The 72089-nt window shown below is 40.9% G+C and overlaps 1 protein-coding gene across 2 annotated transcripts; it reads left to right on the forward strand.

The window, feature by feature from the left end:
- Positions 1-11904: 11904 nt before the first annotated feature.
- LOC110535570 (cadherin-20) lies at positions 11905-48464 on the forward strand. Of its 2 annotated transcripts, none has more exons than XM_021620637.3 (12): positions 11905-12339; positions 20382-20749; positions 24423-24717; positions 25488-25607; positions 26115-26282; positions 28519-28706; positions 29043-29296; positions 33430-33566; positions 38630-38751; positions 39064-39181; positions 45408-45659; positions 45931-48464. In XM_021620637.3, exons 2-12 carry the CDS (start codon positions 20513-20515, stop codon positions 46452-46454), a joined length of 2415 nt encoding a protein of 804 aa, XP_021476312.2. In that variant the 5' UTR covers positions 11905-12339; positions 20382-20512; the 3' UTR covers positions 46455-48464. The 2 variants fall into 2 exon arrangements, with proteins under 2 accessions (XP_021476312.2, XP_021476311.2); XM_021620636.3 differs by having other exon boundaries at positions 11907-12339; positions 20379-20749.
- Positions 48465-72089: the final 23625 nt, after the last annotated feature.

Genomic DNA, 72089 nt, shown 5'->3' on the forward strand with positions numbered 1-72089 from the left:
CAACAATATTTCTAAATAGGTTGGTGTCAGAAGCATTATATCATAACATCGCCAGGATAAAAAAGACAACGCTGTTGAACCAGGCTTCGTTATTATAGCCTTGCTGCTCACAAACTTTATATTTTAACAAAGCTAGCTTTGGTGATTTAAGATTTATTTTAAAGTGGTCGAGCTAAACCCTTTATTGATAGGCTTAGTTACTTGGCGAATGCATTGGGATTGAAATTGACACCACCTGCAGTGAATAAATTAAATGTCATTTAAATCACTGTAATTACATGGTGTTGTTGTTACTCAACTGTGTAAAGTTATTATCTGTTAACTCTGTCAAAGTGAAAAATACATGGGAGGGGCTTCATTACTATTATTACCCATCATGAGTTGTTGCAGGTTGATTTTTAGAAGAGTTTGTTTTCATATCTCTTTCTACAGTACATGCACATTGATTAATTTATATTATAAACTGGGTGGTTCGATCCCTAAATGCTGATTGGCTGACAGTCGTGGTATATCAGACCGTATACCACGGGTATGACAAAACATTTATTTTTACTGCTCTAATTACATTGGTAATAGACAAGAACAGATCAAGGACAGAACTACATCAATTCAAAAAATAATTTAAAAAGGCACACACAGCCTACATATCAATACCAATACATACACACAACCTATATAGGTCAAATAGGAGAGAGGCGTTGTGCCGTGAGGTGTTGCTTTATCTGTTTTTTGAAACCAGGTTTGCTGTTCATTTGAGCAATATGATATGGAACGAAGTTCCACGCAATAATGGTTCTATATAATACTGTACGATTGTTGAATTTGTTCTGGATTTGGGGACTGCGAAATGACCCCTGGTGCCATGTCTGGTTGGGTAAGTGTGTGTCAGAGCTGTGTGTAAGTTGACTATGCAAACAATTTGGGACTTTCAACACATTGTTTCTTATAAAAAGTGATGCAGTCAGTCTATCCTCAACTCTTGACCAAGAGAGACAGGCATGCATAGTATTTATATCAGCACTCTGATTACAATGAAGAGCAAGATATGCCACTCTATTCTGGGACAACAGTAGCTTAAATATGTCTTTCCTTGCAGCACTTGACCACACAACTGGACACAAATGAAGATGAGACAAAACTAGAGGCTGCAGGACTTGCTTTTTGGAGTGTGGTGTCAAAAAAGCAGAGCATCTCTTTATTACGGACAGACCTCTCCCCATCTTTACAACCAAAGGAAACACCAAGTAATTTAGTCTCCTCAACTTGTTCAACAGCCTCACCACTTATTACCAGATTCAGCTGAGGTCTAGAAATTAGTGAATGATTTGTACCAAATACAATACTCTTAGTGTAAGAGACGTTCAGGACCAGTTAATTACTGGCCACCCATTCCAAAACAGAATGCAACTCTTTGATAAGGGTTTCAGTGATGTCATTAGCTGTGGTTGCTGATGCGTATATATGGTTGAATCATCATCATACATGGACACATATGCTTTGTTTAATCCCAGTGGCAGGTCTTTGGAAAAAAAATAGAAAAGACTAGAGGGCCTAGAGAGCTGCCTTGCAGTACAGCACCCTTTACATGTTTGACATTAGAGAACCTTCCCTTAAATAAAACCCTTTGAGTTCAACTAGATACAGTGCCTTGCGAAAGTATTCGGCCCCCTTGAACTTTGCGACCTTTTGCCACATTTCAGGCTTCAAACATAAAGATATAAAACTGTATTTTTTTGTGAAGAATCAACAACAAGTGGGACACAATCATGAAGTGGAACGACATTTATTGGATATTTCAAACTTTTTTAACAAATCAAAAACTGAAAAATTGGCCGTGCAAAATTATTCAGCCCCTTTACTTTTAGTGCAGCAAACTCTCTCCAGAAGTTCAGTGAGGATCTCTGAATGATCCAATGTTGACCTAAATGACTAATGATGATAAATACAATCCACCTGTGTGTAATCAAGTCTCCGTATAAATGCACCTGCACTGTGATAGTCTCAGAGGTCCGTTAAAAGCGCAGAGAGCATCATGAAGAACAAGGAACACACCAGGCAGGTCCGAGATACTGTTGTGAAGAAGTTTAAAGCCGGATTTGGATACAAAAAGATTTCCCAAGCTTTAAACATCCCAAGGAGCACTGTGCAAGCGATAATATTGAAATGGAAGGAGTATCAGACCACTGCAAATCTAACAAGACCTGGCCGTCCCTCTAAACTTTCAGCTCATACAAGGAGAAGACTGATCAGAGATGCAGCCAAGAGGCCCATGACCACTCTGGATGAACTGCAGAGATCTACAGCTGAGGTGGGAGACTCTGTCCATAGGACAACAATCAGTCGTATATTGCACAAATCTGGCCTTTATGGAAGAGTGGCAAGAAGAAAGCCATTTCTTAAAGATATCCATAAAAAGTGTCGTTTAAAGTTTGCCACAAGCCACCTGGGAGACACACCAAACATGTGGAAGAAGGTGCTCTGGTCAGATGAAACCAAAATTGAACTTTTTGGCAACAATGCAAAACGTTATGTTTGGCGTAAAAGCAACACAGCTGAACACACCATCCCCACTGTCAAACATGGTGGTGGCAGCATCATGGTTTGGGCCTGCTTTTCTTCAGCAGGGACAGGGAAGATGGTTAAAATTGATGGGAAGATGGATGGAGCCAAATACAGGACCATTCTGGAAGAAAACCTGATGGAGTCTGCAAAAGACCTGAGACTGGGACGGAGATTTGTCTTCCAACAAGACAATGATCCAAAACATAAAGCAAAATCTACAATGGAATGGTTCAAAAATAAACATATCCAGGTGTTAGAATGGCCAAGTCAAAGTCCAGACCTGTCCAGACCTGTGGAAAGAACTGAAAACTGCTGTTCACAAATGCTCTCCATCCAACCTCACTGAGCTCGAGCTGTTTTGCAAGGAGGAATGGGAAAAAATGTCAGTCTCTCGATGTGCAAAACTGATAGAGACATACCCCAAGCGACTTACAGCTGTAATCGCAGCAAAAGGTGGCGCTACAAAGTATTAACTTAAGGGGGCTGAATAATTTTGCACGCCCAATTTTTCTGTTTTTGATTTGTTAAAAAAGTTTGAAATATCCAATAAATGTCGTTCCACTTCATGATCGTGTCCCACTTGTTGTTGATTCTTCACAAAAAAATACAGTTTTATATCTTTATGTTTGAAGCCTGAAATGTGGCAAAAGGTCGCAAAGTTCAAGGGGGCCGAATACTTTCGCAAGGCACTGTAGATATCTTTGAATCGATGATATGGCAGAGGTTGAAAAGCTATAACACAATTTTTTTTCAACAACAGGTTATGGTCACTAATATCAAAGGCTGCACTGAAATCTAACAGTACAGCTCCCACAGTCTGTGCAGTACATGTTGAGTGCCCTTCTCTATAAGCATGCTGAAAGTCTGTTGTTAGTTTGTTTACAGAGAAATAGCATTGTATTTGGTCTAACACAATTCTTTCAAACATTTTGATAAGAGCTAGCAGCAAGCTAATTGGTATGGTGTTAAAACCAGTAAAGGCTGCTTTACCACTCTTGGGTAGAGGAAACTCATTTGGCTTCCCTCCAGGCCTGAGGACAAATACTTTCCTTCCACTCACGGGTGACCAAAAAATAACCACCCTAAAGCCACACCCCCACTAAGCCACCCCTCCAATATAATTTCCCACTGTGCCTTTCCTTTTCTCGTGTATTGTAGAGTTACTACCCATGAATTTAATTGTTAGTGACAGAGATATAGTTGTTGAGTCTTTTCAAACTTAGTTAGGTTGCTTTCAACAAGTGAGTTCTTAGGTGTATGTTATTTTTGAAGTTTTAGTTGATATGTATCTCAAAAGGTTTAATTGTAGTATTAAACAGTGGCCTGGAACTTACAATTTTACAGTCCACACCAGGCCTGCAAATAGGTTGCAAAATTCCCAGAAATTCTGCTTGAAATATTTCAGATTTCCTGCTTATTCCTAGTGATGGGGAAGTGGAGTGTCCTGAAGCGTTGTGAATTTCCAGCCAATTTTGTCAAAAATAGGTTCATTACTCAAGGCTTTGATCAACACCGTGTAAACTAGTTCCACCTGGTGGTCAAAATAATTTAGAAAAGCATTATAGATGTCATGGAACACGCCATATCATGTGTGCAGTGTAGCGTTTTACCGTAACCAATACCAAACCAATCAGGTGGTTGTTCAACGAAATAAAGCTTTGGATGTCATTGATCACATGCTTCTGATAAAGTCACACAAGCATCAGCACACTGCACCAAAGTAAACTGCTTAGCATAACATCACTACTTATTCACTCCCATTTACAAAATGTCAGTAACTATTCAACATTTCCAGAGTATTTCCGGAAATCTCAGTTACAAACCTAAAATTAAAATTTATACTGGCTTGCAAAGTGTTATTCCTATTGGAATGCATCCAGTGTTAGTTGAGATTTTTTCCCCCTGCAACCAGCACTCACGTTTACTAGCAGGGTTACATAGATGGTTTAAACTGGAACAACCATTTCAGTAACGGTTGCAAATTAATGAACTAAAGGATTGGATTAGTTTAGATAAATGTATGTTATTTATCTTTGTATAACATAAGATTAATCAATCATGTACATGCAAAAACACCAACAGATAGTGTTAAAAAACAATATCTGTTTTTAATTTACCTGCATTAGAGCATGCTAGGAAATATGACAACGCTTATAATACAAATTTGCCTGACTAGCATAACTTCTTCAAATGTTCCTGAGATACATTATATTTTTAGAAATCAGGGCTAAAATGTTGCCATGTCCGCTCCGCATTAACCTCAAATGGACACCTCAGTTTCTTGTTTTATATTTCTCCTGCTGGCTCTCACTCCAGGCTGTCAGCTGTCACTTCACATTTCAGGATGTGAAGGCCAGGGTGTGAGGCCGCAGCACAGATTAATTAAGACTTTAGATCCGCAATGGGATTGGTCAATAATCTAACACGTCTAGGGTGTGTTGTGTGGTTTTCAGCTTTTAACACATTAATTGTAAGAATTAACACAACATGTGTTGAAAATGTACACAAATCATGTTGTGCCAACACGGTGATTGTGTTAAAAAGTAACAACATGTCGTCCTGCAGCACTGGGTGCCAGAAAGCTCACCACACAAAGTTCAGAATAGTTGCTAGTCGTCCTCGCTACAAGCTCTATTCCTCTGTCTCCCATTCCTCTCACGCTTCAGGCAACTCCTCAAACTGGGCAGGAACTTCTTTCTTTATTTATTTTCGTTTTAGTTTAATTTCGTTCAGAGGGCTTTTTCTGTCTTTAAACCACATTTTTGTGTTTAATGTAAATAATGAAGTCGGAGCAACAATGCTGACTTTCATGCATCCATAATTTAGAGAAATGTCATGTTGCATGAGCATTGATTGCTTTTTGCAACTGCTTCTTCAATTATGTGCGTCAATGTGTTTCTGTGTTTCTTTCAATATCAATGCTTTTCTTGACAATCGTCATTATCAGTACTTTATGTCTAGACCATTTATGTAAGCTTCTGTGGTTTCACTTTTCTATCTCCGATTCCGCTGCATAGCGTGGCAGGATATTGCAGCAGCAGGGACAAGGACACGGTCATGGAGATTAGGGGTTACTGGGAGTGACGGGGGGGTTGGAGGGTAAATATCAGTGCAGAGAGACATGTTTTCCCTGGTCTCCCTGACACAAACACACACACAAATTCCTGATGTTTTCAGCGGACCCCGCTTTTCTAAACTTCGCTGAGCTGCGCTGTCTCTTCGGGTTCCCGTCAGTGCATCAGGGCCAACTAGCATCTGATCCCCAACGGAATACAGCATCAACCGGCCAGAGGAGAAGCCTTTTATCCCGAAAAGAACGCCACTCCATAGCTATGTGTCACAGGGAAGCAAGTGAAGCTTCTGCCATGAGGTTAGAAAGCGGACGGGAAGTTTGAAGGTGTCGGTGTGAAAGTCGACTCTATTGGCCCTGGTCAAAAGTAATGAGCTACATAGGAATAGAGTGCCAAATGGAACGCATCTGAGTCTGGCGAGATGGTGGTGGAAAAATGTGGAAAGGTCACGTTTGTAAAGATTTCTCATCTAAAGTAGGAAGACACAGCTAGCTAGCTCCAAGACAGAGCACATTGAACTACTGTAGTTGCAAAACACTATAACAGCTTATCGTGAAATAGACAGGGTTGGATAGGTTACTTTCTAAATGTAATTTGTTACAGTTAAAAGTTACCTGTCCAAAATTGTAATCAGTAACATAACTTTTGGATTACCCAAACTCAGTAGCGTAATCTGATTATATTCCGTTACTTTTAGATTACATTCCCCTTAAGAGGCATTAGAAAAAGACAAAAATGTATGTTACCAATTGAACAATATCTATTGCAGGACAAATCAATGTTAAAGTTTACATAGCTGGCCATATATGGATCTTACATTTTACTTTATGGGTTGGTTATGTAGGATTCTTCTAAACCATCGCTTTCTACTACGACTAACTTATACCTTCACATTAAAAACCAAAGTCTATCATAATCCCAGTCACTCCAATTAATGTTTTACCCCTTGATCTGCAAGAATAGGACTTGGAAATATAGACTAACCAAATTGTTTTACCTGAGCATGACCTCCAAACTAAGGACTTATTAGCTCTGTTGTTTATGATGTTGTCCACTGGTTTCAAAAACAATGATTGATAGGCAGCTTAAACGTCTTAAATTCAACCATTATTTTGTTCAAATACACATTTAGATTTGCGAACAGCCAACCGCAATCCGTAAGGCGCAAATAGCTAAATGAGAGAGCAGCAGTGTGATTCACATCAATATGCTATGCAGATATCAATAATAAGTGATATCCATATTGCCGTAAACTACACCGCTGTTGTCATCCTTACCTCCAAGTGTTTATTCAAATTGGATAATCTTTGGATGCCGACAGCAGTCACGCCATTGGAAGAAATAGCTTGGACTGTAACGAACAAAAGCCTATTCCTGTGCTTTTCCCGCGATCCATCAAACACATTTGGTGTGTCATCATAGTGATCTCTGACTTGTGATCAGACTCGTTCAGGTGGAACAAACTTAAACATTGCGTTATACACCCACCCATCCTCCCTGACTGATATCCCTCCTATTGTTTCTGCCTTAAGTAGCCTACTGCCTTTATCTTTGATTATACTCCACAATACTTTTTCATGTGCCTGTCACAAATGTCCAATAAGTAATTTGTATCTGTTTCAAAATAACCTGTGGTAGTGGGTTGGAATGTCATAAATCTTGCTGTCATAATTATATAAAACATTGATTACATCCCAAATGGCACTCTATTCCCTATATGGTGTACTACTTCTGACCAAGGTCCACCTTTTCCATATATAGTGGACCACTTTTGACCAGAGCCCTACAGGCCCTCATCCAAAGTAAGACATAATATAGGGAATAGGGTGCTAATTGGGACGCAAACATAGTTCACTCTAAATTACCTAGTGCCTAATTCCTGCTGTCTTACAATTATACAAAACATCCTGTATTTTGTCTTCATGGCTCTGGTCAAAAGTAGTGTATACAATACACTGTAAAAAAATAAATGATTGTTGTTTTTATGGGAGTTTGACCCTAATTCATTTATTTGAACCTGGTTCCAGTGATTGATCAGGCGTGGCCAAAAATAACTACCTGCTAACCATGCCCCCACTAAGCCACGACCTCCAATGTACGTTACTTGCTTTTTTAAAGTGAATTGTACAGTTAATACCCATGCCTGTATTTGTTAGTGACATAGACATAATTGTTGATTTCATTCATTTTCCCTCCTGTGGCCTTCACCAAGTGACTTCCTAGGCGAATGTTATCATTCAAATTATACTTTTTATGACAAAACATATTTTGAGGCCAAGTTTTACCCAAATACAATGGCCTGAAAGTCATAGTTTACAGGCAACATCAGGCCTGCAATTAGGGTTGCATATTTTTTTTTACTTTCCGAGATACCATGGTTGAATGATTCAAACTTCCTATTCCCTCCCGTTTCCAGGAATTTCCCAAACAGGATTTTGTATCCCATCTGCAAATCAGATTATGCTGGTTTTCAATGTGATGTGTAATTCCTATTTGAATCCAGCCAGTTAGAAAATCCAACACATTTTCACCTTACACCTTATATTCAGAATGACTGTCAGGATTAAGCATATTGTTTAAGTAGACTACCTAAACCATTAAAACTGGACCAATCATTTTAGTAAAGTGTGCAATAGATCTAACTAGCTGATTGGATTTGTTTTATAGAAACATGTATGTTATTTATCTTTGTGTTACATAATAATAAACAATCAATGTACATGCGAAAACAGATATTCAAAACAATCCTGTAATATTTTCAAACCTTTGTTTTACAGTAATTTACAGGTAACTGGCTGCCAGTAAATTAAGAACTAAAAAGTCCAATTCAGAGGGGTGTCCACATTTTGTGAAGGTGGAGAGTTGTTTGAATTCAGGGTAAGTGATGTTACAATTCTCCTACTTTCCACAAGGGGTCTGTGATTTGCATGTAGCTCCTATTTTGTGTGTGCTTGGGTTACTTTCAACAATGGAAAATAATTCATTTGTGTGCTGTGCCTTTCTGATTGTACAATGCCTTGCAAAAGTATTCATCCCACGGAGCACCATTAAATTGATTATTAGAAAATGGAAAGAATATGGCACCACAACAAACCTGACAAGAGAGGGCTGCCCACCAAAACTCATGGACCAGGCAAGGAGGGCATTAATCAGAGAGGCAACAAAGAGACCAAAGACAACCTAAAGGAGCTGCAAAGCTCCACAGCGAATATTGAGGTATCTGTCCATAGGACCACTTTAAGCCGTACACTCCACAGAGCTGGGCTTGATAGAAGAGTAGCCAGAAAAAGCCATTGCTTAAAGAAAGAAATAATGGTATTTGCCAAAAGGCATGAGGGAGGCTCCCCAAACATATGGAAGAAGGTACTCTGGTTAGATGAGACTAAAATGTAGCTTTTTAGTCATAAAGGAAAACTCTATGTCTGGTGCAAACCCAACACCTTTCATCACCCCGAGAACATCATCCCCACAGTGAGGCATGATGGTGGCAGCATCATGGTGTGGGAAGTTTTTCATCGGCAGGGACTGGGAAACTGGTCAGAATTGAAGGTATGAGGGATGGTGCCAAATACAGGGACATTTTTGAGGGAAACCTGTTTCAGTCTTCCAGAGATTTGAGACTGGGACGGAGGTTCACATTCCAGCAGGACAATGACCCTAAGCATACTGCTAAAGCAACACTTTAGTAGTTTATGGGAAACATTTACATGTCTTGGAATGGCCTAGTCAAAGCCTAGACCTCCATCCAATTGAGAATCTGTGGTATGACTAAAAGATTGCTGTACACCAGCGGAATCCATCAAACTTGAAGAAGCTGGAGCAGTTTTGCCTTGAAGAATGGGCAAACATCCCAGTGGCTAGATGTGCCAAGCTTATAGAGACCTACCCCAAGAGATTCGCAGCTGTAATTGCAGCAAAAGGTGGTTCTACATAGTATTGACTTTTGGGGAGGGGGGGGTGTGAATAGTTATGCACGTTCCATTTCTGTTTTTTTGTCTTATTTCTTGTTTATTTCACAATAAAAAATGGGAGTTATGTTGTGTAAATCAAATGAAACAAATCCCCCCAAAATCCATTTTAATTCCAGGTTGTAAGGCAACAAAATAGGAAAAATGCCAAGGGGGGTGAATGCATCCGCAAGCCGATGTATATGGCTAGGGTGTCATTTGGGACACAACCAGGTAGTATTTATATCTGGTACATTGGAAATGACCATGCTGTACACAACTCTACTCCACTTTCATAAATAGACACATAAATCTGATCTGCCGTGCTAGGAGTCACCACGTCCTCTTATAATTTCCCTTTGTTTTTATCTACAGTATACGTGGAGGAAGACATGCTAAGCTTTATCTGAGCACCTCAAAGACATGAGGGATCACTTTGTAGTCTACTTTTTGTAGTCTGTGCCACTTTTAATCTTGGGCAGAAAAAAGTGTCTCCTCCTTTCTTTCGTCTCTCATCTCAGTCAGACGACATGGAGGATTTTCTCTCTCTCTACCTCTTATTTTTTTCTGATATCTTTCTCTCTTTCACTTCTACCGTTTCATGACCAATTTGTTAATGTAACTACCAGGTGATGGGAACAAGTTGTTGTTGCTTCCTCCCTTTTGGCCAATCGACAACTCGTTAGAAGGGGTGGATTTTATCCTGGAAGCTTTACAACACACCATGTCTCTATTACATGATGCATATCACACCAGAAAGCGCTGCTCAATGAGGTGGAATGTCACCCTGTCAAACCACGCCCCTCTCCCCCGATTGCACCCCGCCCTGACAAAGCGGGAACGAGAGGGACCGAGAAGGGCCGAGACCCCCTGTCTTTTCTGGGGGCTCAGTCAAGCTTTGTCTGACAGATTGGCTGAAGCACTAACCAGTCAGGTCTTCAGAGAAGAAAAGAGGTCGGGGACACAGGGAAAAGAAGAATGGGCTGGCAAATGAGAAAGAGACATATTGAAAGGGACAAGAGAGGAAAAGAAGGAGGGAAGGAGAAAAAAACATATTGAACTTGATGGAGAGAGTAACCTTTTGTCCATATGTGCTGTGGGGGACGACAACAGCCGTCATCTGTGTTTTCTGTACCATACAACAGACTGAATTACTCTGTCAGGAAGATGAGAGGCTGGAAAGGCTTGGAGAGGAAAAAAGAGCTTTCTGTTCTCAGAGAAAAGATATCACGAGAGAAGGAAAGAAATATGGGGAATATGGGTTATGTTTGGAGTACTGTAGTTATATCACTTTTACAATAACAAAATAGCTTGGAACAGTTGATAAAAAGAGCCACTGGTCACATAATGATAGTCTACTAATGAAATATTAATGATAAAGCATTTTATTTGGTATAGCACATTTCACAAACCCAGAGTGCTTGCAAAATGTAATGAAACAAAACCGACACCATGTCACACTGACTTCCTCTAATATATTTTAATTTACTATCTAAGCATGGTTGAATAATTCCTGCAATGTTCTCTCTCCTAGTTTATTTAGTGGAAAGAAGTAAGGAAGAAAAATCATGCACAAAGATTTTATCCCAAATGGCATCCTATTCCCTATATAGTGCTTTACTTTTGATACACTGTGTAGGGAATAGGATGCCATTTGGGACCTTGTCAAAAACACTCAACTTTACCATATTAATTTCATGATTGCCCTAAATGAAACATTGGTTTTTCCTCCTGCTCCTCCCTGTTTACGGATGATAATTTATCTATTCTAAACAGGGATCAGATTTTCCGTGACCATGTTTAATGCTTTGTGTGTATTGGCATGCATCTAATTTTCTACAGTCTTTACGCAAATTTGGTAAATAAATTGCTTTGTCTCTCGTTGGGCATTGCAGTGATATATAATGTAGTTTTAAGTTTGAACTTTAATGTTATAAATCCCTGTACAGATCCATCCGTCCGTGTACGACATGCTCTCATTAAAATGCATAAGGGTGGAAGAGAAGAAAAAAAATGTCTCCTTCCCCTTCCTTTCCTCTCTCTCCCTCGTTCTCTGTTTTCCACTTCACCGCTCAAGGAAATAAGGGAATGAGTGCACGCCCTTCTCTCGCGCACTCCCCCCGCCACACACACAAGGCACTTCATTCACTTGCAAATACAGAAAGATAAAATAAGTGCCATTTGTGGCACAAGAACCCGCCCCTCACCCCGCCCCTCACCCTGCTCCCCTCTCTCTCTCTCTCTCTCTCTCTTTCTCTCTCTCTCTTTCCTCCCCTCCTCCCTTTCTCTGCTCTTCGCAGAATTCCTGTCCCCTGCTTCAGGTTGCAGATTGCTGGATTACGATGGATCAAGAGGGCTGACCCCTGATTGTGCACAGCAGAAAATTGTCCTTTAGTCTGATTGGCTCCTGGGGGGATGACACTGTGGATGAGAGTGTGGAGATGGAATGAGAGAGCGAGTGGAAAGTAAAAGGGAGAGAGGAAGAAGAGTGCGTAGAGAGCGAGAGAGAGAGAGGGAGAGAGAGAGGGAGAGAGAGAGAAGTAGAAACTTTTCAAAGAATGACAGCCAGTATAGTTGAGAGGGAGCATGGACCCAAGGTGACTCTATAGGGAACTGATGCACTGCAGGCAGTTACTTCCACAACTTTTACAAGGGGAATTTAGTGAGCTTTGAGAGAAAAGAAGAAGAGACAGATAAGAGAAGAAGAGCAAAAACTGTCTGAAAAGGACAGAGAAAAAATAAATAAGGAAAAATAGAAGGTAAGGTGTGGAATTTTAATTGATTCTGACTCCACGCTAGAATGCTTTTCTACATGATCATCAATGAGAGATTTCAATTAAACGCTTGACTGGGTGTTACAGTTTTTCGTTTGACTGAATATTTTGAATATTCAGAAACGGAAAGAGAAACCTGTGAAAAATGTGACTGGCAGAGATGATGCCAGTGTGGGAAAACTAGCTAACTGAAGCTGTAACCTGTTTTTCAGTATAGAGAATCGGTCTGTAAGAATGCTTGTCTTATACAGCAGGATATTTGGCTGTCAAGAGATGACCAGAGTATTACGAGTGAGTTTTGGTCTGTGAGAATGCTTGTGTCAAAGTACAAACTTGTATAACTTCAATATGAATCGGAGTTCAAACTGTATAGGCTCATTCTGTACACGTCCAGCCTTGTCGGCAGTTCAAACACACTGTATTATTAGGTCTGCTTTTAGGGACTTTAGTTTAGCATTCAAACCTCACTCCTCACTCACAGTGAAGGCTTACATTTTTCAACATGAAAAGGAGGTCTTATTTTTTTTAAACTCTTCTCCAAAACCATTAAGCTGTCTCCTGTCTTGTAAATTGAAGCGGGGTAACACGCCAGTGGATTGACAGCTGTGCTCAGACACAGCTAGAGGCACAAAGGATATTGTGATTATTATCTGTGTCAAAAGTGGGGACGATTAATGCTCATTCATGGAACTGAGTGACGCACATCATGCTGATGTGTTGCTGTGTTTTCTCTATAATAACTAACAACTGCTTCCCAGGGATCCTGGATGATCCCAGGCGATGTCCTAAATGACACCGTTTTCCCTATGGTCAGAAGTAGTGCACTATGCAGGGAACTGGATGCCTTTGAGACACAACCCAGCTAGGACTCAACCCAGTTAATTTGTGGTGAAATGACACTGATTGCAAACTTTCCCGATGACACTCATGCTCCATGACATCATTTCCATGCACCAGTGATCGGGATGAATGCCAGTTTGTATGATTTAATATCTCCATAAATGACAAGGTTTTCACCCCACTCTGAATGAATGGACGTGCAGAGAGAGAGAGAGAGAGAGAGAGAGTGCCATAACAAATGAAATAATTTTTATATTGTTGTAGAAAAGCATAGGACAAAGCAGAAAGGTGTGAAACATTCAACAATTTTTTTTACCCCCTCTTATGACACTGAGGTTGCTAGTCCACTGATGCAGCAGACAGACAAAGCCACACAACTGGGTTCAGAGTACAAAAATCCTATAATTGAAGAGGCTCACATGTGGCCCCCAGAACACATAGAGACAGGAAGGAGAGGGATTATGTTTATTCATTTGGTTGACTATCTGTTTTCATGAACCAACCATGTTTATGCCTTGTGTTTTTTTCAGTCTAACATGGGTGGGAATCTGGTCTCCCATACCAGGATTTTACCTTTCAATCCTGCTGCCCTAAAGAACCCACATACATTCATCCTTCTCTGGGGACAAAGATTTGAAGTGCCCCGATAGTGTCTACTTCCTCAACTTTCTCCACCATGCTAAATCAATTGTGGTTAACAAATTAGCCATGACGTATCTTCCTGTGGTTCCCCACAAGGGGTTTTACTATGTTGGGAGCCCAAAATTGGCCTTCTTTCACGGTGACTCCCTCTTTAACTGGTCCATTTATGGACCAAGGGTCCTCCTAGAGAGGGGTGAACGGAGGATACGGACATGCCCACTGTGAAATCAAGCCTTATTGATGAATTGGAGGACCTGGATCTACATGGTATATAGGACCAGACTGTCGCGCCACACACAAAGTTGGGAGAAAGTATAAACGTTATCTCTTCAATAGGTATTTTGTTACGTACAGGTTGTTCCATGAAATTAATGCCCTTTGCCTACCTTTGATATAAAAGCCTGTTATATTAAATGAAGTGCACTTTAATATACACTGAATACACCCCCTTCTTGGCACAAACTGCGGTTTTGCATGTCAGCAATCACATTTTCAAGATATATAACTATCAAAATACAGAAATATTTTGCATTTTGATGCTGCGTTTTGCATTTCTGTTTTTTGAATGTTATATATCTTCAAAATGTGATTGCTGACATGTGAAACATTTTGGGACTATATCAACAATGGACTAAAGAAACAAATACCAGAAGATCATTTTTGGGTGGAATTGTCCTTTAAATAAAATACAAATAAAAACATTTACAAAAACTTAAACCAGGTAGAAAGCGTGTAAAAATTATAATGAAATTATTTGTAAATTATGTCATGTCAGATTTCATTTATTTACAGTATTTTCAATATAGAGCTATTAGCAGCAGAATTTTGGTTGATTTTGTGGTCTCAAACCAGTAAGGTTATTAACATTCTTCATCAAGAATATGGGCAAAATGTTATTATTGATTAATGAAAGAGGTGGGAATGTTTGCCCCTTGTCATATAATTGCTACATTTACTATGAAAAAGCATTCAAAATAGTTTACCAGATTTGTCTCAATGCAAATACTGAGACAACCTGGTTCAATTTGGATCCCTAGGCAAATCCATTTAAGAACCACTGCTACAGACCACATGGAACATTATAAGAATCTGATTTCTAATATGAATAAAGACCTGCTGTGCCAAAATTCTGCATTTTGGCGTGTCCCTCTGTGCACCCTCTATGACTTCTAGGAAGATTTTAACCCTCCATTGTAAGTTTTCACCACCATTGTAAGGCCCTAAATATTGTGTTGCTTTGACAAAGTAATGTCTGCAGATGATTTAATTCATGTGATTAGTGATTGATTTACATTTGTCCCTCATTTTAAGGTCAACCCTGTTATGTGAACTGAACTATTGTTTTAATAAGTTGGAACTGTTCGTTTTTAAATATATATATATATAAAAATTGGAACATCTTATAGTCAAACCCTAGTATAAAAGGTGGTCAGCTTTTTGGCCATTTTCTGGTGTTTTGTAGTGGAAAACTGACCTGGTCGAGGATAACACATCAATTTCATAATTTTTTGTGAAGCTAGCATTCAATTGCCCCCCCGTTGCACTCAACAAGCTTCCATTCCCCCTGTCACAAGGGGATACGTGGCTGATTTAACCCTGTTACGGTCAACACTTAGAACTTAATAGGCACTTACTATAGTAATTTATTTACTATTTTAATTTATTTTACCTCTTAAGATTCAAAAACATGTTGAACAAGTTGAACATGTGCTCTTTATGACAATGTTAAAATTTGATTAAAAAAAATTAAATCACCAAGTTACACTACTCAAAAGGCAAGCAATTGGTAGAATGACCCCATCTCTTCAATTCCACTGTAACGATGACGCCGTGAGTCGAGAAGCAGGTGCAGGTAAAATGTTTAATGAAAACAACAAACATGAAACAAGACAGCGTAACAGAAATGAGGTAACATGAACACATTCATACAAAATAGAGTCAACAGAGATGGTCGCCTTGCTTCAAGTTCTGAGGAAACTATGCAGTGTTTTGTTTTTATGTATTATTTCTTACATTGTTACCCCAGGACAAACTAAGTCTTATTACATACAGCCGGAAAGAACTATTGGACATAAGAGCAACATCAACTTACCAACATTACAACCAGGAATACAACTTTCCCGAAGAGGATCCTCTGTTCGGACCACAACCCAGGACAATGGATCTAATCCCAGTAGCCGACCCAAAACAACAGCACCGCAGAAGGGGCAGACGGAGCGGCCTTCTGGTCAGGCTCCGTAGACGTGCACATTGTATACTACTCGCCAATATCCAGTCCCTTGACAACAAGGTAGACTAAATTCGAGCAAGTTTCCTTCCAGAGAGACATCAGAGATTGCAACATTCTCTGTTTCACGGAAACATGGCTCTCTCGGGATATGATGTCAGAATTGGTTCAGCCTTCGGGCTTCTCCAAGCATCGCGCCGAAAGGAATAAACACCTTTCTGGGAAGAGGAAGGGCGGGGGTGTAGTATGCTTTATGATTAACGACTCATGGTGTAATCATAACAACATACAGGATCTCAAGTCCTTCTGCTCACCCAACCTAGAATTCCTTACAATCAAATGCCGGCCATTTTACCTACCAAGATAATTCTCGGCAGTTATAGTCACAACTGTGTACATTCCCTCTCAAGCAAACACCAAGACGGCCCTCAAGAAACTTCACTGGACTGTTGCTGTGCACTGTTGTAATGTTGCTAAACATGAATCACTAACTCAGAGAGGCTGCTGCCTACATAGAGACCCAATCACTGGACTCTTCAATAAATGGATCACTAGTCCCTTTAAGCCAGTTTAAATAATGGCACTTTAACAATGTTTACAAAATCTTACATTACTCATATCGCATGCATTATTTTATACTATACTATTATACTATTATTTCATACTATCTATTGCACCTTGCCTATTAAACTCAGCCATCGCTCTCCCATGTACTTATATGTACATATTCTCATTCAGCCCTTTATATATGTGTGTATCAGGTAGTTTTTGGGGAATTTGTTAGATTTCTTGTCAGATATTACTGCACGGTCAGAACTAGATGCACAAGGATTTCACTACACTCACATTAACATCTGCTAACCATGTGTATGTGACCAATAAAATGTGATGTGATTTGATGCAGTACCAACTGAGGAATGAACAAAAGGAAGGGACTTAGAAAGGGGAGGTAATGAGGTCCAGGTGTGAATCCTAACAATGAGTCCCAGGTGCGCGTAATGATGAGTTCCAGAACCGGTGATTAGTATTCCAGAGATGTCTTGTGCCGGAGGGTAGGAGCAGGAGTAGACATGACAGTACACCCCCCACCCCTCTGACGCGCAGCTCCTCGTAATGATGAGTTCCAGGACTGGTGGTTAGTATTCCGGCGACGTCGCACGCCGCCGTAGGGGAGGAGCAGAATTAGACATGACAACCACACTGTCGCGCCACACATGAAGTTATTCTGTATCTGTGTGACAGTTCTGTGGTTGACCACACTGTTGTTACCACACACGAAGTTTGGAGAAAGTCTGAATTTATCTCTTCAAAATGTGCATTGTTGATGTGTTGAAAAGTTGTTGAGAGTTCAAAAGCAGAGTGTATAAGTCTGTTTTGGACAAGTACACCCCTGCTCTTGAGATGGAAGTGCTCTATCGATAGGAAGTAGGCCACAATCATACGAGATTGACTTGTAAAATTGTATAAATCCTTTTCATACGATCTGCAGCAGAGCACTTAAGTCAGGCTGCATTCACAGAGTCTGAGTGACTAAAGTCAGAGAGTTTTTGATTGTTAGTTGGGATTCCAACTGGGGTAACTGGGGTAATTTTCTGTAGTTGGCCTAAGGGAAGGGAAAAAGAAAATTGGTGGTCAGCTACAAACATCTTTTAAAGGTATTTTGCCACCAAATAGTAGTTCATGGTCATGCTGACAAGCTAAATCTGCATCCCAAATGGCACACTATTCCTTACAAAGTGAAATACTTTTGACCAGGGTAGTGCACTATACAGGGAATAAGGTGTAATGCTGACAGACTGACTGAGATTTTGATGACTCAACAATATGGTCCTTCAATTGCCAACAGCAGCAACTACTGCTGTTGATTGTTACAACCCCTGCTTGAGTTACACACTTACAAACTTACACGCACACAGGTCGTGCAACATGATTCTACATCTCTCAGTTCTCCTTGAAAGCTTTTACCATTGTCTTTTACCATTTCCGTAGAATATGTAATTGTGGTGGGAAAATACCCGCTCTCTTCTTATGTTTGGTAAAGCTTTCACATCTGATGCCTCCTCGACCCTCCCCCCTCCATCCATCCCTCCCTCCCTTCATTCCTCTGCTCAGGACAGGGGGCAACTTGTGTGGCAGGTCGTAAAGGCAGGAGCAGCAAGAACAGCTGCTTTTTCTTTTTTCTTTAATAAGTGAAAAGCCATCAGATTAGTCTGAGGGAGATGTGTGGAGTGTTGAGCCAGCACAATTATGTAGCATGTCACCTCATTACACACAACAAAATAGAGGCCGATTGTAACGGGTGCAAGTCCTGACCTTTGACGGAGATGGGGGCTGGGGAGGTGAAGGGGTGTGTGGAAATTTTTGCGAGGTGCTAATTTGACTTCATAATGAACAACAGAGCCACTTGAATGGAAATAATGGAGACAGAATACAGACAGAGCAGAGACCAAGAGGGGCCCATGGAGGTCATGGCTCACCCAGCCTGTCAGGGGCCCTCGTGGGGCTTTGGGTCCCAGGTTGGGTGTGTCCCAAATGGCACCCCATTCCATATAAATTACATTACTTTTGACCAGGGCCCGTAGTTAATTGGGGGACATTTGGGACAGATCCCCTGAGTTGAAGGGCCAGGGGGGCTAGGAGCCAGATACCCCGTCCTGTCAGGGCCTTTATAGCAAAAGCACCCCGCCCAGCACCCTTCCCTAGCCACCAGTCTTTTTGTGACTATTCAATAATGATTAACTGTTTGGAGATTCCGAGAGTGTCCACTATGGCACAATGAGCTCTCTCTCTTACACAATATAATAGAGCTCAACACAGTCTCTCTTTCTCTATTCTCTCTTTCTCGCCCCCTACTTTCCATTTCTCTCTCCACGCCCCCTGCTAGCATTCTTTTCTTCCACTTTTCTCTTTTCTCTTTCCCCCCTTTTCACTATAGATCTATCAGTTTTTCCCCCGTGCAGCTTGTTAATTAAAGAGCGGGAATAGATTGTGGTGGAGGCAAACAGATGTGACCAGCTCACTGATAAAAGGAAAGAAAATCAAGCGAGTGTCATAAAGGCACAGTTTGAGTAGAAAAAATACATTGATTAAATGTAAAACAATACTTGCAATCAATAGAAAACTTTTTTTATTTTTTATCTACAGCACCATAAAGTAACAATTTACTTTGTTTTTTCGGGTTAATGTGGGCTGTCCGAGTGCAAAATAAAATGTAAATAATAAAAATAAGTTATCAAGTCTATTCCAAATGGTGGAAACAAAACATCTTGCAGAACTCTACACACCCTCAGTGGAAAGCACCACTAGTTGTTTGTTGTCCTGTTAGGCAGCAGCGTGTAGCTTGTAGTTAGTTACAGGAGGTTGATGGCACCTTAACAAATGAGGAACAGTGCAAAAATCAACTCTTCTACAACAGCCAGGGGAAGCGAGGAAAGAAAGGAAGAGAGGGGAGAGGGGAGAGGAAGCAGGGGAGATTGGGGGAGAGGGAGAGAGAGATGCCGGGAGAAACAGCACCGCCTCCTCTACACTCTCAGAAAAAAAGCAAATGCACACTGAGAGACTGTTAGCAAGAGAGAAATGAGAGAAGTTACCGCTGTTCCTATAGAAACTGAAAAGAGAAGGTGAAGCACCAGCACAGAAAGACAGAAAAGAGAAAGATGGGGGGGGTTGAGGAAAGGAGTTTTGAAGATGGTTTCTGTTGCCTAAGCACAACAGTAAATGGGAGAGTGTGAAAGGGAGAAAGAGCACAGGGGCTTAGGGCTCAAGAAGGTATCATGCGTGGCTCCTCTCAGACTAACCCTCAGCCCCAAGAGGAGTAACCTCTCCCCTGTCTCTCTCCCATAATTTCCCCATCTCTCCCCGTCTCTCCCCTCTCCTCCTCTACATGTATTTAGAACGCAGTGTGAGGCCCCACTCATTGAGTTTTAATGCAGCTATCTATTTCTAACACACACAAACACACATGGACACTCACGCATGCACGTGCACACAAACACACACACAAAAACAGACACACACAGAGGGTTCATTATCATTCAACAAAGGACAGAAGAGAGAAGCAGATTAATCTGTGTTTCTACGCAGTAGACTGGGATCAGTGTCATCTCTACATCCTTCTATCCTTTAATCCAGCCATCCTTTAATCCAGCCATACGTTCCTCAATAGTTTCAGTGAAGGAAAGAAAGAAATAAGGAAACAGAGAAGGAGCTTATAGGCCAAGGACGATAGTGTCAGTGTCCAATAATGACATCTACATTTGGAGGATTTGAAACTCATCTTTCCCTCCTTTCTTTTCTTTTTTCACTTTCCACAAAGCAGGAAAAGGAGAAAGTAGCCATTTGAAGACACAAGAAAGAAACAAGAAACAAACGCCTGTCATCAGTGGGTCATCGTATCACCAAAGAAAACACAAAACCCCATTTTATTTTATTTGCTGTTGAGTATCCATCATGGGAGATCGACATCACCACCATCCTGGGGGTGGTAGGCCTGTCTACACCCTCCTACTCAGCATAGGTCTGGCCTTGCTGGCCCTGCTGTCTAAGGCCCAGGGCCGTATGGATAGAGCCAAGACAGAAGAGGAGAGTGGAGCAGGGCTGCTGACGAGGGTGAAGAGAGGCTGGGTATGGAACCAGTTCTTTGTGCTGGAGGAGTACACTGGACTGGAGCCACTGTACATAGGAAAGGCAAGTCCACACACAAACACACACACACACACACACACAAAGAGAATATGTGTGAACTGCATGTCACTTTCGATTAAAGCATTTGCTAAATGTCCACCATCATTATTATTGAACTGTTCGATGACAGCTCTCAACTTTTCAATCAATATCGTCGCTGTCGGCTGAACGCTACCTCCGACGACCACAGGGTCTATCATCATTGATCAAGTGTTCAAGCCACTTTAACACCTGAGTGGTCAAAGTATCCTTTTTTGCCAATGATCTTTGTGCTTGCATCCCAAATGTCATCCTATTACCTATAAAGTGCACTACTTTTGGCTAAGGCCCATAGGGCTGTGGTCAAAAGTAGAGCACTATGTAGGGAATAGGGTGCCATTTTGGATACAACCTCTTCCCCACTGTGTATTGTATGGAGAGTTAGAGTGTGGATGAGTATCTGGGGCAGTTCTCCTGACAAAGCAGAGGAGACCTTCTCTGTGTGAAAGGTGTATAGCTAGGGGTTAAGTTTAGATGTTGGAACTGTCCATTTTTTTTCTTATTTTTTTTTACAGAATTTTTTGAACCACCACCTTGTAAAGTGAAGTAGTGAAATGTCACTGATTCAGTGAAGTCAGAATGATATTCAGTCTGTCCCAAATTGCACCCTATTCCACATAGTGCACTACTTTTGACCAGGGCCAATAAGGGTAAAGCAGGGTGCTTATTGAGAATCTACACTAACCGTGTGTGTGTGTGTGTGTGTGTGTGTGTGTGTGTGTGTGTGTGTGTGTGTGTGTGTGTGTGTGTGTGTGTGTGTTTGTGTGTTTGTTTGTGTGTGTGTGTGTGTGTGTGTGTGTCGTCTCTTGACCTGGGTTCAAATAGAAGATTGTGGGAGCTGTACTGTTAGATTTCAGTGCAGCCTTTGATATTAGTGACCATAACCTGTTGTTGAAAAAAACATATGTGTTGTGGTTTTTTAACCTCTGCCATATCATGGATTCAGAGTTATCTATCTAATAGAACTCAAAGGGTTTTCTTTAATGGAAGCTTCTTTAATGTCAAACATGTAAAGTGTGGTGTACCACAGGGCAGCTCTCTAGGCCCTCTACTCTTTTCTATTTTTACCAATGACCTGCCACTGGCATTAAACAAAGCATGCGTGTCCATGTATGCTGATGATTCAACCATATATACGCAACAGCAACCACAGCTAATGAAGTCACTGAAATCTTTAACAAAGAGTTGCATTCTGTTTTGGAATTGGTGGCCAAACTGGTCCTGGACATCTCTAAAACTAAGAGCATTGTATTTGGTACAAATCATTCCTTAAAATCTAGACCTCAGCTGAATCTGGTAATGAATGGTGTGGCTTTTGAACAAACAAATGGAGAAGACTAAATTACTTGGGGTTATCTTATATTGTAAACTGTCATGGTCAAAACATATAGATTAAATGGTTGTAAAGATGGGGAGAGGTCTGGTCATAATAAAGAGATGCTCTGCTTTTTTGACACCACACTCCAAAAAGCAAGTTCTGTAGGCTTTAGTTTTGTCTAATCTTGATTATTGTCCAGTCGTGTGGTCCAGTGCTGCAAGGAAAGACCTAGTTAAGATGCAGCTGACCCAGAACAGAGAGGCACATTCTGCTGAGTGCGGATATAAATACTATGCAAGCCATTCTCTCTTTGCTAAGAGTTGAGGAGAGACTGACTGCATCACTTCTTCTTTTATAAGAAACATTAAAGTGTTGAAAATACCAAATTGTTTGCATAGTCAACTTACACACAGCTCTGACACACACACTTATCCCACCAGACATGCCACCAGGGGTCTTTTCGCAGTCCCCAAATCCTGAACAAATTCAGGAAAGCATACAGTTTTATATAGAGCCCTTATATAGAGCCCTTATTGCTCAAATAAACAGCAAACTTTGTTTAGAAAAAACTGATGAAGCAACACCTCACATCACAATTTCTCCCCCCTATTTGACCTAGATAGTTTGTGTGTATGCATCGGTATGTAGGCATGGTGTGCGTTTAAAAAAAAAAATGTAGTTCTGTCCTTGAGCTGTTCTTGTCTATTGATGTTCTGTATTTTGTAATTCTGTATTATGTCATGTTTTGTGTGGACCCCAGTAAGAGTAGCTGCTGCTTTTGCAACAGCTAATGGGGATCCTAATAAAATACCAAATACCAAAATTACATTTTCACATGTGAAAACGTTCACAAGTCAAAATCAAACTCTCATGTGTGGACATGTATTTTTACATTTAATAAATATTCTAATTTGCAGTTTTACAGGTTGGTGTATAGTTTCATGGTATAACATGTAGAATTTTTGCATCCCCATATTGTCACATTAACTTCACATAAGATCACATGATGACATGTGATCACATGAGATGACATGTGAAACGTGATCACATGCCAAATGTATGTGTTTTTTTTGCAAAAGGGTAGTGTAAAACATAATATTAAGTTTGTGATATTTCAGCAGCCGGAGGTAAAAGGATTAACTTTTTATCTTGAAAAGAAAGTGTTATTATAATGTTAGCGGGCGGTAGCCGTTTGTGTGGTGTGCATGCTGAGCTGTGTATGTGGCTGTGTGTGTACAGATTGGGGTTGTGATTGCATCAATAGGCTCAACAGGCTGGTATTTGCACTAAGAGACCAACAATGGTCTTTGGCAATCTATTCCCTATGTAGTGCACTACTTTTGACCAAAGCCCTATGGGTCCATTTGGGATATGTCTGTAGCTCCCATAAGAACCACTAGCACCGCTGATCAGGAGAGCTGGACATGATTACTGTTCTTCTTCTGATGACCAACCAACCGTGATTAAAGCTGTACCTAATAATATTGTTCTATCTCAGATAGCACCCTATTCCATATATAGTGCACTACTTTTGAACAGGGCCCATAGGCACCCTATGTATTTGGGACGCAAATTGTGTAATCAGAAGACTATTGTGGGTCAAATAGCAGCCTGGTGAGCCTGTTGATGCTTGGTGCATTTGGGACGTACACTATACCATTCGTCTCAGGGGAGAGCCCAGAGAAACAGCATTATAATGACCATGTATACAGTGGTCCTTGACCTCTAATGAACCAGACCAGACCTGGGTAGAATTCAGTATCCGGAATACTTTCAAGTACTGTACTTGAGCTGTGCTTGATTTAGTTAGCATGCTACTATAACGCCACTAATCAAATAGTCCCAATAAATGTAAACGCCATGCTAAATCAAGCCCAAACACCTACATTACTATAAAGTACATTCTAACACAGGGGTGGGCAATTCCAGTCCTTGGGGGCCTGATTGGTGTCACAGTTTTACCCCAGCCCCAGCTAACACACCTGACTCCAATAATCACCTAATCATGTTCTTCAGTTCAGAATGCAATTTGATGAATTAGCTGTGTTTGCTAGGGATGGCGAAAAAGTGTGCCCCCAATAACATACAATTACATATAGAACATGAGCATGGTGCATTCAATGCCAGAATTGTGGATTTGATTCTTGCTAGGGCCAACCATGTGTAAAATGTATGCACATATGACTGTACGTTGCGTTGGATAAAAGCGTCTGCTTAATGGCATATATAGTATTACTATTTTAGTATTATTATTATATTATAGGATATCTGGCTCCTAAGCTGTCTTGACTCCTAACCTCTGACCTGTGACCCCCACAGCTCCACTCAGACATGGACCTAGGGGACGGCTCCATCAAGTACATCCTGTCAGGCGATGGTGCGGGCACCACCTTCACCATTGACGACAGTACAGGCGACATCCATGCTATCAAGAGGCTGGACCGTGAGGTGCAGGCCCAGTACCTTCTGCGAGCCCAGGCCTGGAACAGACAGACAGACCGACCCCTGGAGCCTGAGTCTGAGTTTATCGTCAAAATCCAGGATATCAATGATAATGAACCTAAGTTCCTGGAAGGGCCCTACCAGGCCACCATACCTGAGATGTCAACCATTGGTCAGTCAAGGGAGATTGTGGTCAGAGACAAAGCCCTGATTCCCCATTCTTCTCTGAAAGTGTGCACTTGCACTCTGTCTCGCATCAATTTTAAAATAGTAGAAAACTCCTTCAAGCCAATGATTACACCCATTTAAAAAAAAATCCATGACAGGAAGTGTGCAAGTGCACACTTTGGAAGAACTGTGGACAATTGGGATATAGCCATAGTGTGTATCCAAAATGGCACCCAATTCCCTACATTGTGCACAACTTTTGACCAGGGCCATTTCAGACCAAACTGGAGAGTGTGTAGTGTAGCTGGACATTGTGCTGCTGCTTCTGAACTTTCCATTCAACCATTCATTCAGTTAGCAAACTCTGTTTAACATTCTCTCTATAAAAGTTGTTTTGGTTAATCACAGCAGTGTGTTTATGTAGTGTAGGATGGTAAGGAGATGAGGATGTTTCAGTTTGTGAGCATAATAGGAAAGGTATTGATGGCTCTGCAATATCATCACTATGCCATCAAATGATGTCTCTGCTTACACACTGCACTAGTGAGAAACAATATTTATAAATCCAACAGTGAGTGCAGGTACAGACACAGTTACCTTTATAGCCTATACCATTCGCCAACATTGAAGTTTTATGTAGATGGACAGGCCATTTTTTAAACAGGCCTTGTTGAAATAACCATACAAATGGATTGAGTCATTCCAATTGTGTGGAAATAACATTGCTCACCATGTCACTCTCTTCTTCTCCTCCCTCCCTCCTTCCTTTCCTAGGCACTGAGGTGATTCGGATGACAGCCACAGATGCAGATGACCCTACATATGGTAACAGTGCCAGGGTGGTCTACAGCATCCTACAGGGACAGCCATACTTCTCTGTAGAGCCTAAGACTGGTATGTGAGCACAGGGGAAGTTTTAAAAAAAATAATTGGACCTACATTAACAATAGCAATTACAACACTTGTGTTTTAGTTATATTAGTAGATTGCCATGTTTTGGCAAAGAGCTGAGGCACTTACGTTTGCTCCTCCCAGAAGTACACACATACAAACTGAGCGTAAAACAACAGATTTTAAATGTATCAACTTGGTTGAGAATGCCCTCTTGTGGCTACCAATGGTAACAACTGGCAAATCAATGAAGACACCTGTGCATCCCAAATGGCACCCTATTTCCTCCATAGTGCACTTAGGGCTCTGGTCCAAAAAAAGTGCAAAAGGGGGCCATTTGAGTTATACTGTCCAAGACACATCCCTAATCTGCTTGACGACTGCACTGCTGACCCTCCCAATCATACTGTTTCTAATTGAGACCTCTCGTTCCTCTTGTCCCCCCCCCCCCCACTCTCTTTCCTCTTGTCCCCCCCCCCCCTCTCTCCCATGTTTCTCTCTGTCCCCCAGGTGTGGTGCAAGTGTCTCTGGCGGGCATGGACCGCGAGGTCAGGGAGAACTACTCTGTCATCATCCAGGCTAAGGACATGGGAGGCCAGCTAGGGGGTCTGGCCGGAACCACAGTGGTTAACATCACCCTCAGTGACGTCAATGATAACCCACCCATGTTTGATCAGAGTAAGATCCAGAGACTCCTCTCCTCATGTGCCGTATTTGTTTATTTTAATTCCCTTCAATTTATGCTCAAGACTGTTGACTTCCTTATCTTCATTCTTGTTAACCCTTTCCTCCTTCCCTCTTACATTTTAGTCATTTAGCAGATGCTCTTATCCAGAGCGACTTACAGTAGTGAGTGCATACATTTTAATTAATTTTTCGTACTCTCCTCTTGCTCTTTCTTTCCTTCCCCCTCCTCTTGCTCTTTCTCTCCTGAACTCTCATCTTCCTCTTATGTCCTCTTATCTTCCTCTCCTTTCCTCTTCTCTTGCTCTTTCTCTCCAGCCCTCTCCTCCACTTCATCCACAGTGTATCTCCTCGCTTGTCCATCTCCTTCAGATTCTGCTCTCTCTCGCCTCCCGCATCCTAATTTTCTTTGGCCACCAGTCAGTCACCAGCACATTAACCCTTCCCCTCTCTGTCATTACTTTTTATGTCATCATCATCCATCCATCCAGTCCCCCAGCCTCTCGCTGATCTCCAACCCTCTCCTCTCTTTCTCCCTCTCCCTCAATTTATTAAGGGCTTTATTGGCATGGGAAACATGTTAACATTGACAAAGAAAGTGAAGTAGATAATAAACAAAAGTGAAATTAACAGTAAAAATTATCAGTAAACATTACACTCACAAAAGTTCCGAAAGAATAAAGACATTTCAAATGTCATATTGTGTGCAAATAGTTAAAGTACAAAAGGGAAGATAAAGAAACATAGACATGGGTTGTATTTACAATGTTCTTCACTGGTTGCCCTTTTCTTGTGGCAAAAGGTCACAAATCTTGCTGCTGTGGCATACCGTGGTATTTCACCCAATAGATATGTGAGATTATCGAAATTGTTTTTTATTTTTTTATTCTTTGTGAGTCTGTGTATTCTGAGGGAAATATGTGTCTCTAATATGGTCAGACATTTGGCAGGAGGTTAAGAAGTCCACTTCATTTTGTGGGCAGTGTGCACATAGCCTGTCTTCTCTTGAGAGCCAGGTCTGCCTACGGCGGCCTTTCTCAATAGCAAGGCTCTGCTCACTAACTCTGTGCATCGTCAAAGCTTTTCTTCAGTTTGGGTCAGTCACAGTGGTCAGGTATTCTGCCACTGTGTACTCTCTGTTTATGGCCAAATAGAATTCTAGTTTGCTCTGTTTGTTTGTTAATTCTTTCCAATGTGTCAAGTAAGTTTCTCTCTCGTTACCCGGCAACCAGTCCGATTCCAGACCCATGCTGTCTCTTTGATTGGCCCCATTCCTGCTCTCCTCATTAACATCCTCATCAGGTCATCTGTCTATCCCTCTCTCAATCTCTTATCTAGCTATCCTCGGCAGCAAGACATCCCCTAGCTGTCTGCCTGACTGGTGGTCTCGTCTCCTCCTTGGAACCCCACCGCCACCCCTTATTTCTCTCTCTCTTCCCTCTCGTCCCCCTTCCCTCTCTTCTCTCCAATTAGTGCCATCACTTAAGTGAGACTATAATACATTGTAAGATAATATGGGGGGGGGGGCACTTGTCTGACAACCATAATGTGTGACCGCTTCAGTTCGGACAGTAAGGAGCACCTCAAATTGGGAACCACTTTCACCCGTTTTTGAAAAGAGATTAAATTGTTTAAATAAAATTCTCGTTGACCCATATGACAATACACCCCAATTTACGAACCGGCTCTGTGTGAACCAATTTGTGCTCCACAGTCTAAGTGCTCTAGGTTCAGGTCCTCTTAATGTCTTGGTGTAATTTAAGAGGTTTGGTGCCCTCTAGAGGAAGAATGGCCAAACACGTTCTAAAACTGCTTTATTGACTAAAACTTGATTTGTCACTGTCTACCTTTTGCTGACATGGTACCCAAACTGACACACAACAATAGATATTCACCAAACAATTCCCTCAAACGCACAGTTGTTATTGATATTCAGGGATAAAAACATTAGAACATCAACCAGCAAACATGAGTATAAATGAAACAACCCATGTTTTGTTATGGAAATTTAAGGCCACACAGCTCTGTGGTTGAATTGGACACCACCTCAAAATAAAACATCTGTTTTTCTAATTACTACATTTATTTGGAATGTGAATCCATTTCTAAATATGGGGAGGATAGAAGACATAAGAGCTGACCAAATATCCGTTGAAATGATTTGAACCTGGATTAACCTGTCGTTCGTTTTCTCTCTCTTTCACCCTTCCTCCCTTCTTCACCTTCTCAGAGCTGTACCAGATGAGTGTTCCAGAGTCGGCTCCGGTGTCATCTGTTGTGGGTCGTATCCGGGCGAAGGACCGTGACATTGGCATCAATGCAGAGATGAGGTACAGCATCATCGACGGAGACGGGAGGGACACCTTCGACATCAACACAGACCCAACCAACCTGTTTGGCATCATCACCATCAAAAAGGTACAGAGGGTAGACATCAATGAAAGGTCATGACAAGCTTCCAGGGCCACTGGCAGGAGTCGACACAGCAGTTATGAGTCACATTGACCTCAGTTTAGTCCAGAGAACAAGTTTAGAATCATTATTTGATTGATAAACAGCAGATTTTCTCTTAATGGATTCTTTCTCAACATACCTGTAAACCTCTGCTTGTTTAGTGAAGGTGTCTTGGGGCCTGATTCAGACTCGAGATAGACTTAAGTCTACATCTTAAATCTTTACTTGAGTATTTATATGATTGATACCTACCTATGATACACCATATCTACTAACGCTGTCAGCATGTCTCTCATCTAGCCTCTGAACTTTGAGACCAAGGCGAGCTACACGCTGAAGATAGAAGGAGCCAACACACACGTTGACCACCGTTTTCCGGATAAGGGCCCGTTCAGCCATGTCACCATCGTCCACGTCAGCATAGAGGATGTGGACGAGCCCCCAGAGTTTAGCTCGGCTGCCTACTACATAGCGGTCCCTGAGGACACAGAGATCAGCACAATGTTTATGACGGTCTCCGCTAGAGACCCTGATGCTGCCAACACCTCCATCAGGTGAGGATGGGGTTAAAACCACAACAAAATAACACCCAATATGTTCTGATTAACCAACACTGTCAATGTAATGCAATCGTGTGGCCAAAAGGGGGCAGTATGATACCAGATGTGGGCAGTATGATATTGGATTCTACAAGGCTGTGTTCAAAAGCCATTGAGCTGATGTGACAGCTCTGAGTGAAAGAGACAGCAGGCTATGTGATTTCAGTTAATTGGATGAGGATGGTGGTAATGATGATGACCTGTCGAGGACCCTAATCAGTCAAAGCTTACTGCCATTGTGTGGTTTTAGGGAACTTTCCCACTATTTTCAATGTGTTTACCTCACTCTCAGAGCAGAGGTTGAGTTGGAGGGGAGCTGTGCACCCCTAATGTTACCCTATTCCCTGTATACTGCATTACTTTTGACCAGAGCCATACGGGCCCAAATAGGGTGCCTTTTGAGACACAGCATCCTCACTCTCCAGACCGTACCTCTAATTGATTAAACGTTCAGCCTGCTGCACAGACCCTATGGATGCTCTACTCTAGAGCATCTGGTTAAATTGTGCTTCGGAGCAGTATTTTAAATCTCTAAATGGTTAAATATATGATTTTTTTTTAAATCTGTGTTTGCTTTATTTATTGTCATCCTAAATTAAGATATTTAATTATTTTGACATATCTAATTAACTTCTTGCGACTAGCAATCCCGGATCCGGGGTCGTAATCATAGCCTCAAACGAATTAGCATAACGCAGCGGACATACATACCCCTAGAAACTTTTCCTGTTCATGAAAATCACAAATGAAATGAATGAAATATATTCAAACACAAGCTTAGCCTTTTGTTAATCACACTGTCATCTCAGATTTTCAAAATATGCGTTACAGCCAACGCTAGACAAGCATTTGTGTAAGTTTATCATGGCATAATGCTATGCTAGGCTCTGCTGGCAGCAGGCAACATTTTCACGAAAATAAGAAAAGCAACCAAATTAAATAATTTACCTTTGAAGAACTTCGGATGCTTTCACTCAGGAGACTCCCAGTTAGATAGCAAATGTTCCTTTTTTCCAAAAATATTATTTTTGTAGGCGAAATAGCTCCCATTTGTTCATCATGCTTGGCTGAGAAATCGACCGGAAAATGCTACCACTACAACGCCAAACTTTTTTCAAAATTAGCTCCATAATATCGATAGAAACACGGCAAACGTTGTTTAGGATCCATCCTCAAGGTGTTTTTAACATATATAGTCGATAATATATCCGTCGAGGCAATTGGTTTCTCATAAGAAGCGATTGGAAAAATGGCTACCTCAGTATTTTACGCAAGATTTTCTGCGGGAGACACCATGTGACCACTTGCTATATATGGTCCCTTACGGCTATTCTTCAATGGAAATGCGTAAAAAGACCTCACAATGCTGTAGACACCTTGGGGAATACGTGGAAAACGTAAGCTCATTCGTAGCTCATTCACAGCCATATAAGGAATCATTGGCATGAGGCGGTTTCAAAAAATGCGGCACTTCCTGGTTGGATTTTTATCTGGGTTTCGCCTGTAACATCAGTTCTGTTGCACAATATCTTTGCAGTTTTGGAAACGTCAGTGTTTTCTATCCAAAGCTGTCAATTGTATGCATAGTCAAGCATCTTTTCGTGACAAAAAATCTTGTTTAAAACGGGAACGTTTTTCATCCAAATTATTTTATAGCGCCCCCTAATGCTTAACAACTTTCCATGATGTGGACAATACAGTGTGTGTTACTACATTACCAAGCTCACATTTTTGACCCCCATTGAAACGGTGGGAATTACACATCCTTTTTTATTTCACATTGGTGATGTTTAGTGTAAAAGTTCAAAGTCAACACGTTGACATAAGAACAATTGCTTAAAATAGATCAATATCTTCAGTTTTGTATTGTTGAGTTTGTCAAACACAGCTATAATTTTTTTTATTTTATCTATCATATCAGCTATCGTAATTCTTGGCGGTCTCTATAAAAGGCACCAGCCATTCACCAATACAACGGATTTGAAAGTCAAACTATCACTTCAAAGTGCTTTTTCCTCTCATGGCTGAATACCAGGAAGTTTGAAAAGACAGGCTGAATGGTCGGGGAGCTTATATTCAAGTGCTCGCCTTGACTGACAGCTCTTTGAAATGCCTTTGTCATGAAAGTTGGATGCAGTGAGCAGTGTTGCAATGAAATCAACAGTAACATTTCTAGTGTTGATTAAGTTGTTAAATTAACAGCCATTGGTATAAAATAACTATTATAACCAGTAAACCAAAATGGCAACCATTATAACCAGTAAACCAAAACGACACCCATCATTATCATATTTCCCAGCATAATCTTTTGCAGTTTGATTTTCAGAATTGGTCGTTTTAATATCTATGTTGTTACATGTCGATTGATGAATTAATATTATGCTTATGTAAATAACATACATTTTTCTAAGCTAATTCAATCTGTTATATGGACTTATTGCACCCCTTACTGAAATAGTTGTGCCAATTTATATGCTTAAGGTAGAATCATACCTTAGTCATGAATAAAAATTCAACATTTTAGATAGCCCCACTCTGGCTGGATTCCAATAGGAATTACACATAATTGTGTGACTTGCAGTCTGTATTTTGCCTGTAAACCATGAGTCTCAGGCCACTTTATTATGGTAAACATAGGCCCTCAAAATAAGGCCTTATGTGTTCTATTGTGTTGTAGAAGATTAAAATGGTAATGATAACATATTCACATAGGAGCTCACTTGGTGAAGGGCACGGGACTGAACCTAGATGAATGCAACAACCATGTCTTTGACACTGACAAGTACAGTCATGGGTTGTAACAATTCACATGACAAGCAAGGCACTCTTGGAAATATGCAAATAAGGCTTTACACTAAGCAGTGTGTTAATTTAACACTGAAAAGTGTGGACATGTACAGAAACTGGACCCGTTTTAAATATAACACTTTCACTGTTCATTTAACACTGGAAAATGTGCTTCAAAGGTATTAGTGAATGCCGTAACAGTGAGTTAGTGTAAAATTGTAATGCCACTGGTGCTGGAAATGATCGGTGTTAAAAGGGTAACACTTAGAAAAGGGTAAATTCAACACTTTCTGGTGATCCTCATAAACACTTCAAAAGTGTGTAATTGAACACCCACAATGTGCCTCTACTAGTTCTCATCTAACCAACCTCTGAATCAGAGAGGTGCGGGGGGCTTCCTTAATTGACATCCACGTCTTCGGTGCCCAGGAAACAGAGGGTTAACTGCCTTACTCAGGGGCAGAACAACATATATTTAGAGAGGGAGAGAGAGAAGAGGTCTCTATGCACAGAAAACATACGTGGTCTTTCAGGTCTTTCCAATGTAGGAAACCTGGATAGACTTTAGACACATAAAGTGACTCCGACAGAGGTGGCTGATGAGAGGAGCTATAGGAGGACAGACACATTTTTATGGCCTTTAATGGAATTAATAGAATGGCATAACAGCCATTACAATGAGCCCGTCCTCCTATAGCTCCTTCCACCAGCCTCCTCTGGTCTCAGAGTAGGATCAGACCCCCTTGTCCTTGTAACGTTATTCATTTTTATATAAAAGGCTAAACTGATCCTAGATGAGCACTCCTTCTTTGAGAAACTATGAATATGGGCTTAAACTGTGTCATGAAGTAGTGCTCCCCTCCATTCAGCTGGCTTCTTCTTCTTCTCTTTCTGTCTGTCTACAAATTATTGCATGGAGTTCTCTGAGGAGCGCTTTTGGAAAGAGATGTTGTGGCAGGAGATGAGTCAGACTGTGCAGCACAGCCAATCCCAGCGCAGGCACACACCCACCCCAGCTCTGTACTGCAGGCCTGTGTGTCTCTACATTAATTTGGCAGAGATATCTCTGATTAGACCTTATCACAACTGGGACGGTTTGAGGGAGTTTGTCATACCTCCAACCTTTGCCACAACACTTTATCACTCTAACACATACGTGTATTAATCCGCACTCGTGTATGCTCACACACACACACACGCACACACACGCACACTAAGCTCAGCAATAGATAAAGATATGTACATAAATACCAGATGAGTGTTACTCAACATTGGTTACCCTTGTTTCCCTCGGTCACCAGGTATTCCATAGAGAGGAACACTGACCTGGGGAAATACTTCTACATTGACATCACTTCCGGGGCATTGATGACAGTGCTTCCTTTGGACAGAGAGGAGTTCTCCTGGCATAACATCACCGTCCTGGCCATGGAGATGAGTAAGTCCAAAAAAAGTGCACTGCATAGTGAACATGGTGCCATTTGGGATGAAGCCACATACAGTACATACACACCTCTGGTTTGTTTTGAATGACATTACCATATTACGTTGTGTGACCATTTAAAATCAGACCTCTACACAGCTGGTGTTCAGAACCCAGGAGAGTCACCTTCAGTCCTCTTGTTTTGTTTGTGTTTATTTGGAACGCACACTAACGATAGGAATTACTTTAATTAATTACTTAATTGAATAAACTACACCTCAATGTTGTATCTTTCCCATTATGGCGTCTGTGAGTGCACAGGCAGCTCCATTGAGGACATCTCCATTTTGAACTAGTCAATTTTCTTTTTCTACTACTTCTATCAGTTGGTAAACAAACTGAAGTTGTGCATGCTGCCACCTGGAGTGTGTTATTTGAACAAGTATAAAGTCAAGGTTACTGCCATCTGCAGCTCTGGAATGTTTGCTCACAAGGATAATTCATTGGCTGATCCCTCCTCATGACCTGGATGGAATTATGTGATTTTTCCTTAACCCATAGTAAGTCCCACCCAGTTGACTGCTTAAAAGTGGTGGAAGTCCTCAATAGTGCTGCCCATGCTAAAACTGGCTTTTGGGCACCATAGTTCTCTATACATCTCTATGATAGAGAACAATGGGTGAGGGAGAAAGAAAATGAGACAAAATTAGAGAGAAGAGGAATGGGAACGAGTGCCTTCTGAGTCTACAGCAAGCGTGCTGGGAGGGCTGCGTTGTAACTAGTAAGGCCACATTGTGAGATGGAGAGAGAGATCATTTTTACTGGGGTCTACACACACACACACAAACACACTGAGAGGCAGCACAGAACCCTTTACCCTTAGCCAGCCAGTGCCAAAGTCAAGCTATTGAGTGATTGATCGTTTGATGAAACCGGAGAAAGTAGTTACTGCCTGCTAATTGCATTTCCATTGCCAATTACAAAGCTGATTAAGGCATGCAAATGGCCATTGGTATAATGGAGAATAACTGAATTGTAATCTTATTCTGAGCCACCTAATGTGCCCCAGGCCCAGTGTACTGTAAGAGGAGGCATGATAAAGAAAGAGGAAATAAGGCAGAGTTGACTGCTCAGCAAGATTCGCTGCAGTGTTCATTTTGCAAGTCTTTTTTATTTCTTATTTAGTCTAGTCTTAGTCTTTTTGACTAAAATATCATGAAATCATATTTGTCGTTAGAATAATGTTTTAGTCTATTGTGAAGAAAAAAAACGTGCCATTTTAGTCACCTAAATGCCCTTTGTATTGCCTCATTAACCTATAGTAAACATAAATCCCTGCCATTTGCACTAATATATACAGACTTGTCCTACCAACATATCATAAAATCCCATTCCCTTCCCAACAGCAGAAATATGACAAACATATATATATATATATATATATATATATATATATATATATATATAAGAATTGTAATATATATATATATATATATATATATATATATATATATATATATATATATATATATATATACACTGCTCAAAAAAATAAAGGGAACACTAAAATAACACATCCTAGATCTGAATGACTGAAATATTCTTATTAAATACTTTTTTCTTTACATAGTTGAATGTGCTGACAACAAAATCACACAAAAAAATATGAATGGAAATCAAATGTATCAACCCATGGAGGTCTGGATTTGGAGTGACACTCAAAAATAAAGTGGAAAACCACACTACAGGCTGACCCAACTTTGATGTAATGTCCTTAAAACAAGTCAAAATGAGGCTCAGTGTGTGTGGCCTCCACGTGCCTGTGTGACGTCCCTACAACACCTGGGCATGCTCCTAATGAGGTGGCGGATGGTCTCCTGAGGGATCTCCTCCCAGACCTGGACTAAAGCATCCGCCAACTCCTGGACAGTCTGTGGTGCAACGTGGCGTTGGTGGATGGAGCGAGACATGATGTCCCAGATTTGCTCAATTGGATTCAGGTCTGGGGAACGGGCAGGCCAGTCCATAGCATCAATGCCTTCCTCTTGCAGGAACTGCTGACACACTCCAGCCACATGAGGTCTAGCATTGTCTTGCATTAGGAGGAACCCAGGGCCAACCGCACCAGCACATGGTCTCACAAGGGGTTTGAGGATCTCATCTTGGTACCTAATGGCAGTCAGGCTACCTCTGGCGAGCACATGGAGGTGCGGCCCCCCAAAGAAATGCCACCCCACCCCACACCATGACTGACCCACCGCCAAACCGGTCATGCTGGAGGATGTTGCAGGCAGCAGAAAGTTCTCCACAGCGTCTCCAGACTCCAGTGTGAACCTGCTTTCCTCTGTGAAGAGCACAGGGCGCCAGTGGCGAATTTGCCAATCTTGGTGTTCTCTGGCAAATGCCAAACGTCCTGCAAGGTGTTGGGCTGTAAGCACAACCCCCACCTGTGGACGTCGGGCCCTCATACCACCCTCATAGGAGTTTGTTTCTGACCGTTTGAGCAGACACATGCACATTTGTGGCCTGCTGGAGGTCATTTTTCAGGGCTCTGGCAGTGCTCCTCCTGCGCCTCCTTGCACAAAGGCTTACATTCTTGTTAATCTAACTGCATTGTCTCATTTACAATAGGCTTTACAGCGAAAGCATGCCATACGATTGTTTGAGGATGGCACCCCACAACATTTTTCAACCAGCAAAGGCTTCATAAAATCACAAATAGCGATTAAATAATTACTTCTTTTTGAAAATCTTCCTCTGGTTTGCAATCCAAAGGGTCCCAGCTACAACATGCATGGTCGTTTTGTTAGATAAAATCATTCTTTATTTCCAAAAAGTCTGTTTAGTTGGCGCATTCGACTTGATTTCAACATGCAGACAAAGGAATCCAAAAAGCTACCGCTAAACTTTGTTAAAACAAGTCAAACTACATTTCTATCTAATCCTCAGGTACCCTAAAATGTAATTAAACTATAATATTTCATACGGAAAGAAGTATGTTCAATAGAAAAGTAAAATTAGCAAGTCCTCTTCGTCGCGAGCCCACAGACTGATTTCCAACTGTGACTCCCAGTACCAAAACTCAAAATTCTTCCGCGTTTTGGAAGAAACAAGCCTGAAACCTTGAACAAAGACAGTTGACATCTAGTGGAAGCCATAGGATATGCAATCTGGGAGATGGAATTGCATAGGACCCATAGCTTTCCATTGTAAGGGCATGGGATCTCAAAAAAAAAAAAATTCTGTTTGGTTTTTCTTTGGATTTTCTCCTACCATATCATTTGTGTTATAGTCTCATATATTATTTTAACATGTATTCAATTATATGCATATCCTGGCTTTTGGGCCTGAGTAACAGGCAGTTTACTTTTTGCACGTCAGTCTGGCAGAAATTTTGATAAAAGAACCCTAGCCTTAAGTAATTCCATTGAAGGGAAATGTTAATGGTACAGCATACAATGACATTCTAGATGATTCTGTGCTTCCAGCTTTGTGGCAACAGCTTGGGGAAGGTGTTTCCTGTTTCAGCATGACAATGCCCCGGTTCACAAAGCAAGGTCCATACAGAAATTGTTTGTTGAGATTGGTGTGGAAGAACTTGACTGGCCTGCACAGAGCCCTGTTCTCAACCCCATCGAACAACTTTGGAATGAATTGGAAAGCTGACTGCAAGCCAGGCCTAATCGCCCGACCTCACTAATGCTCTTGTGGCTGAATGGAAGTCCCCACAGCAATGTTCCAACATCTAGTGGAAAGCCTTCCCAGAAGTGGAGGCTGTTATAGCAGCAAAGGGGGTACCAACTCTATATTAATACCCATGATTTTTGAATGAGAAGTTCAACCAGCAGGTGTCCACATACTTTAGGTCACATAGTGTATTTAACAATTCCGAATTCAGCTTCATAAAGTAGATATTACACATTACATGAGCGCGAGATGCACCTCCGTCACTCGGTCGAGCCATTTCCTTTGTTATCAACACTCCACAGACGCAGATACTTCAGCCATGTTGGTGTCCAAAAGTTGAACCGGGGATGATGACTGAACGGGAGCTGAAGACTGTTTTGCCCAGTGATGTAGTCGAGTCACATTGCAGATAGAAATTCCACGAATAGAGCCAACGTTATTCCTTACTCAACATGTCAGAGAGACATGTTTGTTCCACATATCTGAATGTTCCAAAGCATTGTGTCCTGCTGAACACGTTCCAAAACGATGTGTCTTGCTGAACACATCCCAGGTTGTTAGCTATAGCCAGCTAATGAGGTAACATGATTGAACAAGGTTTTTAATTTTTTTTTATTTAACCTAACCAAATGAGTTACGGTCCGGTCCACAAGTAGCCTAGTTTTAGAACAGTTGGTGATATGCTTAATGAATGTAAATCATGGCCCGCCAACACATGATAAAAAGAAGAAAAAAACGTAGCACCGGCATTATGGGTCATATCTTTAGAATGGTAAGGGAAACAATCAAGACGTTTTCGCTGAGAAAAAGATGTAGGCTTGGCTAAATTGGCTCCAGAACCTGGCTATGAAATGCAGTGGGGAAAGTGGGAGGGTTGAGCGAGACTACAAATTCAGGCAACTTTTCTATGCTGAAGGGAGAGAAACAAAGCTAGACTGTTTTTTACTATTAAACTCAATGCTGCTGTTGCTTTTAATTTCGTAAAGCAGCTTGTGTTTCTCAACCAGGCAAGGGGTAGCTAACTAAAATGCTGGTGGTGATTGGTTAGCTACGGGGAAGCAAGAGAGTCGGCTTTCTGCCCACACTCATCGCCCCCTAGCAGCTCACCAGCTGATGTAGGCTGTGTGTACTGGGTGGGTGGGGGAAATATTTTTTTGTCATCTTAACTTTAAATCTATTAGTTGATGTGACTTCTCATTTAGTTTTGAGTCAGAACCACATACACATTTTAAGTAATAATGACTCTTCATTGACTTTGAGTTGAACTTACAGGAAGTATTTGAGCAAAAAACTCAGTGTGTCTTATACAGTAAAGTGTGTGTGTGTGCATGCGTGCGAGTGTGAGTGCATGCTTGTCTTATACAGTATTGTGTGTGCATGTTATATTCCAGATAACCCCAGGATGATCGGGAGTGTGTCTGTAGCCGTGAAGATTCTGGACGTGAATGATAACCCTCCGTTGCTGACACAGTACTTTGAATCCTTTGTCTGTGAGAGTGCCAATGCCGGACAGGTACAGAGGCGCGCACACACACACACACTTTCATACATGCACACACACACGCGTAAATACACAGGTAGAACCTGGACAGAGGCAGACCAGTAACCATTATTTGCAGACCTGTAATATTATCATATGAAGAATTACTCAAAATGATGACATACTGCAGCAAAATATGTGCATAAGCATAAATATTAATTAATAAATGCATAATTTGAATTTCTGTGCTATGTCAGTTTTACTCACATCCTGTCTCAGGGTTACTGACCTGACTGCCTCTCTCGCCCCTCCCCTGGCTGTTGTCTGATTGTCTGGTGACCTCAGCTGATTCAGACAGTGACGGCAGTAGACGCAGATGATCCTCTGGGAGGTCATCACTTCTACTACAGCCTGGCCCTAGAGGCAGCTAACAACCCCAACTTCACCCTTAGAGACAACCAAGGTAAATGAATCTTTTTTTTATACAGCAGTAAACCCACATGACTTCCTGGACACAGATTTTTGCACGATGTATCACTTTTTTTGTGGGTATTATTTGTCGTCAACTGCTAAGCCAATTCAGCAATATTTATCTAACTCAGTCATTTGCGGCTATAATTACAGCTACCTTGTTGTATGTGTGGCAGATCTCTCTGCTTTATATAACAGGGGGTTCTCAAAGTGGGATCTGCAGACCAGATAAAAAAACATTTATATACAGTACCAATCAAAAGTTTGGACACACCTACTCATTCAAGGATTTTTCTTTATTATTTTACTATTTTATACTTTGCAGAAAAGTAGTGTAGACATCAAAACCATGAAATAACACGTGGCATTATGTAGTAACCAAAAAGTGTTAAACATATCAAAATATATTATTATATATTTTGGATTCTTCAAAGTACCCACCATTTGCCTTGATGACAGCTTTGCACACTTGGCATTCTCTCAACCAGCTTCACCTGGAATGCTTTCCCAACAGTCTTGAAGGAGTTCCCACATATGCTGATCACTTGTTGGCTGTTTTTCCTTCACTCTGGGGTCCAACTCATCTCAAACCATCTCAATTGGGTTGAGGTCAGGGGATTGTGGAGGCCAGGTCATCTAATGCAGCATTCCATCACTCTCCTTCTTGGTCAAATAACACTTACACAGCCTGGAGGTGGGATGGCTCAAACCAGATGGGATGGCATATCACTGCAAAATGCTGTCGTAGCCATGCTGGTCAAGCATACCTTGAATTATAAATAAATCACAGACCGTGTCAAGAGCAAAGCACCATCACACCACCTCCTCCATGCTTCACGGTGGAACCACAAATGCGGAGATCATCCATTCACCTACTCTGCGTCTCACAAAGACACAGTGGTTTGAACCAAAAATCTCAAATGTGGACTCATCAGACCAAAGAACAGATTTCCACCGGTCTAATGTCCATTGCTTGTGTTTCTTGGCCCAAGCAAGTCTCTTCTTATTATTGGTGTCCTTCAGTAGCCTCCACTTCTGGCCTGATTCACACAGTTGATGTTGAGATGTGTATGTTCCTTGTGACAGCATTTATTTGGGCAGCAATATGAGGTGCAGTTAACTCTAATGAGTCTTCATTTCCTGTGGCGGTCCTCATGAGAGCCAGTTTCATCATAGCGCTTGATGGTTTTTGTGACTGCACTTGAAGAAACTTTCAAAGTTCTTGACATTTTCCAGATTGACTGACGTTCATGTCTTAAAGTAATGATGGACTGTCATTTCTCCAGCCTTATTTGAGCTGTTCTTGCCATAATATGGACTTGGTCTTTTACCAAATAGGGCTATCGTCTGTACACCACCCCTATCTTGTCACAACAACTGATCGGCTCAAATGCATTAAGCAGTAAAGAAATTCCACAAATTAACTTTTAAAAAGGCACATCTATTAATTTAAATGCATTCCAGGAAACTACCTCATGAAGCTGGTTGAGAGAATGCCACAAGTGTGCAAAGCTGTCATCAATGCAACTTTGAAGAATCTCAAACTCAACTTTTTTATTTTACATGATTCCATATGTGCTTTTTCATAGTTTTGATATCTTCACTATTATTCTACAATGTAGAAAATAGTCAAAATAAAGAAAAACCCTGAAATGAGTAGGTGTGTCCAAACTTTTGACTGGTACTGTATATATACTTTGTTATTGTTTCAATTAAGGACTATAGCTTTAAACAGAGTTTTCTCTCTGCCCCATGACAAAATGTGTAGACTTCCAGGAAATTTGCTTCAAAACCTCAAAATGTTCTCTCCGATGCCAAGACGTTGGCCTTTAAAATGTTCCTTCCCAGGGCCCGAGACTTGCACTGCAAAAACATAGTAAAACTCTGTGTATGCTATGTTTATCTCACTCAAGTTATAAGGGTGTCCCTGATGAATATGCTTTGACAAAAGGGATCCCCGGTTTGAGAACCCCTGTTCTGCAGTGCCTATTCACAGCTCTTGACTTTTCCCACATTTTGTTGTATTTAAAATTGATTAAACTGAGATGTCTTTGTCACAGGCCTGCACACAATACCACATAACTGCATTCATGTTTTGGTTTATTTCAAATTAATAAAAAATGAAAAGCTGAAATGTCTTAATAATTATTCAACCCCTTTGTTATTGCAAGCCTAAAATATGCTTAACAAGTCACACAAAAAGTTGCATGGACTCACTCTGTGTGCAGTAAAGGTATAGCAACTGCTCGGCCCCCAACCGCAAGGCACTACAGAGGGTAGTGCGTACGGCCCAGTACATTACTGGGGCCAAGCTTCCTTCCATCCAGGACGTATATACCAGGCTGTGTCAGAGGAAGCCCTAAAAATGGCCAAAGACTCCAGCCACCATAGTAATAAACTATTCTCTCTGCTTCCACACGGCAAGCGGTACCGGAGTGCCAAGTCTAGGTCCAAAAGGCTTCTCAACAGCTTCTACCCCCAAGCCATAAGACTTCTGAACAGTTAATCAAATGGCTACCCATACTATTTGCATTGTCCTCCCCCCCTTTAAACTGCTGCTAATCTCTGTTTATTATCTATGCATAGTCACTTTAACTCTACCTACATGTGCATATTACCTCAGTTACCTCGACTAACCAGTGCCCCCACACATCGACTCTGTATCGGTGCCCCCTGTATATAGCCTCGCTATTGTTATTTTACTGCTGCTCTTTAAATAATTGTTACTTTTAATTCATATGTTTTACTCATCTATTTTTACTTAATAAATATTCTTCAGGCTAGGGTCTACTTTTCTCAATTTCCACCTGACTGACATGCCCAAAGTAAACTGGCTGTTGCTCAGGCCCTGAATCCAGGATATGCATAATTGGCACCATTGGAAAGAAAACACTCTGAAGTTTGTAGAAATGTTAAAATAATGTAGGAGACTATAACACAATAGATATGGTAGGAGAAAAACCAACCAGATTTTTTGTTGTTGTTGAGAGCCCATGTCCTTCCAATGGAACATATAGGGGAAAAATTTAATCTATCTTCCAGTATGCAATTCCTATGGCTTCAACTGTGTGTCAGTAGTCTTTGATCAAGGTTTCAGGCTTGTTTCTTCCAAATTGAGTAAGAAATATGAGTTTTACCACATGGACACAGACTTGGAAATTTGTGTATGCGCGCCTGACAAAGAAGACACGCACCTGCTAATATCGTTTTCCTATTGAACATACTTTCTGTATGAAATATTATAGTTTAATTACATTTTAGGGTAGCTGAGGATTGTTTTAACAAAGTTTAGCGGTAGCTTGTTGGATTCCTTTCTCTGCAAATTGAACGATTGGATTACTCAAATCGATGGCGCCAACTAAACTGACTTTTTGGGATATAAAGAAGGATTGTATCTAACAAAATGACACTACATGTTGTAGCTGGGACACTTTGGATGACAAATCAGAGGAAGATTTTCAGAAAGTAAGTGAATATTTAACCGCTATTTGGGAATTTTTGAAACCTGTGCAGGTGGAAAACTATTTTGATGTGGGACGCCGTCCTCAAACAATTGCATGGCATGCTTTCGCTTTAACCGTTTGCGTGTAGGGGGCAGTATTTTAGTTTTTGGCTAAAGAAAAGTACCCATTTGAAATGGCCTATTTCTTAGCCCCAGAAACGAGAATATGCATATAATTGTCAGATTAGGATAGAAAACACTAAAGTTTCCAAAACTGTAAAAATATTGAATGTGAGTATAACAGAACTGATATTGCAGGCGAAAACCTGAGTAAAATCCAATCAGGAAGTGCCTCTTATTTTGAAACCTCTCTGTTCCTATGCATGCCTATCCTCCATTTAAAGGGATATCAACCAGATTACTTTTTCTATGGCTTCCCTAAGGTGTCAACAGTCTTTAGACATAGTTTCAGGCTTTTATTAGTGAGTTTTGCGCTACAGAGTAAAGCGGCCATTGATTCTCCCGGTGTTATTGAAAAACCTACACACCCGGGTCGATATATTATCGAATATATATTTTAAAAACAACCAGAGGATTGATTATAAAAAACATTTGACATGTTGGATATTATTTGGAATATACGTCTGCGTTGTCGTGACCACTCTTTCCTGTGGATTACTGAACACAACACGACAAACAAACAAAGGTATTTTGGGTATAAAAATAATCTTTATGGAACTAAAGGAACATTTGTTGTGTAACTGGGAGTCTCGTGAGTGAAAACATCCGAAGATCAAAGGTAAACTGCATTTTCTGATTTGTGACCTAGCTACTTAATGCTTAGTGTACATAATGTTATGCTGTGCTATCGATAAACTTACACAAACACTTGGATTGCTTTCGCTGTAAAGCATAATTTCAAAATATGAGACGACAGGTAGATTAACAAAAGGCTAAGCTGCGTTTTGCAATATTGCACTTGTGATTTCATGAATATGAATATTTTTTGGTAATATTATTTGACTGTGGCGCTATGCTATTCAGCGGTTGCTAACGAAAATGATCCCGCTAACGGGATGGGTAGCGTCAAGAAGTTAAAGCCTATTGTAAATCGGACAGTGCAGTTAGATTAAGAAGAATTTAAGCTTTGAAACGATATAAGACACTTGTATGTACCTAAATGTTTAATATCCATATTTTTTTTATGATTATTTATTTGAATTGCTTGCCCTCCAGTTTCATCGGAAGTTGTCCCGCTAGTGGGACGCCTAGCCTTAATTAACACATATTTTTCTTAAAACTGCATTGTTGGTTAAGGGCTTGAAGGTATGCATTTCACTGTAAGGTCTACACATTTTGTATTCGGCACATGTGAAAAATAAAATTTGATAAGTGTTTAACAGATTTTTTTGAATCTATCTCATCTCTGTATCCAACACATACAATTATCTCTATTGTCCCCCAGTCGAGCAGTGATTTTCAAACACAGATTCAACCACAAAGACCAGGGAGGTTTTCCAATGCCTCACAAAGTAGGGCACATATGGATAAAAAAAATACATTTTGACATTGAATATCTTTTTGAGCATGGTGAAGTTAATACACTTTTGATTGTGTATCAATACACTCAGTCACTATAAAGATAGAGACTTTCTTCCTAACTCAGTTGCCGGAGAGGAAGAAAACCGCTCAGGGATTTCACCATTAGGCCAATTAAAAGAGAGAGTTTAACGGCTGTGATAGAAGAAACCAACTGAGGATGGCTCAACAACATTTTAGTTACTCCACAACACTTGACTAATTGACTGAGTGAAAAGAAGGAAGCCTGTACAGAATAAAATCATTCCAAAATATGCATCCTGTTTGCAACAAGGCACTAAAATAATGCGGCAAAAAAATTGCCAAAGCAATTCACTTGTTGTCCTGAATACAAAGTTATTTTGGGGAAAATCCAATACAGCCCATTATCGAATACCACTCTTCATATTTTCAGGCATAGCGGTGGCTGCATCAAGTTATGGGCGTGCTTGTAATCTTTAAGGATTTTTCAGGATAAAAAAATGTACGGAATGGAGCTAAGCACAGGCAGAATCCTAGAGGAAAACCTGGTTCAGTCTGATTTCCACCAGACCCTTGGAGATGAATTCACCTTTCAGCAGAACAATAATCTAAAACAAAAGGCCAAATCTACATTGGAGTTGCTTTACCAAGAAGACAGTGAATGTTCCTGAGTGACCGAGTTTTAGTTTTGACTTAAATCTACTTAAGTCTATGGTAAAACCTGAAAATGATTGTCTGGCAATGATTAACAACACATTTGACAGAGTTTGAAGAATTTTGAAAAGAATAATGGGCAAATATTGCACAAACCAGGTGTGGAAAACTCTTAGAGACATACCCAGAAAGACTCACAGCTGTAATCACTGTCACAGTTGCTTCTAAAAAGTATTTACATATGTAAATGAGAGAGTTCTGTATTTTAATTTAAATAAATTTGCAACAATTTTTTAAAACATTTTTTCACTTCGTCATTATGTGGTATTGTGTGTAGATGAGTGCGAAAAAAATATTTAATGCATTTTGAATTTAGACTAACACAACAAAATGTGGAAAAAGTCAAGGGGTATGAATCATTTTTGAAGGCACTGTATAAGACACTTAACCAGGCCCCGCTTTCTCTGTCCTTTGCAGACAACACCTGGATATTAATAATGATGTATCATATGACATACTGTATCAAACCAGGCTTCTCTCTCTCTCTCTGTCCCTGATTTAGACAACACAGCATGGATCCTGACGCGTCGCGGGGGCTGGTCTCAGCAGGATCAGTCAGTCTACTACCTTCCTATCTTCATCTCAGATGGAGAGCAGCCGGTTCAGACCAGCACCAGCACCCTGACCATCCGTGTGTGTAGCTGCGATGTGGAGGGCAACGTTATGTCCTGTAATGCTGAGGCCTACCACCTCCCGGCTAGTCTGAGCAGAGGGGCACTCATCGCCATACTGGCATGTATCTTTGTCCTGCTCGGTAAGTCATGATCTGGTTCTTGTTCTTCTTCTATGGAATGATTTTCTACACTGTTGATCTGCTTTATACTTACTTCATAAGCTACTGTATATTCATATTGTATTTATATACAGAACATCAGATTCCAATTTAGACAAACTCTTGTACCGTATCTATGCTTCTTCTTTTGAATGTCTTAGTCCGGTTAACCAATTCACTAAAGCAACCATTAATAATCTCCCATAGTTTCGGTTTCTGTTGTATCTGACCATGTCTCTTTTCTCTCCTCTAGTGATGGTCCTGCTCATGTTGTCCCTCCAGAGCCACCATAAGAAGCCCTACCTGCACGATGAGGAAGACAACGTCCACGAGAACATTGTCCGCTACGATGACGAGGGGGGCGGAGAAGAGGACACCGAGGCCTTCGACATCGCTGCCATGTGGAACCCACGCGAGGCCCACCTAGTGGGGAAGCAACGTCAGGACATGCTGCCTGAGATTGAGAGCCTGTCGCGTTACGTTCCCTTAGCATCAGTAGGTGGGCCGGGTTGTGGTGGTGGAGACAGCAACGTCCAGGGGTATGTGCTAGCCAAGCTCCTGGAGACGGATCTGAACCCCTGCGCCCCACCTTACGACTCCCTGCAGACTTACGCCTACGAGGGGGAGGGATCGGTGGCCGAGTCCCTGAGCTCGCTGCAGTCTGGGTGCTCCAATACTGATCATGAGTACGACTATCTCAATGACTGGGGGCCCAGATTTAAGAAACTGGCAGAGATGTATGGGGTTCTAGAGATGAACAACCCTCCCATGTGGTAGAGGGGAGGAAGGAACTAGAGACTCCCCCCTACATACACACACCTTAGAGAAAGAGTGTAAACAGCGTCATAGAGAGACAATGACTGGAACAGTGACAAACACAGAGGCTGAAACAGAGAGATAGACACAGGACTAGAGAGAGAGAAATAGAGAGTTTGAAAGGTGTGCTCTTCATATAACTGTAGCACTTGCGAATGCACAGCTAAGCATCGCCTGTTCTCCACAGTTTGAGCCATGTAGCTTCCTAGCTACCATCACAATCCCTCCCCATCCACAGGAAGAGTCTTTAGAGGAGCCTGGACTGACTGACTGACAGACAGCTAGCACAACGAGACCCTCAAAGCAAAGGGCTTCAAAGCACACGTTAGTTAACTCCTGTGGCCAACCCAGGCCCTAGCCACAGGCGCCAGCAGCTCTTTGGTTCAAAGGGTCCGATTCCCCTCAGAAGAACACAAGATAGGGGAGCGAAGGGCAAATGTGGAACTCAGAATACATTACCTGCCGATACACATGCATGCAGGAGACAAACAAACTCTGAAACGCTGACTTATTTTGGCAGTTTGTTTTGCCGATTTTAAAAATAAAAATAACGTTTGTTTTCTCTTCTTTTGGTCAAGCTTTAGTTTAAAAAAATTTAAGCCACTATGTGACTATTTTTTTAAGGTGAATGATTTGATGAAAAGTGTTTTGTTATTTTTGCAGCCATTTTGATTTGAGAACTGCTATTTATTCCCAGTAGCTCCATTATGTGGCCGTATCTTACTAATTAATTAATATTTTAATATGCTGTCCTTATATTTAGTATAACTTATTTTTGAGGAATCAAACAAACACTGGACTTGTGTTGGATGTTATCCCAAGGTTGTGGGATTGGCATAAAATATGTTCAAATATGTTCGAGCGTTATCATGTAACATAAATATTTCAATGGCGTCTAATTGCATTTATGTTGTGTGTGTTTCTGTGTCTTGTTTCAGACAGAGTAAGGGAGATGTAAACTCAGTAATCCTGTTTGGATTTTAAAGTTAATTTGTTTAATGTGTCCATCCATATTTTGTTAGTATGAACACTTTGTTGTTTTGCTGCTGGTTAGGAGCATGAAGCATGATCATGCATTCAACAGGATATTATGTGTGTCCCAAATGTTACCATATTTCCTACATGGGCCCTGGTCAAAAATGGTGCAGTATTTCTTATATTTAACTAGGCAAGTCAGTTAAGAACAAATTCTCAATTACAATGACGGCCCTTGCCAAACCCTACCCTAACCTGGATGACGCTAGGCCAATTGTGTGCCGCCCTATGGGACTCCTGATCATGAACGGTTGTGATACAGCCCGGGATTGAATCCGGGTCTGTAGTGACGCCTCTAGACCACTGCGCCACACGGGAGGTCCACTATATAGGAAAATCGGGTTCCATTTGTGATGCAGGAACAATCTTAAGCTCTTGTTTTGAGATATACTGTCCATGATACCACAGCAGGACTGGGGGACATTACAGTAACTGATTTGATTTGAGGATGCTAAATTACCATCAACTTCTCAGTCAACATCACAAACATACCTGAATGAACACAAACAGGAGATTTATGAAATAACCATTTCATCAGGGTATCGGCCATGAACAGGGGTGGAAATGGGGGGAGGGGTCTGAGACCAAAACAACAGAGACGATGGTTCATCTGTCCTTTTGGAGAAACCAAATTGTCCACCACATCATCTCGGCCTACTCCTCCACATTTTGTGGCTTAATCTCAACCCTCACATTCCGACCAGTGGACTTTGATAACTTTGATAATCTGCTTCTTTATGTGCCAAATGTAAAGAAGAAGTAAAAAAAAAATACTTCAGAACGCCAAAAAGAAAAAAAACGAGTGAAATTATATTTTGATAATTTCTGATTGGGTGGAATCTACTTGAAATATGTGTGGTGTCAGTTATGCTACAGTATGTGGTATTTGAATGTAAATGTGTTTTGTATACTTGGTAATAAAATACAAAAATAAAACCTTCTGTGGTCGACATTCGTTTTCATGGTAAACACTGCCGATGCTGGCTGAAGTGAAAATTACCTTTTAAATGTTAAGCCCGTGTACTTGATTGATTCCCGGGTTTTGAGTGCTAAATAAAGTTGTTTCATTACTTTTATGCCTTTTAGGTATTTTGGCATTAATTGGAGGAGCTTGCTGCAAGCAAGAACAACTTTAGATATCCAACATACTTATTAGTCTCCTTCTGCTGCCACCTGTAGAGCCAAACTGTAAAAGCTACCAACATCAAAATAACTTTAAAACATGCAGGCTGACTGACTTCAGGTTGATAAAAAAAGGTTTGATACTACTAAGACATTTCAAACGACAACCACTTTTGCATCAAACCCAATGCATTTGATTAATGTCAATAGAAATATTCTGGTCACTACTAGTCTTCCACCATTTAAGATAGTGTCACGACTTCCACCCAAGTCGGTTCCTCTCCTTGTTCGGTCGGCGTCACCGGTCTTCTAGCCATCGTCGATCCACTTTTCATTCTCCATTTGTTTTGTCTTGTTTTCCTACACACCTGGTTTTAATTTCCCTCATTAATTGTTGTGTATTTAACCCTCTGTTCCCCCCCATGTCTTTGTGTAGAATTTTTTGCTGTAAGTGCTTGTGCACATGTTGACTGGTGCGTGACGGGTTTTGTACCCAAGTTCTGTTATTCTTTATGCCGTTGATTTTGCAATTAAACTGCTCCGGCTATTACCTAGTTCTGCTCTCCTGCGTCTGACTTCCCTGCCACCAGTTACGCACCCCTTACAGATAGAAACACTATTAAAATTTGACAATGTGCAGACTGGTCTGGAATAGGTTGTTTGTCAAAAGAGAGTATCAACAATGTGTACTTTTTATAAATTGAACTTCAAAGGCAAAATGTGGGTTAGCCACTCCTCTTGATCCATTTCAGTTACAACAACCAACTCAACGTTGACATGTGCAGGCTGACTCTACTTAGATGGTAGCAAAAAGCTCTGTTGATACAATTTATACTTCATCAACTACCATTCGTTCTTCACATGTATTTCAATGGCGGATGCAGGCTTTAACATTCTAAACTAAAATCACTGCCACAATACTTTTACCTGTTCAAACTAAAGCTTGAATAAACACATTCTATGGCTTATGATGCTATAGTACTCACTCTAGCCTACTATACTAGCCAACCATAATAACTCTCCACCTAGAAACCACCCCAAAATAGGTCACTATCTCTAACCTATAGCCTATGAAAACCCTAATTAACTACCATTACTAATACATGTCACAACCATAAACACTAGCAAGCACACAACACATTTACTCCAGAAAATGCAGTTTTCTAGTTTTGGAGAGGGAGCATACTTTTGAATAATAAATGACTTCTCTCCCCTTGTAAGGAACATTAGGCATTTCCCTGAAGCATGACAGAAGTGTAAGCCTTTCAAAAGATAAAGCAGCTATTTAAATGTGCAATCATATGCTAAATTGTTCTCCAAAGTGTTATTGCAGAATACTTCATTTTCATTACAGTTCCCTCTTAAAGAACTTAATTTGCTTGACTTATTTTGTTTGGAGGCAAACAAATACCTGTGCCTAAAGCTTAAGAGACAACTGAGGAAGGCAAGCAATTCCATTATTTTTACAACACCTATACAGACCATCTTCCCAGGTAAAACTCTTACTGAAAATCCATTTCAACCATAATTGTGTAAATATGAAACAAAGAGTTCATTTTAATTTCTGTTTAAATTATGTTTTCTAATTAATGTCCCTTGTTAGAAGTAAAATATATTTAAAAACTAACCGTTGACGTATGGTGTCTGTGTCTAACGGTTCAACAGACCAGAGGAGGCTGGTGGTTTCAATGTGTCTGATACCATTTCAGGTATTCCGTTCCATCTATTACAATGAACCCCTCCTCTGGTACACAGTATCTGCCCACCAGTCACCCCTGCAACAAACAGACTTAGCCTTCCGGCAGACAATGATACACTATGTACTGTGACGCTCCCGCTTGAAATTACCTCAATGCATTTATGATATCCTTGTCAAAGGAAAGGAGAGGAGCTTGTAATCCAAAAAGGATTCCCAACATTTTCTACTCCTTGTTATTCATAGCAATTGAGAAGGAAAATTAAGTGCAAAAAAGAAAATAAATAACTGCAATTAACAAATGAGCCGGTGGCTTTTGCTCACCTACTGGGTGGCATTCAAGAGTGAAATTACACAGACAATGGGCCAAATATTCCTAAAACTTAAGCCACTACCTATACTGTACCCTACATACTGTATATGTCAGTGAAAAACTCCAATTACACACCAATGGTTTTGTTTTGTCTGTACTTTCAGCTCTATTTTATGATAACAGGTGCAGCCATTCATGCATTATAAGCATCCATATTACCACTCTGAAAGTGTGGTACCTTAAATATCGTTTCTGGGTGAAGTTTTCCTTTTGGTATTTGTTTCATTAGTCCATTGTTGACATAGTCCCAAAATGTTTTGCTTGTCAGCGATCAGGTTTTCAAGATATGTAACTTTCAAAATACAAAAATCATCACATGACGCAAAACGCACAATCATATGATTTGATATAACACCAGAGAATTTGCTATGTATCTTTTTCAGCGTCTGATACATGTTAACAAGAAAGGAAAAGGAAAACGTGGAAGTTTCATGGATCATGGAAGATAAGTTTGAAGCAACTAGTAACATACAGTGCACCCTATTGATGGGTAAGATGATGTCACAAAAAAGATGTGCATGCTTCAATGGGGCAGAAGTCCATGAGTTGTTGTGATTCTGGTTGGCCAGATAGCTACCAACAATGACAAGAACCTCCATGTGGGAAGTGACTTGTTTCAGCTAGTTTCATCTTGTTCGTGATACGGTGATTTGTTCTGAGGTGTTTTGACTGATTCCATGCCAATGCATATATGGTTAAAATTCGCTAGCTTCCATCAAATTGAACGATGTATTTGAGAGACAAAAAACATTAAAGAGGAAACATAGTTTACATGTTGTCAACATTCTTAACCAACCCTGTCTATTTTACCCCATAGTTGTGCACGCATCGGTTGTATTGCTAAACAACCAACCCGTCTAAATAATTCATCAGGTAATGTAAGCATTATGCAAATTGTCAACCATTTTAAAACGAGAAGTGGTTACGACTGATAAAAAAACGCAGGTATTACTACTCAAAAAGTTAACTTCAAATTGCACCTTAATCCTCTCTTTTCTATATGACTTAAATTATAATGATGTGTTATGATTAACCTCCTTATTAATCATTCTTGCAATAAATCCATTATCAAGAGCATATAAAGCATAAATCACTGCATTAAACCCCTGTCTCAAGCATCTTCCGAATGCCGTTTACTGTGGTTTCCCTGCTCCTTCTTACCCCTCCATCACTGCTGCCACCGCCTCTAGCACACACACACACACACACACACACGTCCCAGTGTTATCCAGAGTCGTCAGGGGTAATTTGTCTTAAGCCTCAGTACTCTGTCTCCCATAAGAGGGTTTCAAACTGCAGCACAAGTTATTAAGAAGCCTGCTGGCTCCCTTCACTAATCCTGCCCAGGGTAAACTCACCAACAGCAGAGCAGAACACACTGAATCATCCTCTAATACCATGCTGTAGAAAAAGGCACTCACTCTCTCACTCGGCTGCAACTGGAGGCAAGGCAAACTAACTCGCCCCAGAGAGAGAGAGAGAGCAAGGGAGAGCAAGAGAGTGTGTGTAAGAGAGAGCGAAAAAGAGTGACAGAGACAGAGAGACAGAGTGGGGGGAGCAGCTCCAACACATTTGACATGTTGGAGTTTAAAGCAGAGCAGAACAGTACAGACTCACACGACTGATGCCCGACAGATCCTTTCTTTATCGTTCTCTCCCTTCTTCCTCCCCTGCTTCTCTCTCGCTCTCCCTCCCTGTCCTTTAACTGTCCTGTGTGCTGTGCACTCTCTTCGTTTAACTGTGCAGTGCACTCTTTGATAAATTGCACAGTGTGCCCTCTCTGTTTAACTGTTTAGTGTGCTCTCTCTCCATTTGACTGTCCTATGTGCTCTCTCTTTTGAACTCTGCTGTGTGCTCTCTGTGTACCCAGAATAACCCCAAACAGTTAACGTAACACGCCAATGTAAAATAAGATTTTTGGATATAAATATGAACTTTACAGAACAAAACATACATGTATTGTGTAACATGACGTCCTATGAGTGTCATCTGATGAAGATCATGAAAAGGTTGGTGATTAATTTTATGTTTTTGTGCTTTTTTGTGACTCCTCTCTTTGGCTGGAAAAATGGCTGGGTTTTTTTGTGAGTTGGTGGTGACCTAACATAATCGTTTGTGGAGCTTTCGCTGTAAAGCATTTATTAAATCAGACTGTGGCTGGATTAACGAGAATTTTATCTTTAAAATGGTGCCTAATACTTGTATGTCTGAGAAATTTGATTTATGAGATTTCTGTTGATTTATATTTGGCGCCCTTCAATTTCATTGGCTGTTGGCGAGGGGTTCCGCTAGAAAAGAGAGGTTGGAATCAAGTATGATGCCAAGGTACTTAAAACAGATACCACCATCAGATACCACCTGGAGCTTCTCCCCTTACACATAGACATCTGGCTCAGTAGCATATGTTGTCCTCTTTGTGAAGAACATGCAAACAGTTTTTTTCACATTGAGATACAAACACGAGTCACTGAGACACTTTAACCTGGACCATTACAGTAGTGAGTTCTTGTGCAGCTTGTTGTTTGCTCTTTGCATGCACATATATCATTGTATCATCTGCATACATTTGAACTTCAGACCCAGTACAGACAGAAGGCAGATCATTAATGTACAGGCTGAACAGGAGGGGCCCCAGTATTGACCCTTGGGGCACGCCCACATCATAGCTAAGAGTGGGCGACAGCTCATTGCTCACTCTGACACACTGAATTCTGCCTTCAAGGTATGATTTCATCTATATCAAGGCAGCGGAGGAAAAGTTGAACTTGGACAATTTTGTGATGAGAATCTCATGGTTAACAGTATCAAAAGCCTTCCTTAGGTCCAGAAACACAGCCCCAACAACGCCCCCTTTGTCCATCTTGGACTTCACATTTTCCAGAAGGAAGCAGTTTCTGTGGAGTGTTTTGCTCTGAAGCCAAACTGCATGGAGTTTAATGTGAAGGGGCTGTTGTTAAGGTGGGCAATCAGCTGTTCTGCTACACACTTTTCAACAACCTTTGACACCACAGGTAGTATACTAATGGGCCTGTAGTTAATCACGTCAGCAGGGTTGCCTGATTTAAAGATGGCCGTTATTATGGCCGACTTCCATACCCTTGGAAACACCCCCAAACCAATAGATGTGTTGGTGGCCTTAGTAATGGGGCCAATGAGTGACTCTGTAGTTTTTAAGTAAGGTAGAGTCCAGCCCAAACACATCTTTGGCTTTAGAGTTCTTTTGTGAGCTAATCACCTTGTTCACCTTTGACTCAGAAACCTCACTTATGAAGACTGGTTGAGCGTCATTCACTAGCACTGAGCCCAAGAAACCAGTGGAGGGGGTTCTGTGTCAGTACCCTGACAGAGTCAATAAAGGAGGAATTGAAGGAGATTGCTATTTTGACTGCATCCTGTGTTAGATTAGAAATCATGGTGAATAACAGTCTTTTTACAGTGTTACTATGGTCGTCCCTGTTAACTTTTTTAGATTCTCCCAGATCAATTTATAATATCCCTTTGCTTCACCAATTATGTTAATAAAAAAGTTTGCCTTGGCCTGTCTGATTTCTTTCATCACCTTATATATCTACATGGTAAACCTACGTCTGTCATGCTCTAATTTGGATATTAGGGCTATCTTTAGAGCATAATCTCGTTCTTTCACCAATTTCCAGATTTCTCCATTTAGCCAAGGAAGAGTGCTCTTTTGGCCAGGTTTGGATGTGATTTTCTTTAGGAAACCATTTATTGTAGTCTGGATTGTGGATAGAAAAACCTGACTATTAGCTTCCACATCTGTATAGGACAAGAGATCATTCCAGTTAATTCCCTTAATTGCTTTTTCAAAATAGTTTAATTCACTCTTAGGTATTCTTAGTTGATCCGGCTTTCTAACAGTAGAAAGGTTAAACCTGCTCATAGACAGCTTTCTGGCTATAAGTGTCAGATTATGGTCAGATAGCCCAGTAACCATATTGAATGATTCAGTCACTCTCTGGTTTAATAATGAACACCAAATCAATCTGTGTTTTAGAGCAACAAGTCAGCCTGGTCGGCCCTTTAACTAGCTGTGTAAGGTCAAAGGTATTAGTAATCCGTTTGAGGGTTTTCCTACAAGACTTGTCTTCATAATTAATATTAAAATCTCCCATTAAGATGACCTCTTTCCCAAAATCACATTCCCTAAGCATGTTATTAAACTGATCAAAAATCACACTATTGGTGGAAGGTGGCCTATACATTCCAATAAAGGTAAAAGACATTTGGGGAGACAGTGTAACGTTCAGGCCAATACATTCTAGTTCATTATCACATGACCACTCAATTTGTTTGCATTGGATATGTTCTTTAATGTATATCATCACACCCCCTCCTCTTCCTTCAATCCTGTCTCTCCTGAAAACATTGTAGCCAGGCACAATCAAAGCAGCATACGGAGAGGTTTTATGGAGCCATGTCTCTGAGAGGCAGAGGAAGTCAAGGTTGGAGTCTGTGAGTAGATGTTGAATTTGATCACTTTTTGGATGGGTGGAGGGGTGGAGGCTCACTTTTATTTTTTTTTCCCTTGCATACTTTATTTTCTTTTTGATTCTGTAATTTGATTATAATGATAAATACGTATATCCAAGTACCCCCCAACAAAAAAAGAATACATGGATAATTGAATATGTACCTTCCCTGTTCTACAGGGACGATCTCCTACTGTAGTAATGGCTGTACAAGAGAACACATTTTCCTCTTCTGTACCCCAGACTTTAACCCAATGAAAGCTTTCTCTTTGCATTCATATGAATTACTTCCCAACAATCACAACAAACAAGCCTATCAGCTACACTACAGTGCCTTTGGAAAGTATTCAGTTTTTCCACATTGTTACGTTAAAGCCTTATTAAAAAAAAAAAAAAATCCTAGCCACGTGCTTCTTCATCTGCATTGCTTGCTGTTTGGGGTTTTAGGCTGGGTTTCTGTACAGCACTTTGAAACATCGGCTGATGTAAAACGGGCTTTATAAATACATTTGATTGACTGATATATAATTCTCAGTAATCAACACACAATACCCCATAATGAAAAAACAAAAATTGTTTTTTAGAAATGTTTACATACATAAGTAGTCAGACCCTTTGCTATGAGACTTGAAATTGAGCTCAGGTGCATCCTGTTCCCATTGATCATCCATGAGATATTTCTACAACTTGAATGGAGTCCAGCTGTGGTAAATTCAATTGATTGGACATGATTAGGAAAGGCACATACCTATTTATATAAGGTCCCACAGTTGACAGTGCATGTCAGAGCAAAAACCAAGCTGTGAGGTCGCAGGAATTGTCTATTGAGCTACGAGACAGGATTGTGTTGAGGCACAGATCTGGGGAAGAGTACCAAACAATGTCTGCAGCATTGAAGGACCCAAAGAACACAGTGGCCTCCATAAATCTAAAATGGAAGACGTTTGGAACCACCAAGACTCTTCCTGGAGCTGGCCGCCTGGCAAAACTGAGCAATCGGGGAAGAAGGGCCTTGGTCAGGGACGTGACCAAGAACCCGACGGTCACTCTGACAGAGCTCTAAAGTTCCTCTGTGGAGATGGGAGAACCTTCAGGAAGGACAACCATCTCTGCAGCACTCCACCAATCAGGCCTTTATGGTAGAGTGGCCAGATGGAAGCCACTCCTCTGTAAAAAGCACAACAGCATGCTTGGCGTTTGACAAAAAGCATCTAAAGATTCTCTGGTCTGATGAAACCAAGATTGAACTCTTTGGCCTGAATGCCATGCGTCACATCTGGAGGAAACCTGGCACCATCCCTACAGTGAAGCATGGTGGTGGCAGCATCATGCTGTGGGGATTTTTGTCAGTGTCGGGGACTGGGAGACCAGTCAGGATCAGGGCAAGGATGATCGGATTAATTTATGAGATTCTTGATGATAACCAGCTCCCGAGCGCTGAGGACCTCAGACTGGGGCTAAGGTTCACCTTCCAACAGGACAACAACCCAAAACACAAAGCCAAGACAACTCAGGAGTGGCTTCAGGAAAAGTCTCTGAATGACCCTGAGTGGCCCATCCAGAGCCCGGACTTGAACCCAAACATACATTTCTGGAGAGACCTGAAAATAGCTGTGCTGCAGCGCTCCCCATCCAAATCAAATCAAACGTTATATGTCACATGCACAAAATATTACAGGTGTAGACCTTACCATGAAATGCTTACTTTCAAGCCCTTAACCAAATAATGCAGTTCAAGAAATAGAGTTAAGAATGTATTTTCTAAATAAACTAAAGTAAAAAATAAAATAAAAAGGTACACAGTAAAATAACCATAATGAGGCTATATAGAGGGGGTATCACGTTTCAGGTAAGGCAGAGCGGTCAGGTAGATGGGTTCAGAGTCAGGACAGGTAAGGGTCAAAACCAGGAGTGTGAGAAAAAGAGACACTAGGGAAAAGCAGGAGCTGAGACAAAACACCGGTTGACTTGACAAAACAAGACAAACTGGAAAGAGACAAACAGAACACAGGTATAAGAACCCAGGGGATAATGGGGAAGATGGGCGACACGTGGAGGGGGTGGAGACAAGCGCAAGGATAGGTGAAACAGATTAGGGCGTGACGGTACCGAGTCAATGTGCGGGGGTACAGGTTAGTTGAGGTAATTTGTACATGTAGGTAGGGGTAAAGTGACTATACATAGATAATAAACAACGATTAGCAGCAGTGTAAAATAAAAGGGGGTCGGGGGTCAATGTAAATTGTCTGGGTGGCAATTTGATTAATTGTTCAGCAGTCTAATGGCTTGGGGGTAGAAGCTGTTAATCTTCCCATCATGTCCGATTTAAAAAAATGCTTTACAGTGAAAGCACAACAAATGATTATGTTAGGTCATAGCCAAGTCAAAAAAACACACAGACATTTTTCCAGCCAAAGATAGGAGTCACAAAAAGCAGAAATATAGATCAAATTAATCACTAACCTTTGATGATCTTCATCAGATGACACGCATAGGACATCATGTTACACAATACATGTATGTTTTGTTCGATAATGTGCATATTTATATATCCAAAGATCTCAGTTTACATTGGCACCTTACGTGCAGTAATGTTTTGATTCCAAAACATCTGGTGATTTTGCAGAAATACTCATAATAAACATTGATAAAAGATACAAGTGTTATTCACAGAATTAAAGATAGACTTCTCCTTAATTCAACCGCTGTGTCAGATTTCAAATAAACTTTACGGAAAAAGCCTAATCTGAGAACGGCGCTCAGAGCCCAATCCAGCCAAAGAAATATCCGCCATGTTGGAGTCAACAGAAGTTAGAAATAACACTATAAATATTCACTTACCCTTGATGATCTTCATCAGAAGGCACTTCCAGGAATCCCAGTTCGACAATAAATGACTGATTTGTTCCATAAAGTCCCATGAAGTCCACAATTTATGTCCAAATAGCCATTTGTTGTTAGCGTGTTCAGCCCAGTAATCCATCTCCATGAGGCGTGAGCACTTCGACAAGACAAAAACTGAAAAAGTTCCATTACAGGTCGTAGAAAAAAATCTAACGATGTATGGAATCAATCTTTAGGATGTTAACTGAAATCGTCAATAAGGTTCCAACCAGAGAATTTCATTGTCTGAAGAAAAGCACTGGAACGAGAGCTAACTCTGTCGGGAGCAAGCGTCACGAGCCTGAGACACTACCAGACCCATGACTCATTCAGCTCCATTCCCCCTCCTTTATAGCAGAAGCCTGAAACAAGTTCCTAAAGATGGCTTATATCTAGTGGAAGCCGTAGGAAGTGCAACTTGACTCCATAGACACTGTGTATTCGGTAGGCCAAGCTTTGAAAAACTACAAACCTCAGATTCCTGGTTGGATTTTCCTCAGGTTTTCACCTGCCATATGAGTTATGGTATACTCACAGACATCATTCAAACAGTTTTAGAAACTTCAGAGTGTTTTCTCTCCAATACTAATAATAACATGCATATATTAGCATCTGGGACAGATCAGGAGGCAGTTCCCTCTGGGCACGCTATTAATCTAAAAGTGAAAATGCTGCCCCCTATCCCAAAAAGGCTAAGTGGGAAAGGGCAGTGTGGAATGTTATTGAGATTACATCATCTGTGGATCTGTGGGGGTGGTATGTGAATTGGAGTGGGTCTTGGGTTTCTGGGATGATGTGCGCCATGACCAGCCTTTCAAAGCGCTTCATGACTACCGACGTGAGTGCTACAAGGTGGAAGTCATTTAGGCAGGTTGCCTTGACTTTCTTGGGCACAGCGACTATGGTGGTCTGCTTGAAATATGTACTGTAGGTATTACAGACTCGGTCAGGGAGAGGTTGAAAATGTCAGTGAAAACACTTGACAGTTGGTCCGCGCATGCTCTGTGTACATGTCCTGGTAATCCATCTGGCCCCACCCAGATGAATGTTGCCCTATTTAATTAGCGATAGGCGTCCTGCTGGCGGGACACAAGCCAACAACATCTGGTGAAACTGGACAAACGATTCTGGGTTTCATGAATGCCAGGAGAACACTACCTGCTCCATTGCATAGTGACAACTGTAAGGTTTGATGGAGGAGGAATAATGGTCTGGGGTTGTTTTTCATGGTTCGGACTAGGCCCGTTAATGCTATAGGATACAATGACATTCTACAAGATTCTTTGGTTCCAACTTTGTGGCAACAGGTTGGGGAAGGCCCTTTCCTGTTTCAGCATGACAATGCCCACGTGCACAAAGCGAGATCCAGTCAGAAATGGTTTATCGAGATCGGTGTGGAAGAACTTGACTTGCCTGCACAGAGCCCTGACCTCAACCCCATCGAACACCTTTGAGATAATTTGGAACACCAGGCCTAATCGCCCAACATCAGTGAATGATGTCACTAATGCTCTTGTGGCTGAATGGAGGCAAGTCCCTGCGGCAATGTTCCAACATCTCGTGGAAAGCCTTCCCAGAAGAGTGGAGGATGTACCAGTACCAGTTCTGCACTTTGAATACTAATGCTGTTCACATACACCTTTATCTTGCTGCCACATAAGTGCATGGAAAGGATGAGTGGAAAAGAAGAGAAGAGAAGAGGAATAGAAGGGGAGAAAGAGAGATCTGTGGGGCGTTAACTGCATTTGGCACTAAATTAAACAGATACTGTATCTAACTGCCCTCTGACCCTCCTCTACCACTCCCTCCACCTCTCCATCCCCTCCACCTCTCCAAAATGACACATTTTTGTTGCTAGTGTCAATCAAACCACCGATACACCCAGAGCTGCTCTCTGATGTCAGAATCTGAAAAATATCCCACTCCCCCAACGACTGAATGCTACTTCCATGTAAATAGAAAAGCAGTGGAGGAAAACTGCAACAAATGGAGAAATCTGTGGCTGTGGGAGTGTTTCTTCTATGAGTTATACGTTGTATGAGTTACAGTGTGTTAGATTAGGATATGGCTCAGTGTTCAGCTTTGGGTATGTATGCAGCGCACACCGAATAATGTTTTTATTGAGCTGCCAATCTCATAAAGCCCTCTGCCAGAAGAAGCATTTGTTTTGTTGGTGCTTCTTGATTTTGTCAGTCCGTCCGTGGCAGCGGCAGGGGTTTGTGTTGGTGGGCCTGGATGTATTTCTGTCTGATGGTTATCTGGAAGAGTGAAATAAACCTGTCCGTCTCAGTGAGGCTGTTATTACGAGCTCCTCTCCGCTCTTCTCTCCTCTGTCCCTTCCTCTCCTCTTATCCTCTCATGTCTGTTTACCAGAAAAATCAATTGCTCCCGTTCCTCCTGAGGCAATTTTCCGATATCGGCTGGAGTTATGGAAACATCTTGCTTCTTCTGTCCTCACATACTCCTTAGCAATAGGATGTCTGTCTGTGATTGTGCAGGAAGTGGAAGATTGCGTGACAATGTTTTTTCCTGTTAGCACTGGCAATGTTTGGCATTCTACAGAATCAATATTTTTGTCTCCTACAAAAACACCTACAGACAAAACAAAACCCAAACATTCATTACACTGTAAGACCAAATGTTTAGGATCGGAAACACTTTTCTCTAACGCTTTTTTAAATAGATCAAGGTATTTAAAATGGCAATGAAAAGGCGTCACAGTGATTAGACTGTAAACAACAGAACGTGTTTATTCTCTGTAACACTTTGTAAACACATTAACACGTGGGTTGTTGTTTTAACAGGGTGTAAAGCTGTATTTGCATATTTCCTAGAATGCCTTTCGAGTGAAAGTACTGTTTGCAGAGACATGGTTTCTGAATTTAATAACTTCTATTCCTGATTCCTTCACCAAGTGACTTCCTAATAATTAATTAATTAATAATAATAATGTAATTATTAAATAAATAAATACATAATAAATAATAATGTTTTATTAAACCTTCATTTAACTAGGCAAGTCAGTTAAGAACACATTTTTACTTAAGTGAATGTGTTTCAATTAAAAGTAAACCCTTTATTAACTATAAATTTCTTGTTGTGGGAAAACGACTTCAGCAAAATACCATGATGTGTTAATGTCATAATTCCACTCTCCGGCATCCCATAAACTTCATCATTGACACTATTTTCCCATGCTACTATTTGGTTTGAAAAACATTTGGGGGTTGTATACACCTACTTGTCTGCCTCCACGACCTGTGCAATAATGTATAATTTTACACATGCCAGTAAGCTGGCTAGCACAAGAATGAACATTAAACAAATAATTCCCCATAAACACTCAGAATTTCATTCATTCATTAACCAGCACAGTGTGGCTACTAACCTACAAAAAAAACTCTTTAGAGAGACATGGATTTTAATGAGTGGTGGGAACAGGATATGGGAGGGGGCTACAATCCCAAAAATAACCAGCCAACACACAGGTGCAGGAAAACACCCTGGACTCCCTGTAAAAGAGTCGTAATGAAGCCTACACAGTTAAACAGACTAACTGGGCAGTGAAATGTTTCTCTTTTGAGTCTGAGACAATGAAAAAGGAAGGGTTAAGTGCTGTCCTACAGGAGTATTATGGGAGTGTAAGGAATGCTAAGGGTGAAGTGTACGTTCTGATTAGCTTCATGGGTCTCCGTGCCGGGTTGAACCCTTACATCAACATCCCTCCTTTCAGCCTTTCAAATCAAAAGCAAATCAAATCAAATTTATTTATATAGCCCTTCGTACATCAGCTGATATCTCAAAGTGCTGTACAGAAACCCAGCCTAAAACCCCAAACAGCAAGCAATACAGGTGTAGAAGCACGGTGGCTAGGAAAAACTCCCTAGAAAGGCCAAAACCTAGGAAGAAACCTAGAGAGGAACCAGGCTATGTGGGGTGGCCAGTCCTCTTCTGGCTGTGCCGGGTGGAGATTATAACAGAACATGGTCAAGATGTTCAAATGTTCATAAATGACCAGCATGGTCGAATAATAATAAGGCAGAACAGTTGAAACTGGAGCAGCAGCACAGTCAGGTGGACTGGGGACAGCAAGGAGTCATCATGTCAGGTATTCCTGGGGCATGGTCCTAGGGCTCAGGTCAGTTGAAACTGGAGCAGCAGCACGGCCAGGTGGACTGGGGACAGCAAGGAGTCATCATGTCAGGTAGTCCTGCGGCATGGTCCTAGGGCTCAGGTCCTCTGAGAGAGAGAAAGAGAGAAGGAGAGAATTAGAGAACGCACACTTAGATTCACACAGGACACCGAATAGGACAGGAGAAGTACTCCAGATATAACAAACTGACCCAAGCCCCCCGACACATAAACTACTGCAGCATAAATACTGGAGGCTGAGACAGGAGGGGTCAGGAGACACTGTGGCTCCATCTGAGGACACCCCCAGACAGGGCCAAACAGGAAGGATATAACCCCACCCACTTTGCCAAAGCACAGCCCCCACACCACTAGAGGGATATCTTCAACCACCAACTTACCATCCTGAGACAAGGCTGAGTATAGCCCACAAAGACCTCCGCCACGGCACAACCCAAAGGGGGGGGGGGGGGGGGGGGGGGGGGGGGGGGGGGGGGGTGCCAACCCAGACAGGATGACCACATCAGTGAATCAATTTCCTGGTGTCTTATGAAAGACTCTGGGTTCACAACGTCCAACAATGTCTTTGTGGGCAAAGTCAAACAGATGTGGCAACAGGGGAAGGACAAAGCACAACATCATGCATACATCAGTCAGCAGGACTATAAGAAGATCAAGAATTCCAGTGCAGTAGACCCAGACACATCTGCGGGGCTAGACAAAAAAGTGTGGTTTGATATCCAACTCCACTTTGGGTGAAAAGGCAATGAGGGAAGCAAAGATTTAAAGCACAACTCATTCTGCATGAAAATAAATTAAAACTATATGAAGTGTGCTACAAGAACCACAAAGACCCCAACGAGAAGAACAAGGAGAGTGGGCAGGGGTTAATGTTTGAGCAGTCCAGAGATCGCTTCTGTCCCGTCGCACCGCTGGAAAGTACCTAATCCTTCACCAGCACCAGGACCATGGACAGTTCTTACGCTATTCTAAACATCAACCTGCAACAAAGAATGCTGGGAAATATGACAATGAGGCCACTCCCAGGTCTTTTTCACTCTAAGAGAGTTAACAGAAACAAAGTCGAGTAACAACAACCACCACGTGATTGGAACGATTTCTTGAACCAAATGTCATTTTCAGGTGTGTAGGCAAGGTGACAGACATTCCTAACACTGATCTGTATAAAAGGCATGGAAAGTAAAAACAATTTCTAATGACTAAATGCACTCTAAACAGGACGATGGGAAAGTTAACACCCGTGTTTAAAATCTGAACACTTAGGAGATATAGGTGTTCTCCTGTTTGGAAACAGACTGGAAAAAGCTGATTATCATGTTTAATCTTCATTCTAAATGCCTAAATTGAGAACGCATTGACAAATCTAAATGCCTAATGTTTAAGTTTGGAACACTGATGTTTAGGTTATAACCGTTTTGAATGTTTTATGTTTTTACAGTACATGACATTGAAGTAGAAAAAAAACTCTTCCATTCACTTCTCCTCTCCTCTATATATCATTCAACACACTGTAGTAGCTTTACTGTTCTGCTAATCTTCCTTAAATGTGTCAGAATTAGTAAGTCAGGTCAAGATGATGTTCACGACTGGGATTTTCTCTATTGGTGGGGGGGGGGCACTCCCTGCGTCCCAAATGGCATCCTATTCCCAATATTGTGCACTACTTTTGAGGGGAGGGGAGGTCAGGGAGGAGGTGAGGAAGGGTAAGGGGGAGGTCGGAGCAGAGGGCTCACCCCAGGCTCAGAAGGCACTGAGGCGTGTGAGAGACTTGTCATGATGACTCCAGGATTGTTTCTGAGAAAGCATGGCCTGAACTCAACACATCACTGCAGCCCAGAAATATCATGTCAGCACACGTGACAGGGCTCATCCAATAAGAGACAGCATAAGAGAGACCATAAATATAATCATATTTCAGTTATCAGTGTGTAAATCTATGTTATTTTAGGCAATGTTTTTATACTTTACTCTTTTGTTCTTGAATTGACAGTTATTAGATATTATTCTACTCTCTCTCTCTCTCGCTCTGTGAAACAAGTGAAGTGATCCATCTCGCATCACATCCCTGACATTATACCCTACATACGTACACCCCTGGGTACAACCTGACACACACTCGTGCACTCACACACTCTCCTGGGTCAGCTGTGAGTCGTGGTCAGTGATGGTGGGTTGTGTCATGTCACACCTCTCATGTGGCCTGTCTCTAAGGTTTCGGACTCAAATGGGCAGAAAAGGACAATTACTGCACTTCTGCACAGAAATGAACAAATACCCAGGTGGACAAACTGGAGGAAATGACGTCATTCCGATGACAGTAGTATAGCTTCCTCATTCACAGTGGGCTATGACTGGTTTAGGTGTTTTTAGCTCTTAAAAACAGTAGGCTTTAACTACTGCTCTGTATGTGATAGATACTTTCTTATTCACTAACTGGCTATAAGTCATTAAATCAACATCATTATACAGAGTGTGTTGAAGGCTTGTTTTGGCTATGAAAAAAAACGAATTTAATAAAAGATTGAGAGTAGAAAAACAAGTTAATTATACATTTTCCCCTTTTTACCCTCAGGTGTTGTCTGTTCTATAATCTTGTGTTGAGTTCTTATCAGACGACAAGTCACAGTGTGCAGCCATTGTGTACACACAGCGTATAATTGGCAATTAATGAATATAATAGCCACACTTTATCAAGGTGAATTACCTCGCCAGACTATTCCAATAAACAGCTTTTATCTGGAGTTTCAGAGCTGAACACTGACATTTAGGCCCAGATAGAATCACTTTTTGGCTAAACGTAACAGGTGAGAAGAGCTGCACACACATGCACGCATGCACACACACAGCGTTTAAGATAGAGCATCCTGTCAGGGCCGAGTACACAGAGCAGCACAATGTGTATTCCCAGGATTAGGTGCATTTGTTATGAGCGTGACCTCCTTTAATCCAGCCTGTCACCCCCAGCTCCCACAGCCTCCCCTGTGCATGGCTCACAGCCCCAGTCTCCCCTGTGCATTCATTAATGCTCCGTTCTGAAGGCATAAACAGATCGATGGCCATCCATTGGCACAGGTAGAAATAGACACAGCAAACATGGTGGCCAACAGGGTCAAGTGCATCTCATATTGCAAAAAGAGACAACAAATCTAATAGAGAAAAAACACTAATCTGATAGAGAAACAACAATACTGATGTGGAAGGCTGACACCTACTTTTTCATGCATTTTCAAGCATTCTCTAGCCTTCTTAAGTCCTCTCTGTTTCTCTCTTTCAGATTCTGTCCCTCATATACAACACCAGGCCGTTAGTCCATGTGGGCCATACCATAGAGATATACTGTATCATATAGAATATAGTATACAGAGCCATCTAGGTGCTAGTCAGGCCAAAGCTGTATGGGCCCACCTGGGAACATGTTAGATGTAACAGCGCAGGGGAGGAATGGCATGAGATGCAACTGCCATGAACTGACATTCACCACATGTTCATGTTCACCGGCTGTGCATCTCTCACGCACGACAGGGCAGCAGGATGCACACATAAGGACAGTACTCATATGCTTGCATGCAGGCCAACCCCCCCATACCCACACACACAGACACACACACACGCACACATTATTCTTGGTGCCCTGCCATGACTTGCGCGCCATCGCCAATGCTCTGTTGTCTGCCTTGTGTTACATGTTCCTGATTGTGTTTTCAGAACAGAGAGTAACTAGGGATGTGGTTGACCAGGCCTGGAATAGAGGTATGTTCCCTTGTGTGTTTTGTAAACAATGAGACAGGAAACTGGTAAACACGCCACACTATTTCCTACTACAAGCGCGGACACGCACACACACACACACACACACACACACACACACACACACACACACACACACACACACACACACACACACACACACACACACACACACACACGCACATGCACACGCACGCACACTACTTCCTGCATTCCAAGAGAGAGGGCAGCGATGGCCTACGCCTATCAACCAATGCTGTGCCCACAGTTATGATGTTCTCTTTCACAAACTTATACTTAAACAGACACACACACACCTACAGTGCATTCGGAAAATATTCAGACCCCTTGACTTTTTCCTAATTTTGTTACGTTACAGTCTTATTTTTCTCATCAATCTACACACAATACCACATAATGACAAAGCAACATTTTTTAGAACCTTTACTCAATACTTTGTTGAAGCACCTTTGGCAGTAATTACAGCCTTGAATCTTGTTGGGTATTTGGCAGCAATTACAGCATTGAGTCATCTTGGGTAAGACGCTACAAGCTTGGCAAACCTGTATTTGGGGAGTTTCTCCCATTCTTCTCTGCAGATCCTCTCAAGCTCTGTCAGGTTAGATGGGGAGCGTCGCTGCACAGCTATTTTCAGGTCTCTCCAGAGATGTTCAATCGGGTTCAATTCCTGGCTCTGGCTGGGCCACTCAAGAAAGTTCAGAGACTTGTCCCGAAGCCACTCCTGCGTTGTCTTGGCTGTGTGCTTAGGATCGTTGTCCTGTTGGAAGGTGAACCTTCGCCCCAGTCTGAGGTTCTGAGCACTCTGGACAAGGTTTTCATCAAGGATCTCTCTGTACTTCAGTCTCCCACTCCATGCCGCTGAAAAACATCCTCACAGCATGATGCTGCCACCACCATGCTTCACTGTAGGGATGGTGGCACCTTTCCTCCAGATGTGACGCATGTCATTCAGGCCAAAGAGTTCCATCTTGGTTTCATCATACCAGATAATCTTGTTTCTCATGGTCTGAGAGTCTTTTAGGTGCCTTTTGGCAAACTCCAAGTGGGCTGTCATGTGACTTTTACTGAGTGGTCACTCTACCATAAAGGCCTGATTGGTGGAGTGCTGCAAAGGTGGTTGTCCTTCTGGAAGGTTGTTCCATTCGCCACAGAGGAACACACATCAGTACACCCCATTCCTCATGTAAACTAGGTAAATTTACCCTAGTGCCCAAGCCTCAACATTCATACAAACCAGGAATGGAAAATGTATGTGTTTTTTTTCAGCTCATGAAACATGGGACCAACACTTTACATGTTGCACTCATATTTTTGTTTAATGTAAAAATTTAAATAGAGTACAATACTGTGAAATGTTTTACAGCATACTGTATACAGTGGGGCAAATCAGTTTATCAGAAGCTTCTAAAGCCATGACATAATTCTGGAATTTTCCAAGCTGTTTAAAGGCATTATCCAGCAAATGTTTACAGACAGATTATTTCACTTATAATCTTAGTGTATGTAAACTTATGACCCATTGGAATTGTGATACAGTGATTTATAAGTGAAATAATCTTTCTGTAAACAAGTGCTGGATAATGACTTGTGTCATGCACAAAGTAGATGTCCTAACCGACTTGCCAAAACTATAGTTTGTTAACATGAAATTTGTGGAGTGGTTGAAGAACTAGTTTTAATGACTCCAACCTTAGTATATGTCAACTTCAGACTTCAACTGTATAAATATATGGATGAGCAATGACCGAGCGGAATAGGCAAGATGCAATAGATGGTATAAAATACAATATGTATATATGGGATGGGTAATACAAGATATGTAAACATCATTATTAAAGTGGTATTAATAAAGTGACTAGTGATCCATTTGTTACAGTGGCATCTGAACCGTTTTGGCAACAAACTAATATCACTATGGTGTTCTCCACTTTGCTCTACAATCCCCACAGGTGCCACGGGACTCTTCTGAATGTAAACCGGTACTGGTTAAAAAAAACAAAAATGGAAGTATTGAGGTAGTTTTGTGGTTCCAAAAAACTAAAATATTTCCTGAGGTTTCTTATATCTCCTAGATATAGGACAGATACTTCAAAACCTTATTACTTATGATTTATTTTTTGACTGTCTGTTTTGCCATTTATGAATGTGTTTTTCAATGTGTTTCTTCTTGTGTGTCTATGGGCTATAGTAGTAAAGGTCAAATTCAATATATAATAATATAAACATTTTTGGGGGGGATACCTGCAGGGGTCCTAAAATTCAAACTCAAATAGCTAAATGATCCACGGTATGACAATCTCAAAACAATTCTATATGTTAGCTTACACTTTTAGAGGCAGCCAACCTGCTTGCACCAATCCCTTCCCAAAATACTGTGAAATGCAAACCCCTTCCCTCACTGAATTTCATTAATTCATTCTGATTATGATAGCATAACATTTTTTTTGCAGTATAATAGAGTCAATTTTACGATATTGTACTGAGTGTCATTACACAGTACTTGCTTTGACGTCGTATTTACATTGCCTTTAGAAAGTATTCATAGCGCTTGATTTATGCCACCGTTTGTTGTGTTACAGTCTGAATTCAAAATGGATTAAATAGATTTTTTTTCTCACCCATGCTTCAGAGTGCAAACGACCTTAGACTAGGGGTAAAGATTTAGGTTCCAATAGGACAATGACCCTAAGCATACAGCCAAAGCAATGCTGGAAGGGCTTCAGAACAAGAATGTGAACGTCCTTGAGTGGCCCAGCCAAGGGCCCAGACTTGAATCCCCACTTAAAATCTGTGGAAAGACTTAAAGGTTGCTTTTCACTGCCGCTCCCCATCTAATTTAGCAGAGGTTGAGGAAATCTGCAAGGAAGATTTGAAGAAAATCCCCAAATCCAGATGTGCAAATCTGATACAGCCAAAGGTGCTTCTACAAAGTATCGACTCAGGGGTGTGAATAGTCAGTGGTGGAAAACGTATCCAATTGTCACACTTGTGTAAAAGTAAAGATATTTTAATAGAAAGTGACTCAAGTAAAAGTGAAAGTCATCCAGTAAAATACTACTTGAGTAAAAGTCTAAAAGTGTTTGTTTTTAAATATATTTAATTATCAAAAGTAAAAGTATAAATCATTTCAAATTCCTTATATTAAGAAAACCAGACACAACATTTATTTATTTATTTACTGATAGCCAGGGGCACACTCCAACACAATACACAATCTAGAAACGAAACTTGTGTTCAGTGAGTCTGCCAGATCAGAGGCAGTAGGGATGACCAGGGATGTTCTCTTGATAAGTGCATGAATTTGAAAAATGTTCTGTCCTGCTAAGCATTGAAAATGTAATGAGTACTTTTGGGTGTCAGTGAAAATGTATTGAGTAAAAATTACATTATTTTCTTCGGGAATGTAGCAAAGTAAAAGTAAAAGTTGAAAAAAATATATATTGTAAAGTAAAGTACAGATACACTTTAAAGTATTTTTACTTAATTAAGTACTTTACACAACTGTGAATACTTAGGTAAATGAGATATTTCTGTATAAAATGTTCTATCAATTTGCCAACATTTCAGAAAACATGTTTTCACTTTGTCATTATGGGGTATTGTGTGTAATGTCAAAAAGACACAAATGTAATACTTTTTCATTTCAGGCTGTCACACGATAAAGAAGGAATAATTAAAGTGGTAACGAATACTTTCTAAAGGCACTGTATATTACAATAGGTGTGCTGTAATATGAAATACAGAATTTTACTTGTCACTGAGCTACCTGAAAGCTATCATCAAATTCACGGTAACCCCTTTACAGTGTTTTTTCAATATAAAAAAATAAAATAAATATGGATTACATTTTAGGTTTACAAATGGCATAAAATGTGGATTGTTGCATGTCTGGGAAAAAATTGGGAACAAATGGATTAATGTAAATAACATGTTAATACAATGAAAAATGTCAGCTGATTGCACATAAGAACACATTTTTCCCTTAGGAAGTCATTTTGCCACATCAGATTTTAATGAAGAAATAATCTAATTAGGATTAGGTTTGTTGGTTTCATCTTGTTAAATTCATTTAGACAATCCACTAGGGACTGAGTAGCAGACAATCAATATTGTCCTTCTTGTACTGGCAATTCACTTCTGTATTCAGAAGGTGGACAAAATAAAATGTGACACCACATCTTTGTAAAATGGGTCTAGGATGAACATTCAAGGCTTTGAACAGAAAGATAATCAAGCATTGCAGGTGTACGGATGTAGGATCTTAATTCAGCCACCCTGTTGTTGCTGGACATTTCCTGTACAGCAGGAAATGCAAACTTGTAGAGTATTCAAGGTTTAAAAAGGTTTCCAAAGTTTGTAATTTCCACTACAATTTTTTTAACTCACATGTCCTGCTGCTGCGGGATTATTTTCCTGCTTTGAGAAACTGGTCAAATCAAGATTAAACAACTGTAAATGTAAAACAGGGAGGATTTATCAAGCCTGTCAGTTGACAAAGACTGCCATGTAGTGTATTGTCATTGGGCACTCAAAGAGACCAGTATCACTATCTAGTGATAGGCGAGGGGGAGGGAAGGAGGGACAGAGAAATCAAGAGGTGACATTTGTGAGACAATTGAGGCCATGGGCGTGTGTGGTGACATTCAGTTGTGGATGGGAAGTGAAGAGGACAAGTCAGTGTGACTGAGGGCCATCAGGAGAGGGTGTTGAAGGACTGAAGCTTGACAAGGACCAGACTTAGACTGCGTCACAAATGGTAGTCAAATCTAGATCAAGGGTGTGAATAGATCGATACACTTGACAGTTGACTGTTTAAGTTGTTAAATTGGGAAAAAACATTGTCAATAAATAAAGAAAGGCATCTGTTTAAACAACAACAGTTTTAACAATGCTGTGTGGAAGTAACTACTGCATTTTTGCGGGGGAACAAATAGTTACTTTGGAGGCGACTACAACAATTTGAATACAAATGTCAAAAAATGACTAGGTTTTAAAACTATTTGAATACAGATCTCAGAAAGTGACTACATTTCAAAACTATTTGAATATAGATATCAGAAAGTGAATACTTTTCTGGAACTATTTGTTTGGCTGCCTTCAACTGATAGCAGGGCTGTATCTATAACTGCATTAAATAGAATGAAGAGCGCACATAGAAGCTCATGTCCTATTCCAATCTGACAGTCATATTTGATCTACACAATACATTATATCGGAACATTCTGTAAATGTCCATTGCTCCAGGTGTAGATAATAGTCACCAATTAACCAATGATACTTTGTACATAAGTATAAATAAGTTGTGACGTTTAACTACTGTATGACTCTTTCAACATGCCACTGAAAAGGTTGAAAGCTGCAATTAAATACCTGATAATACTGCAGAGTAATTCAAAGCCAATTGCAAACATTGCAAACAGCAAGTTGGATGCCTACACAACAAATTATACAGTGTTAATAAATAAATAAATAACAGGGTGCTAAATCAATAACAAAAATGTGGAGTCTGTGGACCCATATAGACACTGAAACAGTGTTAAATCAACACACTGCTTAGTGTCAAGTCTTATTTAAATATTTCCCAGAGTGCCTTGCCTTTTGAGTAAATTGTGGCGTTTACCACCCATGACTCTATTTGTTGGTGATAAAGACATGATTGTTACATTCATCCAAATTTGGACCTCTGGACTTTACTGAATGAGATTCCTAGCAATTATGTAAAAAAATAATAATAAAAAAAAAATAATATACATTTAACATAATACTGCATTAAAAAAAAAGACTGGGTTAAGAACGACCTAGCACTGGGTAAATAGTACTGATATTACATTTGAAACCGGAGGCATGTGTCAAAAACGCTAAGCAGTTTACACTCAAAGCAGTGTGCTGATGCCTGTATCACTTTATCAGATGCACGTCATCAACGAGGTCCAAAGCTTTGTTTCGTCAATTGTTTTGGTATTGGTTTTGGTAGAAGTCAAAAAGGCTACGCTCTATCATCTATTGTATAATAATTTTTCTGCTCTAAATTATGTTGACCAGCAGGTGCCATTGGTGTACACTGTGTTGATCAAACC

Source organism: Oncorhynchus mykiss, chromosome 11, assembly GCF_057628025.1.
Source record: "Oncorhynchus mykiss isolate SJ-2025 chromosome 11, ASM5762802v1, whole genome shotgun sequence".
NCBI classification, from domain to species: Eukaryota; Metazoa; Chordata; class Actinopteri; order Salmoniformes; family Salmonidae; genus Oncorhynchus; species Oncorhynchus mykiss.

What these genes read in the sequence shown, in the direction of transcription:
- LOC110535570 (XM_021620637.3), top strand. Translation starts at nt 20,513, where the DNA reads ATGGGAGATCGACATCACCACCATCCTGGGGGTGGTAGGCCTGTCTAC. An exon ending in ACCTGAGATGTCAACCATTG is followed by an intron (nt 24,718 to 25,487) that starts GTCAGTCAAGGG and finishes TTCCTTTCCTAG; the next exon opens with GCACTGAGGTGATTCGGATG. An exon ending in ATGTATCTTTGTCCTGCTCG is followed by an intron (nt 45,660 to 45,930) that starts GTAAGTCATGAT and finishes TCTCTCCTCTAG; the next exon opens with TGATGGTCCTGCTCATGTTG.